The sequence below is a fragment of the Choloepus didactylus genome, chromosome 11 (genome assembly GCF_015220235.1).
Source record: "Choloepus didactylus isolate mChoDid1 chromosome 11, mChoDid1.pri, whole genome shotgun sequence".
NCBI lineage: Eukaryota > Metazoa > Chordata > Mammalia > Pilosa > Megalonychidae > Choloepus > Choloepus didactylus.
In genome coordinates, this window is record NC_051317.1 from 81,376,610 (window position 1) to 81,448,698 (window position 72,089).

The following is a 72,089-nucleotide window of genomic DNA, read 5'->3' on the forward strand; positions in this document are numbered from 1 at the left end:
AAAGGCCTATTCTGCTGAAGGAACACATTCTTTCCAGATGGTGTGCATAATTTCCTATGTTGCAGAAAACACACACTTAGGTGTTTTGGATGATTACTTAGATGACGATATTTTCACATAATCTTGGAAATCTCACTGGGGCCATATTGATTAATTTAAGAAAACTTGTTAACTTTCTCGTTATATATAAGTTAATACTTTGGAAAATGTTAACGTGCTATTTTCTTGCTTTTCTGACTACATTATTATCTCTCTTTGGCCATGGGTGTGCTCAAATGGTGGTGGTATGTCTGTGTATGTGGGTGGGGATGGGGTGGGGGTCTGGGTGGGGAGGTGGGAGGAGCTGGAAAAAACAGGATTTTTCCAATTATAAAGGCTCAGATAATATTCAACTTCAGATGTTCTAAATATTGTCTTGAGCTAAGTCTATTGTGTTGAGAGAGGATTTTTGAGAAAAAAATTTTAAATCTCTCCTTTAAGAAACCAAAGACCAAACCTGAAGACCCCATTACTTCCCTTCACAGGGTATAGAAGACTTAATCTGCTCAGGGGAGTAAGGCCATGGATTTGCTATTTTCTGGTGGAAGGACACATGGGAGAGTCCTACCCCAGGTGAGCTGACAAGGGCGGGACAATAAGACCTCTGTGTCCTAGAGAGGAGGCATTTGAATGGGTGAAGTAACACTGAGGGCAGAAAAGGCTCTTGTTCCCACTCCCATTATAGGGCTCCAGAAAGAAATTAATTTTCCAGCTGCCACCAAATCCGTCTGTAGGTCAGGATGGTCAGGCAAGGGGAAGCGCTGAGGTTTCGGCCCTTGGTTTCTATGTGGTGAGGAAAATCCTATGAGCCTCCTGGGTTCTTTGTGGTGAGGTGTAGGGACCTCACATCAGAGGCAAGCCACAGCCCTCAGATGGACAAAGGAGCCCTGCATCAGAGACCCAAGTGTCAAGAAGACAGCCTCCACCAGGTTCTTCCCTTCCTTCCCATGGTTATCAAAGCCATAAGCACCCCCTCGTCCCCTTCCTCCTTCCCATTTGCCATTTTAGGGAGAAAATTAAGGAGGTGGGGGTGAGAGGATCAGAGCAGGAAGGAAAGAGGAAATCCTTCCAGAGACCGAGAATTTGTAGTGAAGAATAACCAAGTGTTACTCAAGGCACTGTTTAAATGATGGGTTAAGACTAAATCTTAAATCAGGTAGGATTAAGTGTTAAGTTTTCCTAACTGTATTGTTGTACTGGAGTATCAAATCAGTTAGTTACAGACAAAGGGGGTACATTTTATATTGCATTGTTGCTTCTAGACTTTAGTATGTGTTTTTTCCTTCATTTGCTTCTTATATCATGGATGACTGTGTGTGTCTGTATGTGTATGTGTATGCATGTCTTGGATGTGACAGGAACAGGAATGAACTGAGGTTTAGTTTCACTGGGAACATGCTTGGTGGCATATCAGTTCCATGAAAATGAAATTTCGGGGAACATCCAAAACCAAAACTCTGGAAAAAGTCCAAAACAAACTGATAAATGTATAAATTAAATTGGCAATTATGCCAGTCATTTCAGTCACTGAATACACCACATCTTATTGGATCCTAATGACACAGCCAAACTAAAGCTCTTTGACCATGGATCTTGACTATAGCCCCTGACCTCCCAAAATGAGATTTGAAAAATGTTAGTTTCTCTACCACCTTGCCACTACCACTACCACTACCACTACCACTTGCAGCCAACACCCGCGGAACTCTTACTTTGTTCTAAGTATTTAGTATACTCTATTAAGTGCTTTACCTGATTATGTTATTCAGTCTTTGTAACAGCCTTGTGAGATGGTACTAATATCATCACCTTTAAAAGATGAGGAAACTGAGGCTTGCTGATGAACTAAGTAATTAAGTCTGGATTCAAGCCCTAGTTCCAAAGCCCATGCATGTTTTATCCCCACTATATCAAGCTATTTAAAACAACAACAACAACAACAAACTTTTCTGTATGTCCAAAGTTCAATTAATGGGATTTATATTCTTTGGGCTCCACATTAACATGGCTCAGAGCCAGTGTGTGGGATGCAGGAAAAGATCCTTGTTTGCCTCTTTGCCAGGATATTTCATCAGTCTTGCAAAGCATTGGTGTGTTTAATGAACCCATTGGAAAGAAAATGAAATGGCTAGTTATATCCAACATTTGTTGAGCATTTACCATATGCCATGCTCTGTGCTAAGGTCTATTTATGGTTATTTACTTATCCCAATGAGCCTGTGAGGTAGGAAACATTCTTATGCCCATTTTATAGGTCAGAAAATGGAGGCACAGAGATTTTACACAACTTTGCTCAGGATCACTTCTTAGATTTGACTGCTCACACACCACCACTTCAGGCTTAAAATGTAATGTATACATTAAGAATCATGCCTGGTCACTCATGGTGATGCCTGATTAACAAATATCTTGGAGATAAGAAGTTCCTTTAGAAATGGTTAGCTGTGCTTAAGACGAAACCCAGACCTTCCCCAGATGCTGGCCTGAGCTGATGGCCTTTGCCTGGTGTTTTGCACACCTCTGTCCTGGCCTTGGGGGACGGCAAACACGGCTGCCCCAGGAAGAGTTGTGAGGTTTCTGACAAGTACCCTTCTTCCTCAGCCTCCTCTTTCCTCAAGCTTTTGCCTCCTTCACGAGGATACCTTCTTTTGCTTCAGGTTCTCCGATACCTCTTTATCCTCTTTATTCCCTTCCTCCGTCAAAGGACAGGTTCTGATACCAGCCATTGATTCTGGTGGCACACTGAAAGATCACATTCCTAATTCATGCTCTTTTTTTTTTTTTTTTTGCTGATAATACCATAAGAGGAATTTTAGGCATCCATAAATATCTGGAAGATTCCGCAGAGAGGAAGATCTAAGGGGGTTCTGAGGTCCTGCTTAAGAGTTCATCTGACTTAGTGTTTCATGCACAAGGCAAGGCTCATCCAGTGCAGTGACCGAGGCTGTGGGTGCTTCATTCCAGAGGAGAAAGGCCCTCCCTCTGCCCCAAGCATCTGCTGGCAGCATCCCTACGTCCTCCTGCTTCTGCTCTAGCATGGGCCCAGTCCTGTCCTGGTGCCACCAATCCCAATCCAGTATCTCTTCTTTCTTCCCTCTACTTCAAGGTCCATAGAGACATATTTTAACGTTATGGCATCTTCATCCTTATTCCAGTTGGTAGATAATTTTCTTATCTAGTATCGTGAAACACATCTCTATGCCTCCTGTCTTACTTTTCTCTATCTCTAGATACGAAGTTTCTGATTATGAAAAGTGTCATCAGGCACTACTTCCTCTTTAATAGAGGTTTTCTGGTACTTTAATACAGCTTATCTCTGGGAAATTTTTACAAATTCCAAATTTGATAATTGAGTCCAAATATAGTCAACGCTGCAAAGAGACAGCAATTGTCATCAGCTTTCTTCATCTGGTTTGGCCAAATCACTCACACAGGGTGAAGGAGAAATAAAACAAAATGCATTCAGAAAAATGCCTGTTGGCCTCAGTGAAATTGAGTGTTTCCAGTCAAACACTGACAGTTTTTAGCTTTTTCTCAAACCAAGGCAAAGGGTTTTGCTTTTGAATCAGTGTTGCAAGGCTTCTTTTTCCTGTCTTAAGTTATCCAAATTTGCTTTACCTGCTTTAAAATAATGCTATGTACACTAGAGCTTCCTGGCTAGAATGTCCATCTTGCTTCTAGGCTTCCTGCACAAGTCTCAATCACTCTTTAAATCTCAGATCTTATCTCACTCTTCTGTGAATCTTCCCAGACCACTTCAGCTCCCATTCATTTACCTTCCTTGAGAACCTACCACCACCCATTATGCAAACCACTAGTTTTGGCATTTCATTGAGTACTGACAGAATTATAATTTACCTGTCAATATTTCTTCTCTTTCTGGTGACACTACAAGTTTCTTTCACGATGGTACTTTCCGCACATACAAGCCTCTGCCCAGATTGCAGACATTTAATAAATGCATATTTAGGGGATATAGGCACTCCAACTGTCTCAGGGATATTCCTAGATTTGATTTGATTCAGGAAAGAGTACACCTAAAAGGGATGTTTACTGCTTTGTCATTTCCTTGTAGTGGAAAGTCCCAGTCAGTTATCAATTAGTAGTGCATATTAACAACTACTTATCCAGTGCTTAACGGGGGGTGACATCTGGGGATAACTCCACCGACAGCAAGTTTCAAAACAGGCTACCACAACACATTCCCAAACTGGTATCAGACTAATCACTTCACCCCTGCAGTGCCACACATGAGAATATATTCTGTTATCAGCCGATCCATGCGTTAACAAGCCTGCGTTACCACATTCCAGAACCACAGCAGGCTGATATGGGTGTAATTGGGCTCCTGGCTTTGTGAATTTGGACATTTAAGGATCTCTGGGTGAAAAGCCATGATATAAACACAAAGGAACCATTATTAAAGTGTTCATAGTTATGCTCTATTGTATCAGGTTGGGGGGAGTGAGACAAGGGCAGGACTTGGGCAAGTGACAAGACATATTAGCCATGCTGGGTAAACAATTGTAAATTCCAAAAGCTGAGCCTCGTTAACATTTTACAGAATGCTTTGTCTCTTTTAAGCAAGCAACAAAGCAAGAATGAACCCATGCAGGCTCCTTGGAGGTCAGTGTGATTTCTGTTTCTGTGGAAGATCGCTAACAGTGAGGCTGCCTTATGGCTTGATGTTCACCAAACTGGATTTAAAAACTGGGTGTCATTCTGCTTAGTGGCTTGGAGCAGGCAGTTGGAGGTAGGGGTGACACGCAAAAGAGACTGAGCTTTTAAGCCTGGAAGGAAACCTTGTGGTCAGGTTAAGAGCAGCCACCCATGTCTCTTTGGGGTGTCACTTTGGTGATTCATTATTGTTTTCCCTGCCACCACAGTTTCCAGGGCTCTGAGGGTGCTCTTTTCTTAGTCCCAAAAGAGCATAGGGTGAGGGTCAATTCTCCATGCAGGGTAAATTGGCAAAGGAAGCTTACTCCCAAAGGACATGAAGTGAGGATGTAATTTTGCCAAGAATATTAACATTTTGTGTAACATAAATGGCCCAGGAGCTGATTTCAGTAAGAAGTTTCAGGGAGAAGTTTCAAACTCTCTTAACTGCCAAGTATTAAGGGGCAAGATGCCATTAATTTCCAGCAGATTTAAAACACTACAAATTTTTCTCAGAGACATTTCAATTTTGGAAAATGTGTCAATTTAGAAACACAAAGTAAATGCTATCTTAGAGAAATTAAGCTTCAAGGAATTAGACTATCAGCCAATATGTGGGGCTTTTCTCAAATAATCTTTGAACCATATGTTCTAGAAAGGACTGTGTGTACGAGATGGGGGGTGGGTGGTAACGAAGAGAGGAATTGAGGAGGAGGAAGGCAAGTGTCTCAGGAATTTGGCCTCAGGATTCTCAGATAAATTGCTACAAAGGCGGAATCTGACAGAGGAACTGAAGAAAAGAATTCAATCTCTTGAGGTGTCTGGGCCAAAACACGTTTTATGACTTTGATGAAAGGAAAAAATATATACGTATTTTGAATGTTAAGATAATGAAGATCAAAGCTACAAAATTTGGATGAAAAGAACATTGCTATCATGTTTCAAGTTTTGGAAAATAAATGACAGAGTGACCTTTGGATCACATGACTGAGAGTGGCTATTTGGGTGCCTCAAGAAAAGAAAAAAAGGATCTACACCCAGGAAATTCACCATGAAAATGTAGGAAAAATACATGACTTCATACTGCATTAGAAGTTTAAGTCAGAGGTCTACCATCAATGACACAGCCAACATAAATAAGAACAGTTATCCATTTTGAGGGAATCCATAAACTTATTAGATGTAAAATATGCCACTATAAATATGCAGGACTCTTTTTCATCTATTTACTTAATCTCTTTGATACCTACTATTTGTGATCATATCATTCCTGAGAAATTGGTCAAAGCAAGTTTTATTTCCATTTTATAGCTTGGGAAGGTAGAGCACAGGGAACTTAAGAAGATTCACAATGTCAAGCCTAGTTGATGGCCTTTCTTTGGTCTTTGAACACCCTAACTGGGGCTTTCTACCAGACCATGAGTTGCTCCCAAACCAACTCCTCTAAAGTATCCAAACCTACCAAGAATGAATAGGAAGATTAAACTTGAAAGGACCTCAAGTGCAAAGGGAACCAAGGAATACAATCTACAGCCATGCTTGTGTCTTCACTGGGCTGGCTTTGGGATGATCAAATGAATTTCTCTGAACCAACAAGAATGTCTATGAATCGTGAGGGATCTCTGAGATGCAGCATATTAACTTATTGTGAACTGGGATGTCTTGCCATGAATTCATTTGACTTGAGAAGGCAGGGCCTTGAGAGTATGGGATGGAGGTCATTGGTGAGGCATGCTAGACCACTGAGCCCAGGCCACTGAGGCAGGATTCTAGAAAGCTCCAGGGATCCAGTGGTGGCATTCAGAGTTTGGTGGAGAGAGGCACCCCAAAGTTGTGGTGGGTGCAGAAAGAGGGGTTTAAAGAAATCAAGGAAAAGAGGTTTTTTTGTTTGTTTATTTGTTTTTTTAACTTCCCAATTGTTAATAGAGCAGCACATGTGCTGGATGGTAGACTGGACTGCGATTTGGAAGATCTGTGTGACTCCTCAAGCTGCCATATCCTCATCTATAAAAAGAAGCAGTTGGACTCAATGATGTTCTTCCAACTCTAATATGTTATGGCTTCATGAAGCAAGTCTTTATTTAACACCTAGAAAGATCCTCAACCCACAAAAAGTAACCCCCTCAAGAGGGAAATTACCTTTAAGCTCGGTTTCAAGACTTTTGTAAGGACTTACCACAACAGTTAGTGATGGTCTTTGTTGGTTGCCAACTCTTTGAAGAGTCTAGAGTAGAGTTTAGCATTGTCCTCCGCTGAGCAAGCAACAGAGGGACAGAGGCAAAGGAGGGACACGATGGGTGAAAAGTGTCTCAGAAATGAGATGGTTCTCTCCACGAATTCTCAGTCCCCAAACTTGACTCCTAGTGAGGAAATTAGACCTTTGAGCAGTGTTCCATGTATTTACTCTAGTTGTATCAAAGAGCCTTTCATCTCCCTAGAGCAAATTATTAACACATTCCACCAAAGATGTGAGTGTGGGGGCCTGGCCTTGGAAAAAAAAATAATCACCATCATATAAAGAGCTGCCCCAAACGTGAACTTAAGAAAAACTAACATAAAGTCCTCATTTTTAATGACAGTGGTTGGCCAGAGGCCAAGGTCCTTGTGCCCAAGGGAGCATGGCTGGCTGATTGCTTGTCCATAGGCTGACCCTTCTGTGCCCAGGAATTTTCCATTTGAAAGCTGGTGGTGTGGGAGGTGGGGGCATTTGCAAGTTTAGCAGGTTGAGGCACTCACAGTCTTCAACCTTAACTGGAGGCCAGATTTTGTTGGCTGAGTGAGCTGTGACTCTCAGTTCCAGGCAGTAAATCTTTGCCTCTCAAGATTATCTGGTTGGGGAAGAAAGGGGTAGAAATAAAGAAAAAATCCCCAACAACTCTCATATACCCAAGAAGAGAAACAGACCGAAAATAAGCAGAGCAATGTTTCAGTTTCACTAATGGTTGACTCCCCACGGCAAAAGGCTCTGGGGAATAGGTCTAGATAGAGATTATGCCATTTTCTAAAGCAAGTTCACTTGATTAAAAGATTTGCTACTCAGACACCTCCACTGAGCTTTAGCTCAACTATAAGGGGTAAAAGGGCCTTGTGCAAAAGAGAATTATTTATTACTGTTTGCCTTTTTAAAAATGTTTCCAAGTAGCACCAAAATATATGACACCATGGGTCTCATGTTTATTGATTGTGACAATCAAGTTTCATAAAGAGCCACAAGTGTGCTGTTTGTCCTTAGCATTAGTGTTCTCCTTTTGGGGACAGAGAGAGAGCAGAAAGAACAGAGAAGCTGAGAATACAAGTGGGCCTTGAAATATTTCTTCCAGCTAAAAGACAACAGATTCCATGCAAAATCAGTTTGGGATTTTGGCCCTCTGCTTCGTAATTTGAAATTGAGAGTTTGCCTCTGATATGAGGCGTGACTTCTGACACCTGTGGGTTTGGATGAAAACCATTTGTGATGACCAAAAACACTCCCATAGTCATAAGGGGTCTCAAAAATCCCACCATTTCTGATGGTAGCACAACATTGTGACGGCAATTAACATCGCTGGATTTTATATTTGAAAGCAGTTCAAATGGGAAGTTTTAGGTAATATATATCTATATGTTACCAGAACAAAAAATTTTAAAACAATAGAACTGTACACACAAACAGTGAACCCTAATGTAAACTATGGACTACAGTTAATACTATAAGTGTAATAATATTGCTTCATCATTGTAACAAAGGGATCACACTAAGGCAAAGTGTTAATAATAGGGAAAACTGTGTATGGGGGGCAGTGTATGGGAACTCCATACTTTCTGCATGATTGTTTCTGTAAACCTTCAACTTCTCTATTAAAAAAAAAAAAAAAATCCCACCATTTCATCTGTTTTGAAGATAGATTTTAAAACTTTGACTAACAATGATAAGCATCATTTGGTTAGTGCTTAACTGTTTCCGGATGCTTTGCACAACAATATCTCAGCTGCTGGGGTATAAATATTTGCAATTAGAAGATTCAGACGCTGAGGCTCAGAACATGTTTAATTTGCACAAGGTTCCCTCTCTACCATCCTCACTCTACACCAGTGGTTATTAACAAGGGGTGATTTATGCCCCTTAGGGGACGTTTGATAATATCTGGAGACATTTTGGTCGGGAAGTTCCAGGAAGGGGTGTGTTCCTGGCATCTCGTGGATGGAGGCCAAAGATGCTGCTTAATATCCTACAATGCACAGAGCACATCTCCACAACAAAGTAGTATCCATTCCAGAATTTCAACAGCACCGAGGTTGAGAAACTCTGCTCCACATATTCCTATTTCAAAGTTTCTCTTTGACTTTAACTACCAGCTTTATGCTGTCAAGTCTCAAATCTATGTATTTGCTATTTCCCAGATTCCATGCTTTTATTACTAACTGCCCTAACAGAAACATCTATCTGGTTGTCATGTGGGAACCTTAAACACAGGATGTCCAAAATAAAAAAAATCTTCTCCGCCTTTTATATTCTTGATCTTGATCATGGGCCTTACCATTTAGGATTTCTCAAGCTGGAAACACAAGTGACATTCTTGACCATTTCCTTCATGTTCTCTTCCTCACTCACTCCAACCCAATCACTTGACAAACCTGTCAAATCCACCTGAGGAACGTCTCTCACAAGACATCCCCTTACCTCTGGCACTGTATGCCTAGGACTTTTCTCAGCAACATAGATAGCCATATTTAATCTCCACAAAATCCCCATGAGGTATTATCATCATCTCCATTTCACAAATGAAGAAATATGGCTCACAGAGGTTAAGCAACTTGTATGAGGTCACCTGGCCTGCCAATGGAAGAGACAGGATTTGAACCCAAGGTATCCATCTGTCTCTAGACACTGTGTCAAACACTATACTCTGCTACCTCGTGAATCATCCTCTTAGACTCAATTGCTACCTTTTCCTGTGTGACTCGTGCTCCAATTACTGTGAATTTCTAATTTCTTGAACTTTCTAGAGCCTTTCACATTTCTGTGCCATTGAAAACGATGTTTCCCCCTGGAACACCCTTTCTTCCTTCCTTGCTGGTTTAACTCCTACCCATCCTCCATGACCCAGCTCAGATAAGAGCACAAGGGCAGGAATCATGTCTTATTCATTAGCTTTTAATCTCGAGCACTGCATATGACTCAATAGGAACACAAATAGTTACTAAGAAAAAAGAAAATCACTGTTTCCTCTTTCTGCTACTTCCAAAGCCAAGTTATTTTACAAATGTTTTCCAAAGAAAGCAGCACCATCAGTATTCTATTTGTGCTGCAAAGCAACTGATTATAGGTTAATGCTTGCAAATCGGTATATAAAGACCAGTTTCTTTAAGATAAATTAACTATATGAGTTCAAAGAGGTGACATCAGCAATGATTTGATGATCACTGAATACTAAGATTTCTTTACGGCTCCCAATTCTTTCCTCAATTTGAAAATAAATCTCTTCTGTTTGGCCTGGTCCAACAAAAATTCATTACAACAGGGTGATTTGCTTCAAATAATTCATCTTGGAGTGTAGAAGAAATTCAAAAGATATTTACATTGGAAGGGATATTATGGTGTAAGAATTTAAGGTCATTCTAACTTATATTTCCACCATGACTACCTTAATGTATAAGGAAATAGCAAGCATCAATTTTTCATCAGCAAAAGAGGGAAACATAAATATACCATAGGAAAAAAAAGATTCTTTGGAAAGCCTGGAAATAATGATCATAATGTTGTTTTAGCTCAGAAACAAAATCTGTTTATATTATGCTCTGTTAACTCTCCCATACTGTTTTCAATTGGAAGACAGGGATAAAAGCTTAAGATAAACAAGTAACATTTGCAACTAAAAGAATGAAGATGTGAGCATCAATCAAATTGAGAGCAAGACATGTTGTACCATAGACAAAGCCCCATTCAGAGGCTGTGAGGGTTAAAATGATAACTGAGATATGGCCCCTGCTCCTGAAAGATGGGGAAAGTGTAATAAAAGTCACTCCTTCCTAGAGGCTTTTAGTAATATGAGGGCCAAATCCTGCATTTTGTGGTGGTGGTGGTGGTGGTTGTTAACACACAGCATTTTCTATCTCTTTCTAATTAAGTAGAACGACTGTTTAGGGCAGATATGTTTTTATGTTATTATTTCCAGCATTCAGTTCCCAGAGGATCTTAGTTCTGTCTCTGAAACCCCATAAATGAGAAGCAGAGGTGGAATTATCTACATTAGCAATCTTTCTGAGGGGTCTCAAGGTGTAGTTAAATTTGCCCCCAGACAAAGTGATTAAATGTGCAAAATCTGAAAACTGAATCTGTATCTACCCAGGGAAGTGAAAAGTCCTATTTCTTTTGTTTGTTCTTGACATACCCAATCATTAGCACTGCAGCAGCAGCTCTATTTCAGGGTGATTTTTCTTTAGATAATTTCCCATATGGCTTTGTGGAAAATCATCAAGTAAATGTTCTTTTCTTGGGCAGAACTCTCCTACACTCAAAGAATAGCTAAAATGCTTATGGGGGCCTCCCTTGGTTTTCTAATGCCAGGGCTTCTCTTACTAGCATCTCTTTCAAAGCTCTCTCCTTGCCCAAATGCTCCCCTATCCCACCTCTCTACCAACTGCTTCATCTGGAGCACTGATACTTCCAGCTCCAATTTAAAATCACTCGTTTTGGAGTATAACAGATAGACAAGGTTAGGGTTTTTGGTGAAACCAGGCATTCTCAACACTGGCCATGCATTAGAATCACTGGTGAGACTCTAAATAAAGTGCTAATAACCAAGGTTTACCCAGGTCAATTAAACTAGAATATCTACGGTGGGTAAGGATGTCAGTATTTTTTTAAACCTCCCCAGGAGATGTTAACATGTAGCCAGTGTGGAGAACTTCTGCTTGGGGGCACAACTCCCCACATATCTCTAGGATAGTCCTGAATTATTTGTAATTATTGGTTCATTGTCTCGCTTTATCATTAGACCATGTAATAAAGTGGGGGATTTTATTCATCAGAACATCTCCAAGTGAAATTCTCATATGAAAAGTAGTCACAGGACAAAGGACTCATTTTGCAGGTGTGTTCCCCCTTCCCTAGAGGTTGAATGGATCATCTGGGTCATTTCCTATAACCACAAGTAAAGACTGATTCTTTTTTTTTTTAATTAAGATTATTCACATTCCATACAATTATCCAAAGATCCAAAGTGTACTATCAATGGCCCACAGTACCATCATACAGCTGTGCATCCATCACCACAATTATTTTTTTTTTTAATTTTTAGAACATTTTCATTACTCCAGAAAAGAAATAAAGACAAAAAAAAAAAAAAAAAAAAGGAAACTTAAATCCTCCCATAACCCTAACCACCCCGTCTCCATTATTGACTCACAGTGCTGGTATAGTACATTTGTTACTGTTAATGAAAGAATGTTAAAATACTATGAACTGTAGTGTATAATTTGCAATAGGTATACTTTTCTCCCTATATGCCCTTCTATTATTAACTTCTAGTAATAGTGTCATATATTTGTTCTAGTTCATGAAAGAGATTTCCAATATTTGAACAGTTAATCACGGACATTGCCCACCACGGCATTCACTGTTTTATACATTCCCATCTTTTAACCTCCAACTTTCCTTCTGGCGACATATGTGACTCTGAGCTTCCCCTTTCCACCACATTCACACACCATTCAGCACTGTTAGTTATTCTCACAAAGTGCTACCATCACCTCTGTCCATTTTCAAACACTTAAGTTCAACCTAGTTGAACACGCTGTTCATAATAAGCAACCACTCCCCATCCTTTAGCCTTGTTCTATATCCTGGTAACATATTTCATGTCTATGACTTTACATATTATAATTAGTTCATATCAGTGAGAACCTGCAATATTTGTCCTTATGTGTCTGACTTATTTCACTCAATATAGTGTCCTCAAGGTTTCTTCATCAACTTATTTTTTTAAGACGGCTTTGTTCACACACCATACATTCCATCCTAAGTAAACAATCGATGGTTCCCTGTATAGTCATATATTTATTTATTCACCACCCTCACCACTATCTATATAAGGATATCTCCATTGCTTCCAAAAAGAAGGAGGAAGAGTCAAAGAAGGTAGAGAGACAAAAGAAAAAGAAAAAAGAAAAAAACAAAACAAAACAAAACATGACAGCTAGGAAGCAACAAAAGGAAAGTTAGCATTAAACTAAAGTAGAATAAAGAGTCAGACAACATCACCAATGCCAAGAGTCCCATACCCCTCCCTTATGACCCCCTCTTACATGCATTCAACTTTGGTATATTGTTTTTCTTGCATTAAAGGAAGCGTAATACAATGTTTCTGTTATTTATTGTCTCTAGCTTACATTGATTGTATTTTTCCCCCAATATCACCCTATTTTTAACACCTTGCAGGGTTGACATTCATTTGTTCTCCTTCATGTAAAAACATATTTGTACATTTTATCACAATTGTTGAGCAATCTAGGTTTCACTGAGTTATACAGACCCAGTCTTTATCTTTCCTCCTTCCTTCTGGTGTCCCACATGCTCCTAACCTTCCTCTTTCAACCATACTCACAGTCATCTTTGTTCAGTGTATTTACATTGCTGTGCTACCATCACCCAAGATTGTGTTCCAAACCTCTCACTCCTGTCTTTTCCTATCTGTCTGTAGTGCTCCGTTTAGTATTTCCTGTAGCGCAGATATTTTTTTTTTTAATTAAATTCAGTTTTATTGAAATACATTCACACACCATACAATCATCCATGATATACAATCCACTGTCCACAGTATGATAACATAGTTATGCGTTCATCACCACAATCTATCTCTGAACATTTTCCTTACATCAGAAAGAACCACAACAAGAATAAAAAATAAAAGTGAAAAAAAAACACCCAAATCATTCCCCCATCCCACCCCATTTATCCTTTAGTTTTTGTCCCCATTCCTCCACTCATCCTTACACTAGATAAAGGGGGTGTGATCCACAAGGTCTTCACAATCACACTGTCACCCCTTGTACTCTACATTATTATATAATTGTCTTCAGGAGTCCAGACTGCTGGGTTGGAGTTTGGTAGTTTCAGGTATTTACTTCTAGCTATTCCAATACATTAAAGCCTAAGAGGTGTTATCTATATAGTGCATAAGAATGTCCACCAGAGTGACCTCTCGACTCCATTTGGAATCTCTCAGCCACTGAAACTATTTCGTCTCATTTTGCATCCCCCTTTTGGTCAAGAAGATACTCTCAGTCCCACGATGCTGGGTCCACATTCATCCCTGGGAGTCATAATCTGCGTTGCCAGGGAGATTTACACCCCTGAGAGTCAGGTCCCACGTAGGGGGGAGGGCAGCGAGTTCACCTGCCGAGATGGCTCAGTTAGAGAGAGAGAGGGCCACATCTGAGCAACAAAGAGGTACTCAGGGGGAGACTCTTAGGCACCATTAGATACAACTTTAGACTCTCCTTTGTGGTAATGAGCTTCATAAGGGCAAGTCCCATACTCAAGGGCTCAGCACATCAAACCACCAGTCCCAATGTTTGTAACAACATATGCTAGGGGATCAGCATCTCAAAGTTTAGAGATAGGCCTTACAATTCAGGGATAGAGTTAACTGCTGTAAGAGCTTACAATCTAGGGACTATTACAATTATTGTGTCCACATTAGGCTGTGTTCTAAGATTCAATTCTGAGTTTACACATTGTAGTTAGTCCATATTGGTGAGGCATCATCCTTCTCACCATGCTTTCTCCAACACTTTTACTCCTATATACATTTTTTCCTACAATTTTATAGAGTTATATTCACATACCATACATTTATCCACAGTGTACAATCAGTTGTTCATGGTATCATCATAAAGTTGTACATTTATCACCACAATCAGCATCCGAACATACTGATTACTACAAGAAAAATTGTTTTCTTTCTTTTCAGCAATAAGAAAAAATGTTAAAAAGAAAAACAACATGTCATACAATACAATACACTATCAAGGACAGCAAACAACACCACTACCAAGAATCCCACATTACTCCCCTATATCCCCCTCTCATATACATTTAGCATTGGCGTATTGCCTTTGTTACATTTAATGGAGGTATATTACAATGTTACTGTTGACCATAGACTCCAGTTTGCTTTGATTATGTTTTTTCCTGAATACCATCCCTTATTCAAATTTCTACATGGTTGACATTCATTTGCTTTCCCACATGCAAAAACATTTTTATATTTGTATATTTAGTAACAGTCATTGGCCACTCCAGTTTTTGCCACGTTATACAGTCCCGGTCTTTATCATCTATCTTTACCTCTGGTGTCATACATTCTCCTATCCCACCTCTTTCAGCTTTACTCACAGACATCTTTGTTCAGTGTACTTACAATACCGTGCTACCATCACACAGTATTATGCTATCTATTTCTGGATCTATGCAATCAATCCTAAACATTCTGTAGTCCTTCAGCATCAAATGGCTGATCTCTGCCCTCTTTCTATCTCCTGGTCGCCTGTTTGTCAGCTTTTAACTCCCAAAGTTTGTTCATTAATGTCTGTTCATATTAGTGAGACCATACAGAATCTGTCCTTTTGTTTCTGGCTAACTTCACTCAACATAATGTCCTCAAGGTTCATCCACATTATTACACGATCCATGTCTTTGTTCTGTCTTACAGCTGCATAATATTCCATCATGTGTATATACCACAGTTTGTTTATCCACTCGTCCTTTGATGGACATTTGGGCTGTTTCCATCTCTTGGCAATTGTGAATAATGCTGCAATAAACATTGGTTTACAAATGTCTGTTTGTGTCTTGAGTTTCAGTTCCTCTGAGTATATACCCAGCAATGGAATAGCTGGGTCATATGGCAAATCTATATTTAGCTTCTTGAGGAACCTCCACACTGTCTTCCAGAGTGGTTGCACCAGTCTACATTCCCACCAACAATGAATAAGTGTGCCTCTTTCTCCACATCCTCTCCAGCACTTGTCATTTTCTGTTTTTTGGATAATGGCCATTCTGGTAGGTGTGAGATGGTATCTCATTGTGGTTTTGATTTGCATTTCCTTAATAGCCAGTGAAGTTGAGCATTTTTTCATATGCTTTTGAGCCATTTGTATTTCCTCTTCAGAAAAATGTCTGTTCATGTCTTTTGCCCATTTTTAAATTGGATTGTTTGTCTTTCTGTTATTGAGATGCAGGATTGCTTTACATATTTGGGATATTAAACCCTTATCTGATATGTGGTTTCCAAATATCATCTCCCATTGTGTAGGTTGCCTTTTGACTTTTCTGACAAAGTCCTTTGATGTACAAAAGTGTTTAATTTTGAGGAGATCCCATTTGTCTATTTGTTCTTTGGTTGCTCGTGCCTTGGGTGTGAAGTCTAAGAAACCACCTCCTTTCACAAGATCTCTAAGATACTGCCCTACATTTTCTTCTAAGAGTTTTATGGTCTTGGTGCTAATGTTTAGATCTTTGATCCACTTTGAGTTAATTTTGGAATAAGGTGTGAGATGGACATCCTCTTTCATTCTTTTGGAAATGGATATCCAGTTCTCCAAACACCATTTATTGAACAGGCTGCTCTTTCCCAGTTGCTTCGGCTTCACTGCCTTATCAAAGATCAGTTGTCCATAGATGTGAGGGTCTACTTCTGAACACTCAATTCGATTCCATTGATCAGTATATCTGTCCTTATGCCAGTACCATGCTGTTTTGAGCACTGTAGCTTTGTAATATGCTTCAAAGTCAGGTAGTGTGAGACCTCCCACTTCACTCCTCTTTCTCAAGACATTTTTGGCTATTCGGGGCAACTTACCCTTCCAAATAAATTTAGTTATTGGTTTTTCTATTTCTGTAAAGTAAGTTGTTGGGATTTGATTGGTATTGCATTGAATCTGTAAATCAGTTTAGGTAAAATTGCCATCTTAACTATATTTAGTTTTCCAATCCATGAACATGGTATGTTCTTCCATTTTTTCAGGTCTTGTTCAATTTCTTTTAGCAGTTTCTTATAGTTTTCTATGTAAAGGTCTTTTGTGTCCTTGGTTAAGTTTATTCCTAAATACTTGATTCTTTTGGTTGCTATTGTAAATGGGATTTTTTTCTTGATTTCCTCCTCTTGTTGCACATTACTTGTGTATAGGAACACTACAGATTTTTGCGTGTTGATCTTGTAGCCTGCTACTTTGCTGTATTCACTGACTAGTTCTAGTAGCTTTGCTGTAGATTTTTCTGGATTTCCTACATATAGAATCATGTCATCTTCAAATAGTGAAAGTTTTACTTCTTCCTCTCCAATTTGGATGCCTTTTATTTCTTTTTCTTGCCTAATTGCTCTAGCTAGAACTTCCAGCACAATGTTGAATAGCAATGGTGATAGTGGGCATCCCTGTCTTGTTCCTGATCTTAGAGGAAAAGCTTTCAGTCTCTCCCCATTGAGTGTGATGTTAGCTGTGGGTTTTTCATATATTGCCTTTATCATATTGAAAAAGTTCCCTTCTATTCCTATCCTTTGAAGTGTTTTCATCAGGAAAGGATGTTGAATTTTGTCAAATGCCTTTTCTTGTAGCGCAGATATTTTGTTCACAAACTCTGTCATTGCCTGTTTGTCAGAAAATATTTTAAACTCTCCCTCATTATTTGAAGGACAGTTTTGCTAGATAAAGGATTCTTAGTTGGTGATTTTTCTCTTTCAGTATCTTAAATATATCACACCACTTCCTTCTGGTCTCCTTGGTTTCCACTGAGAAATCCGCACATAGTCTGTTCAAGCTTCCTTTGTATGTGATGGCTCACTTTTCTCTTGCTGCTTTCAGGATTCTCTCTTTGCCTTGATGTTTGATAATCTGACTGTTAAGTGTCTTGGTATACGCCTATTCGGATCTATTCTGTTTGGTGTATGCTGCACTTCTTGGATCTGTAATTTTATGTCTTTCACAAGAGATGGGAAATTTTCATTGATTATTTCCTCTGTTATTGCTTCTACCCCTTTTCCCTTCTCTTCTCCTTTTGGGACACCCATGACATGTACATTCATGTATTTCATGTTGTCATTCAATTCCCTGAGATGTTGCTCATATTTTTCTGTTCTTTTCCTTATCTGTTCTTTTGTGTGTAGGATTTCAGATATCTTGTTCTCCAGGTCCTGAGTGTTTTCTTTTTCCTCTTGAGATCTGCTGTTGTATGTTTCCATTGTGTCTTTCATCTCTTGTGTTGTGCCTTTCATTTCCATAGATTCTGCCAGTTGTTTTTTCAAACTTTTGATTTCTACCTTATATTCGCCCAGTGTTTTCATTATACCCTTCATCTCTTTTGCCATATATTCCCTAAACTTTTTGAATTGATTTAGCATTAATTTTTTCAATTCCTGTATCTCAGTTGAAGTGTAAGTTTATTCCTTTGACTGGGCCATAACTTTATTTTTCTTAGTGTAGCTTGTAGTTTTCTGTTGTCTAGGCATCTGGTTTCCTTGGTTACCCCAATCAGGTTTTCCCAGGCCAGAATGGGCTAAGATCCCAGAAGGGGGCAATATTCAGTATTAGTTCTCCCTGAGGGTGTGTCTTAGAAGATTGACATACCCTGTGAGGCCTCAAGCTGCTGTGCTTTTCCTAACCTGCCCAGCAGATGGCACCTCTCGGCCTGTAGCTTCTGACTGATGTAAGGAGGTGTGGCCCCCATAGTCCTTAGTTTCTGTTTTGGCTGTCTTCCCCTAGGCTCTGGGGTCTGGTTCTGAATGGGAAGTAAGTAGTAGGGCTGGGCCCCACCTCCTTCCTCTTAGGGAAGATACACCCTCTAGGGAGTTTTCACTTGCATTTAAATAGGGTCTTTGTCTCTCTGATTCTGCTACCTCCACCCTTTTCTGGGTCAGAGAGCTGTGAACTGAGAATGGCAATAGCTTTCTCCACTGAGCCACCCAGGTTGAGAGAAAAACTGACAGAAAGCCCCCCTTCAGGGCTAGTCCATGGTCCCCCAGCTTCACCTGCCAGCCAGAGATAGCACCCTGGTCCTCTTAGCTCCCCCTCCCTGCATAGTGAAGTCATCTGGCTCTTTAAGGTCAGTCATCACTAAAAGCCTCTGTCTGGTTGTTGGGGATTTGTAGCTTGTATCGAGCAGTCCACATTTGTTAATCAAAACCCCAGTTGGAGATGGACTGAGGTATATTCACTTATTCAGAGAGTGGTGCTCTTTGTCACAGTGAGGTTTTGTATTTCGGGCTGCTGTGGGGGAGAGGCTCTCAGCATGGGTCTGCAGCCTTTACTTACAGATTTTATGCTATGATCTCAGGGATTGCTCCCAATCCAGGTTGGTGTATGATGTGTGGACAGTCACATTTGTCCCCCAGCGGTTACTCCAGATTATTTGCTAGTTGTTCCTGGTTGTCTATTAGTTGTTCCAGGGGGACTAACTAACTTCTACACTTCTCTATGCCACCATATTCTTTCTTCCTCTGATTCATTTTTAAGCTTAGCTTTGGTTGCTAGGCTATGCTTGTTTGAGGGGGACTCCATGAAATTGGATCATATGGGTCCCTGGGATTTATTTGGATTCATTCATTCAATAATGCTTACCACACACCTACTATGGGCCAGGAAAAGTTCTAGGTGCTAGGGAATCAGAAGTGAACAAGACAGACAAGGTGAAAGCCATATATCTCATTGAGAGCAGGTCTGTATTAGTCTTATTTATGGCTTGACTCCCCTCTGCTCAGCCCAGTGAATGTGCATTTGCTGAATAAAAAAAGGAATATTAAGTGAATGAATGAGTGAGTGAGTGAATGAGTGAATGAGAAATGCATCCTTTTTATATCTGACTCAACCTCAAATTCCCACATAGATCTTTGCTCATTGGTGCTATTTTTGACAATTTATTCATTCCATGGGCACTGGCACACATATCCAACTGCCCATTCAACCTCTTCACTTGGAAGTTTAAAAGAGATCTCAAATTTAAAGTGCAAAACTAAACTTCTAATCTGCCCCCAAACCTGCTCTTACCAGAGGTTTTCCCACCTCAGTTGTTCAGGCCAGAGCCCTTGGAGCCTTCCTTGACACTCTCTCACTCTCTTTCTCTCTCTCTCTCACCTTTTGTCTAGTCCATCTGCTAATCTTGTCAGTTCCACCTTCAAAATATAATCCTGCATCTAACCACTTTTCACCACTTCCATTGCACCAAGTCACTATCTTCTCTCACCTAGAGTATTGCAAAAGTCTCCCCATTCATCTTCCTGTTCTTATCACTTCAGTTCATTTCTCAACACTGGAGCCAGAGTGATCCTCTTAACATGTAAGTTAGATCATGCTACTGCTACACATAAACCCTCAGTGGCACTCCATTTCACTCATAGTAGAAGCCAACATACTTTCAAAAGCCTTCAAGACTCTACATAAACTGACTTTTCATTATCTCTCTGACCTCATCTACTACCAGGCTCCTTTTTGCTCCTCTGTACCCTGCTCTAGACATACCGTTCCCCTTACCAGTCCTCCAGTATAGTGATGCCCCTGCCTCAGGGCCTTTGCACTGCTATTTCCTCTGCCTGGAAGCCTCTATCCAAATGTCAACATAACTTACTACCTTATCTCCCAGTAGTCACCTTCTCAACAGGTCCACCCTGACAACCCTACTTAAAATGGCAATGCTCCCAATAGGCCCTAACCCCTCCCCATTCCACAGCACTTTCACCACATCATGTGTATCATTTGTTCTGTTTATTTTCTACTTCTTCAATTAGAATGTTTGGTCAAGGAGGGAAAGACTTTTGTTTGCTTCTGTTACTGCTGCATCCCCACTGCATAGAACAGAGTATGGCGAGTGGAAGAAATGTTTATTGACTAGATTATGATGGGTGGCAGATTCCTTCTTATTTGGAAATATAGAAGGTTTACAGAGTTAAATGATATCTCTCCCTCATCCCTCACCTTTACTTCCTCTTTCAGCTCACATTTGCTTAAATCTGATATTTTTGGAAGTGGCAGGACTAAGGACCATATTCCAGTTGCAGTCCGAAGTGCCAGTTCTTGGACTAGGAGGGCACTTAGTATTGCTGAATGTTGCATTTTGTTACTGGCAAATCCCCTCCAACCTCTCTTATGTGTCTTGAGCATATTTGTATGTCCAACATTCTTAGCCCACTTTAGAGGTTCTCTGTTTGAGAAGCCATATTTGAGATTTTGGATTCAGTTTTCTGAAGGCCTATGACAAATACCCAAGTAAATCCATTTGGACTTTCTGAGTATTTTTAAATTAGTGCTATCCACTCAGTTAAGTATCCTGATCATAATGTAGGTTCTTGATTTGTGAAGGTATAATTCTAAAAAATGAAATATCTGTTACATTCTGATTTACTTCTTATGTGGATAACCATTGATAGACACTAAGATGAACAAAGCATAGGTAATAAGCAACTGGAATGGTTTGAATAAGACCCTGAAGGGATGACACATGGAGTAAGTTTGGAAATGAAAGTAGGAGCTGGTTAGATGCTTGGGGTATAAATCAAGATTATTGGGGCATCTAGGCAATTGTCAGGGGGCACTGAATGCCAAGCCTGGAGATTTCTGATTGTCACAGAATACATGATGTGCTAAGCCCTTTACCAGGCACTGAAATCAAACTTCTGCTTGTTTGTCTCAGGGCTGACTGATCCAGAGGAGAGGCAGCAAGCCACTAAGGTCAGCTTAAGGTCAGCAGCTGGAGTTGTGGTGGGACCAAGAAGCCCTACAAACCGTTTCAGGGAAATAAGGACCCTCATATTTCAGAGGGCTCTGAGTAAGTCTTCACCAAAGGAAGCTTTCAAGCCACATCCTGGACTGTATTTCCCCTCCTTAAGGCTGAGAGTGATGAGTAAGTGATGGTGCAATTCTGTGTTGGGGACCTTTTGGTGAAATAGCGGATTGGTGGGGAGTCAGAGCTGCTTGCTCTTAATGGTCCTGCTGCAGCTGTTACAGACAAGGGTAATGAAGGGCTGAGGGTGTGTGTGTTCTTTTTTGACACTGACTATGATAATGGCCTTCTTTTTAAACGTTTTGGACTTCATCATCACTCCTTGCACATTAGCATTCTTGAATCTTCTATTTTTGGCGACCTCCAGCCCACAAGCCCTCCCATTTCTGCACAATTGCCTCACAGTTTGGGTTAGACTCCAACATAACAGAGGCAGGGGTGGAGACTTGCTTCATAACGGCTAATTTTCTGTCTTTGCAGCTCCCTTCAGTCCTCTCCTATGGACTTGCCTCTCTGCTACTCCAGCCTCCCTGTCAGGCATACTGCTTTGCCCAGTGGTCTCTAACAGCAAAGGATCCCACAGCAGGGACACTTCAGCCTTAGGATAAGGGAAGGCCAATAGCCTGGTTGAGTGTCTCCATGGGCCCTGAACTCTCAGGTTTCCTCATCTTACTATTTCCCTTTACAGCCTTGTGACCTTCAAGGCTCAAGGCTGTCAAGTGACTCCTCCAGAAAGACCAAGCAAGCTTGTACAAAGTTAGGATTAGCACAGGTAACTTCGGTATTCTCAGGATGTTCTTTGGTAATATAACAGAATCTGAGCTGGATTTGGTATCACTGTTCCCACATTATCCTTATCTTCAAAGGCTCACATCAAGGCAAACGGCAACCAAGAAGAAACCCTAGTAGTGAGCTTCAGTCATGTACATTAACGTGCCTTTTTTTCTGCCCTATTAGGGCAAGATTCCAAGGGAAACCCAAAGATGACTATATGTTAAAGACTAGATTTTTAATGAACTACAAAAGGAACTGAGAAAAACCATCAAAAAAGACAGCTAAAAGGTCTTTAAGCCCATGAACAGGATTATCCAAGGGTTAACGTTTTGTTGATCTTAATCCCATTTAGAGACACAATGAAAAGAAAATGTATTAGTAAAATGATCAAATGTAACAGGACATGGCAGAGATGGTTGGATTTATGTCTTTGGAGATATATTGCTATATAGATTCAATGCAATCCCAGAATAGCCAAAACAATCTTGAAAAAGAAGAACAAATTTGTAGGATGCACCATTCCCCATTTCAAAACTCAACTACAAAGTTACAGTAACCAAGACAGTGTGGCCCTGGCATAAGGATAAGCTTATAAACCAGTGGAACAAAAATGTGAGTGCATTTATACCACAGTTTATTCATTTATCTGTTCACAGACATTTGGGTTGTTTCCAATTTTGTGCTATTCTGAATAACATTTGTGTACAAGTCTTTGAATGGACATGTGCTTTCATTTCTCATGCAAAAGCACCCAGGAGGGGAATGGATTTAACCTATGGTAAGAACATGTTTAACTTTTTATGAAATTGCAAACTCTTTTCCAAAGTGGTTGTACCAAATTACATTGCTACCAGCAGTATATGAGAGTTTTGATTCCTCCACATTCTCATCAACATTTGGTATGGTCAGTCTTAGAACTTTTAGCTACTCTAATAGGTGTGTAGTGGTATCTCACTGTGGTTTTAATTTGTTCAGTGTCTTTAAAGACTAGAGCTTTAATTTTTATAAAGTTAAAATAACCATTTTTTTCTTTTCTTTTATGGTTTGTACTTTTGTTGTCACATCTAAGAAAGCTTTGCTTTACCCAAGGTCACAAAGAATTTTCCTGTGTTTTCTTCTAAAAGTTTCATAGCTGTAGGTATTACCTTTAGGTCTCTAATTAATTTTGAGTTAAATTTTGTATATTGTTCAAAATATGGATCAAAATTCATAATTATGCAAAGGTATATCCAATTATTCTAGCACTTTTTGTTGAATAAACTTTCTTCACTGAATTTCCTTTTACCGTCATCAAAAATCAGTTGTCCAAGTGTGATTGTGAAGACCTTGTGGATCACACCCCCGTTGTCTAGTGTATGGATGAGTAGAAAAATGGGGATAAAAACTAAAGGACAAATGGGGTGGGATAGGGGGATGATTTGGGTGTTCTTTTTTCACTTTTATTTTTTATTCTTGTTCTGATTCTTTCTGATGTAAGGAAAATGTTCAGAGATAGATTGTGGTGATGAACACATAACTATGTTATCATACTGTGGACAGTGGATTGTATATCATAGATGATTGTACGGTGTGTGAATGTATTTCAATAAAACTGAATTTAATAAAAAGAAAAAACAAAACAAAACAAAACAAAACTTAAGTGCCATTCTTAGAATGGCTTTGTTGAAACCTGGAGTGAGAATGTCAAATGCAGCAAATGCTATTCCATAATTCCTTCCATAAATTAAAAACCTTATGTTAAGTGCTAAGCATGTTTTAATATTTTATTTTATTGGAATTTACTATGAAATGTCCAAATTATCTCTGTATGTCCTGTTCCATTCTATATTAAATTAAAGAGCTTTCCTCTAGTTAAAAAAAAAAAAAAAATCAGTTGTCCATATGTGTGTGGTTCTGTTTCTGGGCTCTCTATTTTGTTCTGCTGATCTAACTTTATCCCATTACCACTCTGCCATCATTACTGAAGCTTTAGAAGTCTTGGAATCAGGTATCACTAGTCCTCTAACTTTGTTTAATTTTTTCAAAGTTGTTTTGGTTGTTCTAGGTCCTTTGTGTTTCCATACGAATTTTAGAATCAGCTTGTTAATTTCTACAAAAAAAAGGGTCTACTGGGATTTTGATTGGGATTGCATTGCATCAAGAAATGATTTTAGGGAAATTAACAATATTGAGTCTTCTGACTCATGAACATGATGTCTCTGTCCATTTCGATCTTCTTTAATTTCTCTCAGAAATGTTTTTTATATTTTAGCGTACAGCTCTTAAACATCTTCCATTAGATTTAACCCTCAGTATTTCATATTTTTGCTGCTATTCTGAATGATATTTTTTAAAACTTGATTTTCTAATTATTCATTGCTCAGTGGTTGGATTTTTAACTTTTAGGTTTAGAGTTTAGATGCTTCCTTCTCTCTCAACTGCTATCTGGGTGAGCAGCTCACACAGATGCTGGTTTATTTTGAAAGGATTGGCCAAATCCCACTCACACAGGCCTGGGAAAGGAAAGATTTGCCTCTTTTCATAACCTTTGGCAGGCAGAATCCTTTCCCAATAACTCTGGATAAGGAGAACGCTTTTCTGCTGTTTTGTTCTGGAGCCTCCTGATTCTCTGCCATGGCAAACAAAACTCACAGAGACTGGCACGAACATTACCGGTTCTCTAATCACTTGGCTTTGATTGCTGAAGGTCACAGAGCTGCCTGGCAGGAAATGGGGCACAGACGGCTGGTGGCTCTGCCAGAGCAGCTGAAAAGAGCTCTATTCATGACAGATAGCACATCGTGAACACACTGTGACAGCACAGCATACCTGTCAGCCCCTTGACAGGCTGATTAGGTTAATTAAGGTCTTGTCTTCAGCCATAATCATTAGAGCTGTCAGCAGCATCAGTGATGCTAAAATGAAGAATCAGATGCAGGAATGGCAGAGAAGATCCAAAAGGGTGCCCCTGCAGGCATGGAAGGCTAAGAGGCTATGGGTTCATTTCAACCACAGGCCATCCTGATTCAGGAATATTGGACAAGGAAAAGCAGTCATGGACACGAAGTTTATGCTACTCTGAAGACATATCAGACTAATGCACAGATGGTAGCTTAGAGGTGCTCTTAAGAGTCTCAGGGAAAAGGTCCATTTTCCCAAAAGCATCTGAACCACAGACTGTTTAAGAACAGAACAAGTTGAGGTTTAATTTCTAATGCACTTGGCACTGTGGCTGCCCACAAGGTACCCCAAGGTTGAGTAGAAAGTTTCATAAAGGGCATCACTGGCTTTTGTAAAACCTTAGACCCAGGGCTAGAATCTTTCTTTCTGTGTAGAATTGGAGGGGTTATCTTAGTATACATTCAGGAGCAACAGATAGGCTTCCCATGTTTCTGATCACTATCATTAATGCTTGAATTTCATGAATTCCTTTGGTTCTTTTTTATCTGCTAGATGCTGATACCTTTTGTTGGGGGAATAAGTCATCAGGCCTTATCAGTCATTTAAGCCCCAGTATGAATGAATTTATCAGAAAGTATATTTTGCTGGCCCTTGGAGAGTGTGGTATAGGGAGATGAAGGACTGCATAGTGGGCAAAGAGAAGTGAAAGAGGGGAAGGCATTAAAAAAGAGAGAGTCTGAAGACATACTTCAAATTCCACATAGAGCCAGCTTTGTAAAAGTCACACAAAAGCATCAAAGGACATTATCAAGAAAGTGAAAGGACAATTCAGAGAATGGGAGAAAATATTTGCAAATCAGATGTCTGATAAGGGTCTAGTATCTAGAATATATTAAAAATACTCTTAAACTTTATAACAAAAAAAACACCTCAATAAAAAAGAAGCAAAGACTTGAATAAACATTTCTCCAAGGAAGATATTCAAGTGGTCAATAAGCATATGAAAAGATGTTCAATATCATTAGGGGACTAAAATCATTACTCGTTAGGGAAATGCAAATCAAAATCACAGTGAGATATTATTTCACTCCCACTAGGATGGTTATAATCAAAAACAAAGAAAATAACAAATGTTGCCAAAGATATGAAGAAATTGGGACCTGCATGCATTACTGGTGTGAATGTGAAATGGTGCAGCTGCTGTGCAAAACAGTTCGGTAGTTCCTCAAAAAGTTAAACATATAATTATCATATGATCTAGCAATTGAAAATAGATGTTCAAACAAAAACTTGTACATCAAAATAGCCAAAAGGTGGAAACAACCCACATGTCCATCAACTAACGAATGAACAAACAAAATGTGGTATATTTATACAATCAAATATTATTCAGCCATAGAAGGAAATGAAGTATTGATATATGCTACAACATGGATGAAACTTGAAAAGATTATGCTAAGTGAAAGAAGCTAGACACAAAGGCCATGTATTGTATGATTCCACTTTGTGAAATATCCAGAATAGGCAAATCCATAGAGACAGAAAGCATATTAGTGGTTGCCAGAAGCTGAATAGTAACTGTCTAAAGGTTATAGGGTTTCCTTTAGGATTGATGGAAATACTCTGGAACTAGATAATTGGTAATGGTTAGACAACATTATGAATGTACTAAAAGCCACTGAATTGTACACTTTCAAATGGTTAAAATGGTGAATTTTATGTGGCATGATTTTCTCTCAATCAAAGAAAAAGCCACATATTTGGCTGATTCTGGGCAAACCCAATCTTGCCAGTGACCATTCATTATCCAGCATTATCGATGATGGCCAGGGAATACATTACCAGCCCAGTTTCTGCAAAAGTTAGTTAGGCACCAGAATTTCAAAAAGTGCAAGGGAAACATGTTTTCAATACAAGAAACTTAAAATTATCCTTGAAGCTGAGTCAAAGCCTTAGCCGTAGGAATTTGTCACAGTTGAGATGTGCCAGGATGCAGGAGAATATACATAAGGAACAATCAGAGAGGGCCTTGTGGTCCACCCCCTGAAACAAATTGATTTCTTTTCTGTCATCTACCAGATCTGAGTCCCAGGGTTTGAAAGCACACACACACCCCCACTCACACAGAAATCAAGCCAGCTACATTCATATATTTCATAATCTGAAAAGTTATTTGATGTTTGCCCAGATATTAGAAAGATTCAGTGGTTAATTCCCCCCAACCCTCTCCTTTTCTAGTCATGGTTGAGACTTTTTTTTTTAATTGGGAAAAACAAAATAGAATTTCATACTGCTGAATGAGAAAATTCAATGCAAGGGTGTTAACTAAATTTGGTGGCACAGCTAATGGTTCCATATTTAATCTCTACAGATCAACCACAGTTAAAACCACTGTCTAAAATGCTTATTTTTAACTGAAAACACATTTGGCTGGACCATGATGAGTCAAGGGGCATGAGTTCAGTGGTTGTGTATCTCACTTAGCTTTCTCACTATCATAGCCTCAAACTGCCCTCCTGTGCTGCCATCTTGAAAATGGCGCCAGGCAAGCACAGTGGTACCTCAGTACTTGTTAATTGATGAGTACCAAACACATTTTTCCCATAAGGAATAATGTAAATAAATTTAATGCATTCCCAAACCAAAGACAATGCACATTTTTAAGGCACTATGTACAAAGATATGGTTGTATATCATTACTTTACATGAGAAATAAACCTAAAAATTAATAAATATTTTAGATTAAATAAAAACTACACTTTACCTGTACTGAGAAGAGTCCATGGCCTGATGTGATGGTGGGAGGAGAGTGGTGAGGAGAGGTTACATGGAGTGGTGCTTGGAAGGAGAGTACTCCTCTGTTCTAGTTTGCTAATGCTGCCGGAATGCAAAACACCAGAGATGGACTGGCTTTTATAAAAAGGGGGTTTATTTGGCTACACAGTTACAGTCTTAAGGCCATAAAGTGTCCAAGGTAGCACATCAGCAATCGGGTACCTTCACTGGAGGATGGCCAATGGCGTCCGGAAAACCTCTGTTAGCGGGGAAGGCATGTGGCTGGCGTCTGCTCCAAAGTTCTGGTTTCAAAATGGCTTTCTCCCAGGACATTCCTCTCTAGCAAGCTTGCTCCTCTTCAAAACATCACTCACAGCTGCAATGAGTTCCTTCTCTTTGAGTCAGCTCATTTATATGGCTCCACTGATTAAGGCCCACCCTGAATGGGTGGGGCCATGCCTCCATGGGAATATCTCATCAGAGTCATCACCCACAGCTGGGTGGGCACATTCCAAGCAAATCTAATCAGCACCAAAACGTCTGCCCCACAAGACTACATTAAAGATAATGGCATTTGGAGGATACAATACATTCAAACTGGCACACCCTCCAACAAAAGCATTAGGCACTTGCACTTCAGGTGTTCTTTCTTTTCTGCCTTTTTTCAGCTTGCACCACAGGCTCTGACACACTTTATCACCTTCACTAAAAACTTATCCTATCAGGGCTGCTTTTGTCTTCTTTTCAGAATTCCTCAAAAATGTGAAATTTGGTCATTCAATAAATTCACATTTTTGCTTGTCAGAGCTTTGTCTGGGTGGTACTTCTCCACAAAGTTCTGAACTTCTGCCCATTTTGCACACCTTTCTTTTATGAAGAAACTGGGGACATCCTCCCTTATCTTCTCCTCACCTGTAGAAATCTCTTTGGCCACCTCTTGTTGCTACTCCTTCAGTAGTTCCTACAGCTCCTCAGTGCTGAGTGCTTCATGATGTTTCTCCACTAACTACTCAACATCAGCCTTTTTTGTTGTTTCTTTATTCTTGATGATGGAGATCATCGTTCCAGGCATACCATATTCCCCAGCAAGATCAGTAATGTGAATATGAGAGTGGTATTTTCTTAAGACCCATGATGAGGAAAAAAAAAGCCCAAAAATACAAAAAATGGCCACAGAAGCTAAGACAAGACAACAAGGGGATATGCACAGGGCAAGAGCTACTGCATCACTAACATGTGACCTTTTGTTTCAGCTGGAAAGATTAGCAAGTCAGAAGGCAACTGAACGCTTGTGCATCAAGTACCAAGTTCGAGGAGTTTCAAAGCAGTTGAGTACCAAGGTACCACCATATATCATAGAGGCTGGAATTAAAAACACATTTGTTCTTGATGATGGACCAATAGCTGGACCAACATTAATAGATGGAACATTAAGAGAAGCATACAATTTCCTGAGAGCCATTATTAGGTACTTGATGTATTTGTGGTAAATAAACAAATATATGAGTGATTCAGGCTGTAAAGACAGCAAGGAGACAAGCTACAAGTTCTGCATCAGGGAAAAATTATTCTACCCCCAAATCAGCATAAAGATATTAGACAACTTCAGGAATAAACATAATCTGAATAAGAATAGGACCAATTCACAATTGGCATTACAAATTGAATCTGATGGAAGTTTAAAAAAAATGGCATGTAAATATTGGTTTAACAGATAATCCATGTTGGGAAAACATGAAGTAAATAAGGTTAATAGCAGGCCATGATCAAGGATGGATGTCTCCATTTCTAGCCATTTGTCATGATGCTGCTCAGTAAAAAAAAAAAAAAAAGAAAAAAAAACATCGAAAGAAATAAAGGCAAACATTAAAATAATAAACATTTTAAAATTAACAATTTTTAAAAAATTAAGCAGAAAAAAACAAAAACATTTTTAAAAGATAGAAATAATGAAAAAGGCACCATCAACCTTATGTTAACTAGCCTGAGTTAACATGTTTTAATTATATTGGGAAAAGAAAGAAGTATGTCAGAAATCAGGAAATGTGCAGAAATGAGGCTAAGCAAGGAAAGAGACTGGAGAGTAAAGTGTCTCCAGCTCCATACTACCTGGAGTCTCTTCTGGGACATTCCTTTTATATGCCCACTGAAAATTTATCAGAAACTTTTTTTTTTTTTACATTTTAATTCCTTTGGATACAAGTCACTTTTTGCAAGCTAGGGAACAGAATCTCAGTACACCCATCTAGTTTTCTAGAGATTCAAGCCCAGTCTTTACATCTTTAGCAAAATGACATAATACATGAAGCTAACAGTGGGATCATAAAACTTAAAGTAACCACTTATCTACATTTTTCACTATGAAACAATCAAAAATCCAGTCCTTAAAGGCATGCTATAAAGAGCATCTTGATCTACAAAAGGACAGAATGACCTATCAGTGAACCATATTAGAGATGGCCCAGGCTTGGTGAAAGGAGAAGGCATTTATATTTTGAAAACCTGCTCTGAGGTTTTAAAATTTCCTGGTTGCTTTCAGTAAGAAACCAAGAGAATATATTACAGATGCACCCTCATAAATATTTAACAAGGTCTTCCCTAGAACACAAGTTAGAGATACGTGCAGGGGACATGATATTTAGATATTTTCAAAATAAATTACTTAGTAAAAAGAAATTATACTATACGTACTGCATTTTTCCATTTGTCAAAAGAAAAATTTGACAATGAGGACTATTTAAAAAGGGTAGTGGCAATACCCTAAACTCTAAAAAGGGCGGTGGTGGCAACATTTTGCACTACAGAATAACTTCCCACCTCCCTGTACAATTAACATTGCTATTCTTCATAATACAATCCAAGTGGAAAAACTCGCCAGGAGATTTTGCCAGGGCCAGGAGATGAAAAATAAAGCATGCCCTACTTAGCTAATTGTAAGCTCAGTTAACATCGTTGGGATGGACCCATAAAATCTGACGACAGTTTCGTTAACTGCAGAATTCCCTAGCCCTTAGCCGTGGTTTTTACCCAATGTCTTGAACCGGTCTCAGGCCCATCTGTGACTTCAGTCACCAAAGTCTGGAACTGCATCATAAGAGTAACCCGGGTAGCCTCTGGATGCACAGTAGGCGATAGGCAGGTGGTAAACACTCGGCAGAAACATTAGGAAGCCAATGATCAGGAGAGGAACGGCCGGGTTTGCCCCCCTTTTGCTGAGGTAGCCCGCCAACAGGAGGAAGCCTATGATAATGAGAAAGAAGCCAATCAAAAACAGCATGGTGACAAGTGCAATGGCCCTATAAGGAATCTCAGGGGGGCCTTTCTCAAACTGAAGGTCAATGTAGCCACCGTCTGTTCCGGAGAGCCTTCAGTATTGCACTTTCGTCCTGGTGATTCCTGTAGACTAGGTGGTCCCAGACGGCATCATAACAATTGGAACAGCACCCGTGGGAGCCGCGCTCACCCACGGTGGGTAGCCGAGGCCCGGAAGCCTGCAGGGCGCGCCCCACCAACTGCCGTCCCGCCGGCCATCGCGGCACCGGAAGTGCCGGACACTTCGTCGTATAGAACGTTTTGAAATATCCAGGATTTTAGAGACCGTTTGTTAAGATAAGAGCCTGTAAGGAACCCATATGAGAAAATCCTAATAGGAATCCATGTGGGAAATATGGGGAGCCTAATGATTCTCTTGAGTCTTCATCAAAGAGGGCCAAAAAATCAAGTCCTAAATTCTTCCGCATCACCTTCATCTCTCTGAAATATTAAATTATCTACATGTGTATTTTTTTTTTTCTACCACAGGTCCCTAAGAAATAATACATAACCATAGAAACAGCTCCTCAGTAGGACGACTCACCCATCTGATGTCTCAGTATTAGAATGTGAAGACTTAGGAAATGGAAGGATCCAGATAAAATGATTTTGCTCTATCTTTACCTGTTTTGGTATTGCAGGGAGGTTCTCCTATCTTTTAGAACTTTGCTGTGGCACATTGTTAATTGTGCTTGCTGTTCTTTTCCTTCCTCCCCTTCCCCTTCCTGTTTAGTTTCTTCCTCTCCCTCCTCCTCCTCCCCCTCTCCTCCTCCTCTTTCTCTTCCTTATCCTTATTTTTCTGTTAGCTTGTCCTAAATCATTTGAGTTGAAACAACAATGAAAGATATCTTGTCCCTACAAAAAAAGGAAGTATAATATGTATTATAATTTTATAAATAAGGTTAAAAGAAGTCCAACTCATGACACTTTTCTTTAAACTTTATTTATAAAAAAATAAAAAAAAACATTTCAAACAAAACAAAACAAAGGAATAAGAAAATCAAATATCCTAAAATAACTACATTGTTTCCAATATATTCCTGTCATACCCCAAGAAAATTAATGAACCATAGTCATTCCTGAGCATTCCCATATCATTAAGATTACCCTCAATATCTTATCTGTTCTTATTAGATTATCTTTCCTCCTTCACTAGTTGCCGTCTATCTCTAGGTCCCCTCTATTCTGCAATATAAGACATTTATTTTACATTTTTCACAGAGCTCACATTAGTGGTAGCATACAGTATCTCTCTTTTTAAAAAATATGTATCCTCTCTCTTAGGAATTACTCTTAACCTGGTGATCTCTGGTTATTCATGGTATTACAATAGCATAAAATCAAATTTCAAAAAACACTGAGGGAGTTTGCTATTTGCCAGTTAGATTTATTAGCCATAAAGCTTCTTACTCTTACTGGAGGTCATAAACCTTCAAGGACAAAGGCCCATTGCTGGGCCTTAACCAAATGTCTGGGTATTGAACTCTGTAGCTCTGTGTTCTGCTGATGCTGGTTTCCATTAGAGCTGTGACAAGTAATATTTTGTACAAGTTCCCTCATCAATGCTGCAGGCCTCAAATTTACTCTTCCTCACTCCTGTAATTTTTGATATTTTCAAAAATAAAAAATACAGTATAGTTGCCAAAGCATTTCTATAAATGGAAACCATATTTGTCAAATAAGCTCTAAACCGGGAAACTCAGCAAAAGGATCCCTGTATATCCTCTGTACCTTGCCCACCTGGCATCTCACTTGAAGAATTGGAGTCTGTGGTACCCGGCCAGAGGGGGCTGGATCCAGTCAGGAGGCAGGACAAGTCTTCTGGTCTTTCCAGATTTTTTTCACAGAAATTGCACATGGGACAACTCACCATGAAGTTGAATTTGTATGCAAGTCATTATACAACTAAATCCAAAAATATGTTTCTTAAAAATCATGTTTGTTTGCTTTTTACTGATTTGATGGTAAACAACAAAGCCCAAAAGGTCCTGGAAAGGTCTTTGTATTTTTCTTTAAGCTCCAAGTAGTCCAATAAACTGAAATAAAAATGCACTTCCAAAGCAAAATAAATAAAACAAAATAAAACAGCTGAAGAGCCATATATGATGGTTTCAGAGAGGACTATAAAGATGCAATTAATTGCTTATAAGTTTATCTCTCCCACTGTCTCCCACAGGTGGAGGACTAAGTTGTGTATATTCATTTCATCCTTAAGTGTTTGCTGAATGAATGGCGGTGTCCAGGAAGTACAGAAAACCTGAGTTTTGCTAAGTGGATCAAAAAGAGTTTCTTAAGTGAGAATACTGCCTCTCTTTGGGAAGATGTGAGAATATGGTAGTTCTAAAAATGTAAACGCCCACCCCAGAGGCTTTTTAGAGTCAACTTATAAAATACAGGGGAAAGAACATGTATGGTAAGGACTGTTGGAAAAATACCATGGGTTAGGAAAGATGGTCCTGGAATGTTTTCATCTACTTTTGGAATTTTTTCTCAGCATTCATTGTTCTCAAGATTGCTGTACCTTTCCCTGTCACAGCCTGATTTCAGAAAGGATCTGACAAATTCATCCAGCCTGAGTTTCAGTAACTGAATCAGTTTACTGTGATAAATTAACCTATTTTTCAATCAACAGAAAAGGTTTAACATACTGTAATTCCTAATTCCATTTATTTATTAACTGGGATCAGTGTCTTAACCCAAGCTCATATATGTCTAATTGTAGAATTAAAGGCACTAGCAGAGCATGGGAGGAAGCAATTTTATAAAAGTATAAATAAACTTTCTGGAGAAATTAAACTGTTTAATTCACCTACTTCACCGTTTTTAAAGCCTGCTAATTGATGATCCAATAGTATTTTGGCCTTCCTAGAAAGTAAAAAGAGTACAAACGAAGAAAGAGAATGCCCTTCATTGAAATATGCAATCTGTAATAAACCTGTGAATTTCACCCTGCAAACCTCACAGCTGCTTGCTCAGGACCCAGGCTGAAACAGGTACTCCAGTACCAATCTGTGTTTGTGACGAGGCAACATTTAACTTTTTGTCTTTGTTAAAATAAAAATCACCTTTCTACGTTCATGGGACTGAATACATGCCTTTTGATAATGTAAGTTCTATACTTCTGCAACATTCCTTGGACTGTGTTTTCATTAATATTTCCATTAAATCATTCCCTTTCAGAAATCAAAAAGATATCTTGTACTTTTTAGAACTATTTTTATGATTACATTCTCCATGCCTCCCCATTCCCTTCTTTTCTATAAATTGCTAGCATCTAAAGAATTTAATACCCTGTCAAATATGCTTAATTCATTTTAAGATATGTGTCCAGCAATGTTTATGTTAAAAACAGATTAGCTCTTTGACTACTGTGAACTGGCCTCATTTTGGTAAATTTTCTCTTTTGTGCCATGCACATAAACTACACTGTAGACCTGGTAGCTGCCTGCCCCATGTAGGTCCCCTCTCTTCATGTTATTTTAAATTAAAAATTCCCAAAAGGAGAATAAGATTACCACTGCAGTAACCAACCTCAGAGATTTGTTTGTCTTTGCTTTATAAATTCCTAACCTTTTCCTGATGTAGCAGAAAGTATGCAAGGTTCAGGTTAGGTCAACAACAGAGTCAAGGTTAACTGTGGGAGAGTGACATGGGAAAGTACCGAACCAGTCCAAACATCCAAACATCAGTAGGCAACCTATACCGACTTTAACAGTAGCCATCACATCAGGTACATGCACACTTAATATATTTTGTTAATAGACTCTACAGACTCTTGATACCTGCTTTTTCTTTTTGCTTCAGAGAGGGAATTTCATTGCCCTTAAAGCACTTTATCTTCTGCAGGGGATAATTCTGTTCTTGGCTTCTGAAACAGCTCATAAATTAGACTTCTTGAATTATAGAGTACAACAGTTAACTAAATGGTTTCTTATCCCCCTGGGAAGCCCAGGTAGGAATAGCTACTTACAGAAGTGATTAAGTATGGAACTTTAGCTTTAGACACAGAGAAACTGTGGGCTCATGAGCTTTTCCATTTTCATTTGGAATTTTGTTTATTTTGGCTCTATCAGTTCTGACATCTGAGAAAAATACAACTCCAAGTTTATGTCACTAGGGTCAACTGAGAAAGAGAGAGATATGGAGGCCAGCTTTTGGGGCCATAGCATCTTTAGGCAATATATCCACCTGTCAGAGATCTTCTGCTATTCTTTGTAGACTCCTGTTCCCGAATAAAGAAGACCTTCATACTGTGGGACAAAATCTTGTATGTAAGATATTTGGTCCCAATTCCACATGTGTTTTCCTGCTTAGAGTCTGTCAGGTTAACCTAATTCAGAGGATACAGTGCTTCCAAACTAAGAGGAAAAAAATAAAATGAAATAATTTGGGGAAATCTGGGCTGAAAATGATAGCTTTTTTAAAATCAAAGTCATTAATGAATATTCTAACATCCATTGTATCTTCAAGAGTAGAAGAGCATTTTCCAATATATTTGACTTGGAAGACTTTTCTTTTTTCAGAGTATTTATAAAAAGGTCAAGTTCTACAGGTATCAAACTATAGTCAAATTTAAGCTGAAAGCTTGCCTCATTCATACTCTCTCCAGCACAGTTCAGAACGATGATTTTGCTGACTTGCTTGAATTCCACAAACGATGTCACTTTGAACCAGATCCATAGCCAGTTCCAGTATCCTATCTCTGACAGACAGACTGATGACTTTGTACTTTGTAAATTTAAAATTCATAAAGTAACCTAGAAAGAGTTATTGTTATTTGATTATTAAAAGCTTCATCAGATCACAGCAGAATTGAGGATTTGTCACATGACAAAATCTATCAATATTAAGGGTGCAACACTTTTTCCCTAGCTATCCCGAAAAGCTTCTTATGAATCTATCACCAAGGAATTTACCTAAATTTTGTACCACCTCTTGGGGCTACTATGGTATTATTGCTATGATGTTAAAAAACTATTCTGCTTATTTGAATGAAAATGTTATACTTAAAGTTTTGAGGGATGCCAGAGTCTTTAGGTGGATATTTTCTGCAAAAGGAGGTTTAAAATAGAATAAAATAATCGACACTCCTGATTTGACTCTGCTCTGGCAAGACCTTTTATTGATAGGGCTTAGAGGCTGATTCCAAATCTGTATCCACAGGGCTGCAGGAGAAAGAAGCTAGTAGAAGGAGGGTGTGACTCACTAGTCTAGACTAAGCCATGCCAACTCCAGCCATATATTCAGCTGGATCAGAACTGGAGTGACTTAAAGGACAAAGGCATGCATTTTGTTCATCAATGTAAGCTCCTTTAAGAGGGTTTGGGTCTTCCAATACCTAAAAATCAGAACTAGAAATCATTTAGTACAAATTCCCATATTACAAACTAGGACAATGAGGTCCAAAGAGATTTGGCAAGATGCCCCAAGGGTGGTTTCAGGACCAGGATGTACTTTCTTTGAGAAGCAACAATTCAACTTGATGTTTTTTTTGTTGTTGTTGTTGTTTTTTGTTTTTTTATGATAGAGGAGAAACACAGTCCTTCAGATCTCCCATGGGCTCCTACAGTTAGATGTACTTACATACTTAAATATTACAAATACTCTTGCTTAAAAAATAAAAGAAAATGGCTAGATGAAGGAAAACTGTGGAAAGATCTAAGGGGTAGATTTGGCCAGAGATGCAAATCAGACAGAAGAAAGTGTGAGGTAATATTCTGTGTCTCTTCACGCTGAGAAAGATATTCTTACCAAATGAGTCCTCTCTGATACTCTGACACCATTTGATACATCAGTCCAGAGAAGTCTGTTTTGGTAAAAATCTACTTACTTTGAGACTTCTGCTTCTGGTTATGATGTAGAAGGAAGCTGAAGACTGTCATTCCTTTGGTCACAAGACAAAAAACCCAAATCAATAAAAAATCCTACTTTCTTATGAGATAAGGGAAGTGGGATGGATGCAATGAAGCTTTAATTAACTTAATTCCAAGAAAAATAAGCTTTTCAAAGGTAAGCAGAAGATTGTGGCACCTTTCATACCTGGGGCACGTGCCTGATCTTGGTACAGGCTGAGACACTGGGTACGGATGTACCTTTTGGGGACAAAGGGAAATTGGCCAAGTTTGTAGGACAATGAGGTCTGTCTAGATGGACTGGAGTCTGGAAGAGCCTGAAATGCAAGGAGAGTTTGCCTGGCCCAACGATTCTCCTCCTGATACTCCCTCCCCCATGAGGTTTGCTGAGAAAATAGCATTGAGAGAGTGATTGTTAAGCACAGAGGAACTGCACAATTTTGCACATTCTAGGGCCCTGCCAAAAATGAAACCTAAGGGGAACCAAAAATATTTGAAACTGCAATCAACCCACACCCAGCTCAACTACAGACAAGGTCAAATAATGAGTAGCTTGGAGATTTGGAGGTTGGGCTAAACATAGGTGAATTCAATATAATTAAAGCTGTGACCCAGACCCAGCATATCTGGACACAACCGGTAATCTAAATTATCAACACCTCATCCTAATCATCAGAGAGAGGAAAGGCTTGCACTCTCTGGGAAATAAACAACAAAAAAAAGGTATACGTTAGTATCCATTGTTCATTCATATATAATGTTCAAAATTCAATAAAAAATCCTATTATACTATTATCCAGACTATATAAAGAAAACATATAACTCAAAAACAAAAGACAAACAACCCCATTAAAAAATGGGCAAAGGACTTGAGTAGACATTTCTCAAAAAAAGATACACGAAGGGTCAATAAGCACATGAAAAGATACCATTATTCGTCATTAGTCGTTAGGGAAATGCAAATCAAAACCACCATGAGAGAACACCTCATACCCACTAGGATGGTTGCAATTAAAAAGGAAAATAACAAGTATTGTAGAGAATTTGGAGTAATTGGAACCATGCATTGCTGGTGGGAATGTAAAATGGTGCAACCTCTGTGGAAAGCAGTTTAGTGTTTCCTCAATGAGTTAATATAGAATTACTGCATGACCCAGCAATTCCACTCCTAGATATACAAGCAAAAGAACTGAAAACAGATGTTAAAAAAAAAAACTTGACATGAATGTTCATAGCCCCTATATGCACAATAACCAGAAGGTGGAAACAATCCAAATGTCCACCAACTAATGAACAGATAAGCAAAATGTGGTATATACATACAATGGAATTAATCAGTCATAAGATGGAATGAAATGATGCATGCTACAACATGGATGCACCTTGAAAAGATTATGCTAAATGAAAGAAACCAGAACAAAAGGCCAATATTATCTGATTCCACTTATATGGAATCAGAAAAGGCAAATCCTTAGAGACAGACAGCAAATTAGTGGTTGCCCTTAGGGAGTGAGGGCAAAGTGGAGAGTGACTGTTTAATGGGTATGGGATTTCCTTTTAGGGTAAGGAAAACATCCTGGACCTAGACAGTGGTGATGGTTGCACAACATTATGAATGTATTAAATGCCAGTAAGCTGTACCCTTTAAAATAATTAAGTGATGAATTTTATGTTATGTGTATTTTACCACAATAAAAAAACTGCATACAAATAAGCAGGAAAATGTAACCCATATTCAAGAGAAAATGTTATCATTAGAAATAGATTTGTGGATGACCCATTTATTGGGATAAGCAGACAAGTACTTTAAAACAACAACTATAAATATATTAAAGCATTTGCTGGAAAAGGTGATTCTCTTGAATAAAATGATAGAAATGAAAACTCTAAAGAATCAAACAGGAATTCTAGAATTAAAAAACACAATACCTGAAATTTAAATTTGCTGTATGGAATTAATAAATTGGACACTGCACAAGAAAGGATCAGTGAACTTGAAGACTGGTTCACAGAAATTATTGACTAAAAAAGATAGTTGAAAAAAAAAGACTGAAAAATGAAAAATGTCAATAACTTGTCTGATAATGTCAGGACTGTAATGCGATATGTAATGCGAGTCCCAGAAAAAGAGTGATCAAAGAATTGGACAAAAAACAGAACATATTTGAAGAAATAATGGCTGAAAGCATTTCAAATTATTGAAAATTGTCAACCCACTGTTCTAAGAAACCCAAGAACCTCCTAACAGAGTGAATACAAAGAGAATTGTACTTAATTACATTACAGTTAAATATCTGAAAATCAAAAATAAAGAGATAATTTTAGAAAATATACAGAGGAGAAAAAGGCACTTTATATACAGAGAAACAGCAAAATAAATGATGTATGACTTCTCATCACAAACAATGCAACGCAGAATACAATGAAACAGTATTTTAAAAATGATGAAAGAACAAAAAAACTTACCCATCCAGAGTTTTATATCCAGTGAATACATATTTCAAAAATGAAGGCAAAGTTGAAGATATTTTCAGATAAATAAAATCTGGGATAATTTGCTATTAGCCTACCTGCACTAAAATAAATGCTAAAGAAAGTTTTTTAGGATGAGGAAAATGATACCATGTGAAATCTCAGATCTACAAAAAGGAATAAAAAGTGCCAGAAATGATAAATATGTAGATAAATATAAAAGATACTGTGTTTTCTCTTTCCTTAATTTCTTTAAAAGTCAATTGACTGCCTTTTAAAACAAAAATAATAATGTATTGTGGGGTTTATAAAATATATGCAAGTAAAATACATGACAGCAATAACACAAACAATGGGAAGGAATTAATAGAAACATATACTGTTATAAATTCTTATGTTATATGTGAAGTAGTATTGTTATTAATATTATTCAAGATAGAAGAAAGCAGATGTTAATTTTCCAGTTAGGAAGCTGAAGCCCAATGCTGCTGCTGACTTTTCTAAGTTAATCAGACAAATTAGTAGCCAGGCCTGGCCTAGATGTCAGTTCCTGAGACTCTAGTCTATGGCTATTAAAGCAAGGTTGGGGTTAATTAAAATACATTGCATGGAAGCCTGATGGTTAATCTATGAATTTACATAACTAAATGAAACTTATTTCTTAGTCTGAAGGTTTTTTTTCTCTATAATGGCTCATTTTATTTATCTGAGTTTCCCCTCCTGTCCCCATGGGTTGCTATTTTATTTACAACATATATAAAGAAAAAGAAATAATGCATGGTTCTGCTTCCTTTATCTCCTTTCTCTGTTTAGTTTCTCCCTAAACCAAATTAGTTCCCTCACTGAATAGCACTGACTTCTTCAATCAAGAGCAAATGAAGAAAAATAAATGGAGATAAGGAGAATTAACCAGAGGGTCTTTGGAGTGGTGTTAATTCATCTAGATGATATAAAATGAAATGAAAGCCCATCGAGAATAGGAACATTATTTCCTCTCATTTTTCACTGACTGAATTATAAGATTTTCACCTCTTGATTTGCATCTAATTTATCTTGACCATGAAGGGGGATTATGTCATCCTGTCTCAGAATCAAATCAGAGGTTAGCATAGAACAAGGGAGAAGGATGATGATGACCTTCAACAATATTGGCAAAGAATAAGTACAAGTACAATTCATTCTATCCTTGTTGCTATCAGATCTTCTCTGCCTGTCCACAGGCAAATAGCACTGTTGCCAATCACCCATTCCCAAAAGAAGAGCCTGATAATGTTATTCTTAGCAGTTCTCAGTTTTGCATGAGCCAAGAGGAATCTTTTGAAACCCAGGCTTCAAGGAAATGTGACTGGGATCTCTGATCCACCCATATTAAATTGCACCTCTGTATAACCAGGGCTTCTAGGACGGAACTATTGTAAATACCTACCCCACGAGCTTGAAGTAGTTATTTACAATAGTTTTTCTCAGCGTACAGTGCACTTCCTTTGTGGGTCATTTAGAGGCAGCACTGCCTTGCAAACAGGTCAGTCCTTCAAGCTGGGCCAACAGAAGAATTCAAGAGGCAATGGTGGGGAGACATTTCAGATGTGCCAAAGAACTATTCCCAAGAACTGGAATTCAGGCAACTCCAACGTCCGTAGAAGATCATGGGAAGGGGCTATGCAGTTTTCCTGGTTCACCATGATTTAAGAATCAGGGTATCATTCCAAAAAGACTATGAGTGAGTGAGTTAATTAATAGTTGCCCCCAACTAGCTTAGAGAAATTGACAGGAGGTCATAGTTGACTTTAGCATCTGGTAAACCCTGGGCACTTCTACAGGACACCTTCCAGGTTCTGTCAACCACTGTAAACATAGGGGACCCAGGTCTGTAGCCTTGTGTTTTGGAAAGAAGATAAGATGGGGAGATAAAGAGATCAAAGCAATTTGGGTGCAATAATACAACTAAATATGGTATTAACATTAACATTCTGTGCCAGGCATCATGCTACTATTTTATCTGTAGTTTATTCAACCCAAGGCTGAAAAGACACCTGTTGGTCTGATTTTAAGAAGAAACAGTTATTAATGTCTTTGTAGCTAACTTTATCAAACTTGTGAAGCATCAGGATATTTTTTTCTTTAACTTTTAAACTTTTTACTTTGAAATACAATCAAACTTACAGGACATTTACAAAAATAACACAAACCATCAGGGTATTTTTAAAGGAATAAAACTTATGTCTCACCTTTGAGAATATATCCATAGACCTTTGTTTGAGAAACACTGACTTAAAAATTATAGTCTTCATTAATGAAATTGTCATGCAACTGCAAATTAAATTATGATCATAATGAAAAGGCAAAATTTTAAATTTAAAAATTTTCCTATAATACATAGATCCCTCCTCCCAAAGAATAGGTTAGGGACCTCTTTTTGTATAAGCACTTCTCATAGAAAGTCTTGGTAATGTTGTTGATGGGAAAAAAAGCAGGGAAAAATCTAAAGGTTTTGATGGTGGTGATCATTCTGAACCCAAACATTAAAAACAAAACAAAACAAAACAAAAAAAACCAGATTTATTTCCTAAAATGGGAAATAGGCTTAGGAAATAGATCTGTGTATATATGGAGGGAGAAACAGTTTTTAAGTGGTTATTCTATTTTCAGTAGATAGTAGGTGGGTTGATTTTCCATATTCAGATGTCTCAGAACATAGTGCTTAATGAAAATGGTCTTGAGCAATAAGACTTGAGGTGTCTCCATTTCAGTACCCCCATTCTTTTCAAGCGATTTGATTTGGGGTGACTTATTTTGGAAATTTAGACAAAACTACCTTGTAGGTATTTTTATGAGCAGATTTTGTTTTCCCCTTGGGCTGTAGAGCTGCCAGCCATTTATTGCCTGCTTGGTCCATGGACAGGTTTTTTTTTTCCTTTCCCCTCTTGTGGTTCCTACAATAGAAATAATCATTTTTTAAAATGGAAAGGAACCCACTCCCTTTTCATAATCTCAGCTACAGATCTGCTTTTGATTCTGTATGCTTCATTTTGTTCCCTAAAGGATAATTTAGGGATTTGAGTAATTAACCCAGGACTCATAGGAGGCAGTCTTTTGGAGGCGGGCAGTTTTGCTGTGGTGGAGTGGGCTGCTGTCAAGCATTAACTTCTTAATAATGAAGCCTTTCAGACGCTCCGCCATTGGCACAATGATGCACTTGAAGCTAGTGGCTTGGCTGAGTGTTAGCGGACCACTTCTATTCTTTTCTTGTACAAAACAGTCCTCTTGATCTCTGGGTTGGAGCTATTTTTATTTTAGTTCAGTTCTTTTTTGCTTTTTAACTCGGTGGGCAAATCTTTCACTTATATTTTGATCCATTGCTTAATCTGTTGCCTTTTTAAAAAAAGACCTGCAAAAAGACACCCTTCCCAATATCCAGCAACTAGCTCCCCCTTTCAGTATATTTAGAATTCTCCCTCTTTAGAAAAGCTGTGACTCAACTCCTGGACTAAATGGGAATTTGCTCCTGTGATCACAGTACACTTCCTGCCATTAACATGGTAATGTCCCTGGCGCAGCCCTCGGGACAATCACACCTGCAATTAAAAACAAAATTAGGATGTATCATTTCTTGGCAAGCAGGATCCACCAGAAATTCAAGGGCAGCTGCTGTCCCTCCCTTCTATCCCACCCTTCTTTGCTCCCTCTCAAGCTCTCAGCAGAGAAATGAACCAGAAATTTTGGGGTTTTGTTTGATAAATCAGTGTATTTTAGTTGATTTGATAAATACTTATCAAGTGCTGTTCTGTTCACTTCTCACATAGGGCAAGGGTCTATGAGCTTTTCAAAGAATTATGAAAATACAGTACGAGAAAATATAAATATATGCATTGTGTATATATATATGTAATACAACCCTACAAAACAGAAAATTAATAAACAATTAAATGTCAAGCAATGACAGATGTATAATTAATTACAGACATTTAAAAATTCCATTGCAGTTTGAAGATTTTCTCATTTTTCAAAGATTCCCCAATATTCTACTTATAAACTAAATTAGTATTTATTTTTAAAACTATTTCAATTTTTTTACACCAAAAATTACAGTTAATGTCAGACGTAGAGGTATGAAAATGTTTAATGTAAGAGCCTCTGAAGGTTTTAAAGCAGCCAGGGAGAGATGATGGAGATGCAAGGATGTAAAAGACAAGGCCTCTGCCATTCAGTAGTTTACAATCTTGGATAGACAGACATGGCTACATAGAATGCTAGTACACTAGTAAAGGAAATATAAAGAACGTGTTCCTGTTTGTATCTTGCTTTTATAAAGCACACATCACTCCCAGATGGGGCCTTGTATTCGCTCTGCAACTGGATGACCCTTTGAATATTTGAAGACAACTTTCATGCCCACCTGAAAGCTCTTTCTTCTCCACTTCATTTAACTTTTCTTTATATATCATTTTGGTTGCTTTTTTTTTGATCATATGCAGTTTGTGTCTCATAAAATGTGATATTCAGAAAGGAAAACCACATTCCACATGTGGTTTAATAAGTACAAAGTAAAAAGGAGCCTTGTCACCCCAGTAGAGCTTCATTCTTACCTTAATTCAACTACATCATGTTTTTGATGCATATTTGTCTTATCATCAACCAAAACACAAAAGCCTCAGGTTCTCTTCACATCGATGATGCCAAGCAGATCACCCTTAACATGGACTAGTGAAGATGGCTTTTTGAATGTCCTTACATAATTTGTAAGTTTTGCACACCCCTCTCTGCTGCTTCCCACCCTCCCAACTTGATCTGACTTAATCATCAATCTCCCAGCTCTGTGTCAGCTTAAATTTGATAAGCTTGCCTTCAGTATCAGAGAGGGCAGAGATGAGCAAGCCTCGAATTAGGAACTAGAGCTTAGAGACTGCCCCCCAAATTATGTCAGCCCCTGTGGAGTAGCCTTATTCCATCAATTATAAAATACAACAATGGTAGGATTCTTTATTTTGTAAATGGGGACACCACACATCTTTTTCTCTTTTGATGCTTTTCTGAAACAATGACATTTTGATTTTCTAAAATTATCCAAGCAAGAAGAGTGCTTCTGTAGTTTCCATTTGTAGTTTACTAATGGAAGCTATATTTTAACATATGTCACATATAATTTTAACATTATATAACCCAGGACTCACATGTACTAAGCCGTTATAATATTTCTTATAGAAACAAAACTTCTGGGTCTAGGGTAATGACATTAAATTTACATGACACCAAAGAAGTAGTGAAGATAGTGACACTATGATGGTCAAGGTATAGCTATAAGGTTAGATGACACCTGAACAGGTCATTTCATCCAAGCCACTGCCTCCAATTAAGTCATTCCACAAATCTGTCTTCATTTCCTTCCTTTTTCTCTCTCCTTCAAAATTCCACACAAATGACACCATTTTCTGAGTTGCCATGGATATTCCAATTTTTTAAGTTCAGTATCAGGATCCAATTCAATATTCTTTGTCTGGCTTTGCCTTTTGGCCCAGATCTACAGTAATTGGATCTCTGATGATTACTTAAAGGCCTTGGGGGTATGCAAAGAAGTGTGGGTCCTGCTCCAGATGAAGGGGCTCAGGAACCCAGGGAAGGCACCACATTCCCTGGCTGCATTAATTAGCCTGCCTGTTGCTAATATGTCTCTGGAGATATTGTGCCAGAATCATAGAAGTGATTATCGATGCCCAGAACAGGGGGGAAAGAAACAACATTCAACTTCATGAATCTCATGGAAATGAACTCTGCCTTCTCCACAGAATCATTTTTTTTCAAAACCAGAATAACAGAACATAGAGATCAAACCACTGTAATTCAAAGTGAATTATGGAAATGTTTTTCTTTTCCCACTTGTATAATTAATTCAATTCAGTGTTCTTATGCTTCAATAAAACCCTTACTATTATTAGCTGAAAGCATGAGTTTCTGATCATTTTTTAAAAATTCTATGGATCTTGTCCATGGAATTTATTTGTTCTTCAATACTATCTCCCCCTACCCCCACCCCCACCCCAGGGACTCATTACTCATTTACGCATATAAAAAGTAAATAATGTTCCATTAACCAGAGAAAAATGCAGCCTCTAATTCAGAGCACCAGGGTATGCTTTTTTCTTTCTTGCTTTTTTTTTCCTTCTTTTTCCCCCACAAGACAAGCATTTGGAAACAGAATACTTTAAAAGGAAAAGATCAGAACTTTCTTTTTCAATGAGTTGAAAACAACTGGCATATTGTAACCCCAAGCAAGGGTCTTGCAAACAATTCGGGGAAAAAAATACCTATAATGGGCTATTACATATAAACCCAAGATTTAGATCACGTATTCTTGGGTGCCAGAGGGATTTCAATTTCTTTCTTAATTTGTATATCTATTCCCAAATTTAATCCTGACTTTTTTTTAAAAGACTTTAGCATTCTGATAAATTAAAAACATGAGTAGTAAACATTTTAACGAGAAACAAGGGCATATTTCCTCACCAGCTATTGGTCTGTGGCCCAGTTGGCACCATAGGGAAGATTCTTCCCACTATTCTCAGGATTAGGGAAAACAGAACACATTTGTTTTTATCAAAAGACTGTGGCCCTGGATCTGGCTCATCATAAAAGGGCTGCGTGAATCCTGTCCATGTATGATAGCTATCCCAAAGGATAGGCAATCCCTACCTTATAATCATCATTCGTGGAAGCATCTCAGGGGAGAAAATGATTGATCTCCCTGTGTTGGGCTGCCTAGGGCAGGTTTCTCTGGAGACTCTGGTAGAAGAACTGTTCAAGCTGTCAAAATTTTTTCTCACAGAGGACTGTGGATAATCTTAATAATAATAATCAAGCATGCAGGGGACATTTGTTTTGTGCTAAGCATTGTTTTACATACTTTAATTATATGAACACATTTATGCCTAATAATAAAAATATGAGGGAGACCCACTAATATCCCTATTTTACAAAGAAGGAAACTGAGACACAAAGAAGCTAAGCTTCTTTTCAAGGTCAAAGAGCAAGCAATTGGCTTGAGCCCAAGTTCAAGAGCAGTGTTAGCCACTAGGAATATAAATGTGAGCCACATATGTAATTTAAAATGTTCTAGTAGCCATGTTTTAAAAAAAGTAAAATGAAACAGGTGAAATTAATTTTAATAATATATTTTCTTTAACCCAGTATATCCCTAATATTATTGTTTCAATGTGTAACAATATAAAAATTGAGATATTTGATAGTGTTTTGCTTTGAACTAAGTCTTCGAAATCCAGGGCACTTACCGAGCATCTCAGTTCAGACTAGCCGTGTTTCAAGTGCTCAATGGCTACATGAGGCTCATGTCTATCCTTCTGGACAGGGAGATTTCTACTCTGCATTTTAATATCTGTTTTGCTGCAATTGGGGCTGCCCCTTGCCCTGTGCTATGGCACTTCTCTTTCACGGGGCGGGGTGGGGTGGGGCGCTTCTAGGTCCAGAGATGTGGTGAAGGGATTGGCGTGCAGTTTCTGGGAGAACTGGGAGAAGTAGTGCCCTCACAAGATTGTGGCTGGCCCTTTGGGCCTTTGTTTATATTAGAATAAGGGCCTGCTCTGGGATGACTCTTCGCCTCTGGTTGTGAGGAGACTGCGAGGATTGCAGCCCCCGACTCGCTCCCTCAGGCTACAAGCTCCTCACCCCAACACTGGGCCCTAGCACTCCTTCCTGAGTTTTCTGGGGGCTCCCTGAGAAGAGTCGAGGCCCGTGAGGCTCTAGGACAAGGGGCACTTGGAGGCCTCATGGGCTGACCCAACAGGCTGTTTTTAGGTGTGTTCCAGGTGTGACTGCTTAGCGCGGTTAGGCCGAGCCCTCTGCTCTGAGCGTTTCTGTCAAGTAGGGAAGTGAGAGCAAGGCCTTCTGGAGAGCATCATGGGATGGCTCCGTGCCCATGGGAGACTGTTGCTTGGCAGAGAAGTGTTTGGCGAGATGTGCTCCTCACTGTCTGGCACAGAAAAGCAAGAGAGGCAGTCTCCAGTTCTCAGCAATCTCTGCAGCAGGAGTTAGATGTGTTCTCTTTATTTCTCCATTCTTTTTTTTTTTTAACTTCTTATTGTCTAACATATATACAACTCAAACTTACCATTTTAACCATTTTCAAGGTACAATTCAGTAGTATTAATTACATTCACAATACTGTGCTACCATCACTACCGTTTCATTTCCCCAAATTGAAACATTGCACCCGTTAAGCCATAACTCCCCATTTCTTGCCCTCCCCCAAACCCACAATTCACTCTTTCTTTATTAATTTGCTTATTCTAGGTATTTCATATAAGTGAAATCATACAATATTTGACTTTGGCAGTTCCTCAGAAAGTTGAACATAGAATTATCATATGATCCAGCAGTCCCACTTCTAGGTATATATCCCCCAAAGAATTGAAGCAGAGATTCAAACAGATATTTGTGCACCAATGTTCATAGCAGCGTTATTCACAGTAGCCAAGAGGTGGAAGCAACACAAGTGCTCATCAATAGATCAATGGATAAACGAAAATGTGATATTTACATATGATGGAATATTATTCAGCCATTAAAATGAATGAAGTTGTCTGCTCTTTTTTAAAACAGTCCTCTCTGGGGCTGCAGGCTCAGCTCTTTTTCATTTTGTTCCATTTTTTGTCCATGAGGAGCTCACCTATTGGCCCGCTTCTAGGTGAATTTATAGGTTGTCCCTATTACCTGCGGGCTTATCTCTAGAAGGAGAGGGCTCAGGGAAGTGATGCTCAATGGATTAGGTGGACTTGAGAAGACAAGAATCTGGGCAGTGGGTACAGGGTCTGGGTGGTCTCCCTGGTGTCCTGGGTGGCCAAGGATTGACTAGTGGGGAGAAGGGGTCACGAGGGTTTCTTACAACCATAGAGAGTAGGACCCTCCATTACAAGGCAATCAGCTTCTCACACCCAGCCAGCTCAGGATCCTTCTGCTTTGCTCTGAAGTTGTGTCAGAAACTACGACACCCTTCTCCCTACAACATCCTTCCCCTCCACTCAAATTCCTCAGTTTTGTTCAGGTTTTCAGTGGGTGAGTGGGAAAAACAGCAAAGAGGATGAGTGAGTAAATGTCTACGCAAACACTTTTACACCCGGCAAAAAGCATTTCTCCATTGAAATCACAAATCAGTATACTCCTAATTTCTTTGGCCTTGCTTCACAGTAAGAAAAACTTTTAAATTGGTACAATTACTTTAAAAAACTGTTTGGCAGTACCTACTGAAGCTGAACTTCGATGTACCCAATGACCCAGCAGTTCTACTCCTAAGTATACACCCAACAGGAATGTGTATGTGTGTTTACCAAAAGAATGGACGTAGTAGTACTATCTGTAATAGTCAAAAAGTGGAAATTACCCAAATGTCATCCACAGGAGTCTATTGGATAAATAAGCTGTGGTATAGTCATACCACATACAATATGTGCATTGTATACATATACTATGGTAACGGGAACTATCACGCTATAATAATGTCATAAGCTGTGGTATAGTCATACCACATACAATGTGTGCATTGTATACATATACTATGGTAACGGGAACTATCACGCTATAATAATGTCAATGGTTCTCTTAAAAATAATGTTGAGCAAAGAGGCCAGGAACGAAAAAGGATATACTATATCATTTCATTTACATAAAATTCAGAAACAGACAAAACTAGTCTGTGGAGTTAGATGCCAGGCTACTACATTTTATATGGTAACTCACAATATATAGTGCATATATAATGGAATCTAAAGATAATGAAACAATTCTTAATTTTACTACATGTGGTGCCCTATGGTTTGTTTATTTTTTCTATTCTGACTCCCAAAAGGCTAGTTGCGATCCACGAAATATATTTTATTACCCTTACAAGGTTGTGAACTGTAGCTTGGAAACCATTGTTATTAATACTGGTTAGGCTTCTGGAGAGTCCCAGGTTACTCAACTTCTCTGGGCCTCAGTTTCCCCTTCTGTAAAATGAGGATAATAATGGTACCCATCATAGAGTAGTTGTGAGGTTTGGATGAATTAATGCATGTTATGCACTTAGCCAATGACTGGATCACACACACACTCACTTTTATTAGGAGTTGTATTTCTAAATACATCCAGCTCTTTTCTTGGAAGAATAAAGCTTTTAAGTCTTCCAAAGGAGACTTGCAGGGTAGCACATCATCCAGGGAAGCCAAGTTCCTTGTAATGAGGACTTCTGGGATTCTCACCTAGAAGGGACTTCTTAACATTGCCTCTGAGCTCCCACAGCCATGTTCTTCTGGGCTGTTTTTTTATCTGCTCTGGTCTTTTGGGCAGAGCCTGCAAGCATAACCAGATTGGATGATCCTTATTTTTAAAGTCACTTAGCTTGGGAATGTTGGTGGCTGCTAGGAACAAGCCTTCATATTTGGTCATAGGATTTGACCAGCCCCCGTTGCTCCCTTGGACAAAAGCGGCTTTATGCTGTTGTGCAAAAGAAAAAAAAAAGAAAAAAAGAAAAAAGTTTAAAAAAAACCCCAGCTGTCAGTTTAAATTTCCCTAATCCAGCCAGATCCCAACCCGGCCAATCACCAGTCGCTATCCAGGGGAAGCCCATCTGTGAAATGCAGCAGTGTCCTTGCTGGAATGACATGTCATAAAAATTAGTTTGGGCACTAATCTAAGGGCGCTTTGTGCTGAGTCGAAGGGCTGTGAGGTCCAGTTGGTGTCCTTCCCTTTGCCAAAGAGGACATCTGGACCAGATGAGCAGCTCCAAGCTCAAAAATACAGTAAGCACCCCCACTTCCTGCCCACCCATCAGCAGGATGCTGTCCTCCGGAATGAGGAGAGCACCCTGTCCACTCCCCTGATTTTTCTCCTCCAGGCAACTGGTTGCTCTATGGTGCAAGGAGGCTGAATGGATGGATGGATGGAAATGTCTCACATTGCTGTTCTACTTCCTTGCAGGTTTTGTTGTGGTTGTTGTTTAACTACACAAGTACATGACTGACTCACCTCAGCCCTGACTTGTTTGAAAAGGACAAACCAGCTCATTCCTAGTAAGAAAGATTTCTTCTAGTGTAAACTGCCACTCTCATCTCTGGGAGAACAGCTACTCCGCAAACAGTATTTTGAACTGCCCAGAAAAATAAAGAATTCAGACTTTCATTCTGTTGTATTTTAATGGTTCCAGTGACTTTATTTCCCCCCTGGCATCTCCTAGCCTGACTTCTTTGATTCCTCTCAATTTATACCACACTCTCCTCCTTCCTTCCCTCACTCTCCCTGCCCTGGACTCTGTCCTCTTTTCTGTCCCTGTCACAGGCCATGAGGGACTCAGGGGATGGGCAGGCCCCTGCTTGGCAGGGCAGCCTGGACCACTTGCAGATGGGCGCCAGCTCTCCTCCCAGGCTGGCTGGGCATGGCCAAAATGTGAGGAGGTCTGAAACGTGGCCCTGGCTCCAAGGAGCCTGCATCCTGGCTTGGGAGAAGGTTTGCCCACAGACAAAGATTATTCAGTATTCATAGCAGAATAGGAAGTGCCTACGGAGGGCACCAGCACAGCAAGAGTGTGGGATCGCCTGCCTGACACCATATACCCTGTCTGGTGCTCTTGTTTCCACGATTTCTCCATTTTTGAATCACATTTATTCACTTTGTCAGTGATTTTTATGGAGTGCCTGCTAGTACCCTCCATAAAAATGGAGGTGTTCGGGAGATATTTCATCATACACCACTTGGGCTGCCCAGAAGTGTGCAGAGACTGACTATGGCCAAATAAAATGTAATCTTTATAGAAATGACCTCAGAGAATCAGGAGCTGTCCTCATAATTGACTGGATAATGTGCTTCATCTGTGCAGCTTTAAAATCTCTCCTTGCTGTGGATCACAAATGCTTTAAAGCATTTTCCTCACACTAATTAGGAACAGTTCTAACTTAATTATTTCTGATTTTTTTTATTTAAACTAGCCTTTAGCATAGAGGGAATTGATCAACGTTTGGCCATGTCTTTGCTTCAAGGCAATGTAATTAATCAGATTGCCATTTCAGGTCAGCTTGAATGCTGAGCAGACCGCTTTACAGCTGGAGGATCCCAGCAAGTATTTTCTAAGGACTTTGTACACATATAATATATTAAAGACAGTCAATCCATTAGTTAAAAGCACATGTTTGTGCCTTTTTATATAGTGAAATTTGGCTATTACACCCCTTAACAGCAAATCATGGAGACCTCTCATGGTATTTTGGAAGGAGAAGATAGCACCCTCTAAATAAAACACAGTTGAAATGAATTAAAACCAACTGAGAGAGAGAGAGAGAGAGAGAGAGAGAGAGACCATGATAGCCAAAATATTAAGTCTCAGGGTGGGAATCATAGTGCTTGGGGGAAGGTTAGATTAACAAACATTTTATTCACTCACTCACTCACTCATTCACTTAGTTGATTAATCATTAAGCACCATTAAAGGCCCATTAGCACAGGACCAGGCACGGTAAGGTCAAATGAAATCTGACATTTCTTCCAAGCTCATGTGATCCTTTTAGCTACATTTTCACCCTTCTCCACGTTCTAAGATAAGTGGAGCCCTTCCTCAATGCCCTACATAATCACCTCTAACCTCTCCCAGATATTCTCTTTTACCTCTCTGCCTTTGCCTCATTATTTTTCAGTCCATTTTTCCAATCTTTATCCTTCTTTTCCTGATATCCCACCCTAGGCCTAGCCTCAAATAAATAAACAATTCATATTGAGTGCCAACATAGAGCTGTGAAAGTTCTCATAAATAAAGAAGTCCAAGATTCAGCCAGGCCCAAATCTTTAAAGTAAAGGAAAAGGATTACTGTGTGCCTTTCAACATGCTTGCCTAAGTCATCTGACACTCTAGGGTAAGGAAGCATTGTTTGTCTTACTCTTTTTCATAAATTAGGGCCCAGACTCTGTAACGTAAGATGGTATCTTGTAGAAAATTGATACACTGCAAATCACTTCTGTCCAGGAAAAGAGGCAACCACAATAGTTACGGTTTTATTGCCCTCCAGGACATTAACCACTTTGGTCTCCGAATTGGCAATATTATTCCAGAATTTTCTTTCCACTGGCTATATACTTATCAGTTCTCATACTCCCCATTTGGACCAACTTTGCGATTCTGCTGGTTCTCTCATTAATTTAAATAAACCATTGACATGTGTTCACTCTATATTTGTATGAGTTAACTTCTTAACCTTTTGAAAATTATACCTTGACAAATCTTAGTGTCTGACTTACCGTCATAGGTTTAATTTATTGGTTAACAAAGACATGCTTTGAGACGTGTTTATCTCTGGTAATATTAGGGACCTAAAAATCTTGGAATTAGCATCTATGAACCTATATGGTGTATTTTATACATTTCCATGTACAGGCACATTGGGAAGAGATAACCAAGAACTGGCATTTAGTAAAACTATTCAGCAAGTTCTGAATATGGTTAGCATTGGAAGCAAATAATTTTTTGATTTGCAATGAATGTTTTTCCCCTATTCTGCAGTCCTGGTCTTCCATGCACAAACGTGATTGTGAAATTCTCTCAAGGCTTTAAGTCAGGAAGCATTTCAAGTAGAAAGAGAAACTTTAAAAAATATATATTCCTGGGAAAGATTTTTGTTCTTCCTTCCCTGAAAGAACTTGTAATTAATTCTGGCTTCTTTGTATTTTCATGGCATCATCTTTTCTTTTTTAAATAGCAATGGAATATTGAGACTTCAGAGGAAAAACATCAAATGGTGGTGGGAGTGGGTAGGCCATTACCTTTTGCTGAGGCTTAGCTAGCATTTAGTGTTTAAGACATGCAAGATTTTATTAGCTAACAATATTTTGTGGGAATCTTGAAATAAAGTATTAGAATTCTTTTTCCCTAAAATTAACCTGAATTCAGTCAATGGACCAACCCCAATAAAAGATGTATAATAGAATTGAATTGAGCCAGGATTACAAAATTTGTTTTCTACTTCCAGTTAATTCTTTCCTTACGGGTACATGGTACATCTCTTGTGATGTGAAATGACCACATAATACAAATTTGACTTTGTTTCACACACCCCCAAAATAAATGTTACTGAGTTTCTGCTGCATACAAGCTTCCAGATAAAAAGGTATAAGATGGTCCCTACCCTAAAGGAGTTGCATTTTAGCTGGAGAGGCAATGACCAAAATTTTAATAATATCCTTCTGTAAAAACACTTAAAGATAACACATCTTGATGAGGTTAGAATTTAGTTTCTATTTTAGCAGGTCTTGATCATCTTTGAGCTGTAGCCAGATAAAGAAAGTATGTTTTCTCTTATCTAGGGTGAGATACGGCATAAAAATGCCTATACATATAGGTATTCTGGAGTAGGATTGATTTTTCAGAGAGACCATTTGAAAAACAGAAAAAGAGTCAAAGGAAATAGACAGAGATCAATTTTCCCACTTGTTTATTTACGGCAACCATGTTTCAGGAACTAATAGGTGTTGTAAAGGAAGAAGAGCATCTGTCCGAGTGCCTGGCACATAGTAGGTATAGAATTGAGTTAAAGATATAGTGGAAGAGAATCTTGCCTTCAGAAAGTTTACAATCTAAGAAGAAATCTGCACCATGTATTTACTGAATAATTATAATACCAGGAAGAAAGTGGGTTCCATGAAAGAGGTACAGATAAAGAGCCTGGAGGACATAGGGAAAGCAGAGTTTACTTCCAACTGGTAGTACCAGATCACACTTGATCACACTTTGGGGACAGGGTGGTATGAGTTGGAGGTTGACTTATGGTGATTGCATTAGTCAGAGTTCTCTAGGGAAACAGAAACAACAGGAGATACCTGTAAATATGAGATTTATAAAAGTGTCTCACGTGACCCTGGAGATGCATGATTCCAAATTCTGTAGGGCAGGCTGCAAGCTGACAACTCCTATGAAGGTCTTCGATGAACTCCCCAGGAGAGGCTGGCTGCTAAAGAAGAAATGAAAGTTCTCTCTTCTCTCTTAAAAGTCTTCAACTGATTGGATTAAATCCAACTGATTGTATTCTCTCAATTCTGAAGACACTCCCTTAGTTGATTGTAGATGTAGTCAGTCACAGATGCAATCAACTGACTGATGGTTTAATAAACCAGCTTTCTGGTTTATTAATCAGCTGTGAAATTCGTTGCATTTCTAGATGGGAGAGCTACAGAGTTTCTGAGACTTATCACCGGGACCTAGAGATTTCATCTCCAGGCCAGAATTTGTCCTGATTGTCACCCTCAATTCACTCTTCCTTTTATTATCTACTGGCTTTGGGGCTTTTAAATCTTAAGGTATATCCCTCTTTTCAGAATATTTAATCTTTTCAGATCTTCAAAATAGTTTTGTTCTTTTTTTGTTCTTGGTGATCTAAATTTGCACAATTAGAAATGGTTTCTCAGACTCAATTATATTTCCTCCTGGGATTTCATTGTTTTAGTGACTATTTTCTGAATGCATCTAATCTTTCTGTGTATCTCTAGACTTCAGGGGATTGGTGGCCAGGACTAACTGCACCTATTTTAGCAAAGGGTCCAGCAACTGTGCCTAAACAATGATCTCTGTCTCTATAACTGGATCCATCAGAGCTGGCCATCACATTGTATATCCAACCTTTCTGAGACCCCACTTTGCATCATTATCCCGGGTCTCACTGCCATTCCCACCTTTCTTTCTTTGCCAAAATAAGATGATATTCTTATTGAACTATTTCAATATCTCTGTGCCCCTGGGGTGCTTATGTAAGCATGCACAACAAGAGAAAGCACATTGAATTAGGCACCTAAGACTCCACAATGATTTAAAAAAAAAAAAAAAAAAAAAAAAAAACAGGAATAAAAAATTAGAGATTTGGATATTTCCCCTAAAAAGAATTCAGATGGAAAAGTTGTCTTTAACCAGTTCTGGAGGGTTAGCAAGCTCATGCTCTGTACAATAAAATCCCTGCTTGATACATAACACATTTGGAGTGATCAGAATGGACTAAACTTGTTCTTGTGAGAGTAGGGCCCCAAGAAAGCAGGAAAACCTCTGCCATGTGTATTTCCACTCAATGAAACTCAGTCTCTTTATTTACCATATCCTGCCTTCCTACATCCCATCCCATCTTATTCATTCCTCAAATCATTCCTTCCTTCTATCTTTCAACAAATGTTATCAAGTGCTTATCATGTGCCACTCAGAAACTGTGTGCTAGGCTCTGGTGAGCTACCCTAACAATCCAAGATGGCCATCCTTCCACTGGGCAGACCCTCAGAGGATCTCAGGAGTATGAAACCTCTTTGAAATAGGATTGAGGAAAAAAGACTGAAAAATAAGTTCTTGATTAATAAAGAGATTTCTTTAATATTTCATGGTTGTTTCCCATTCATTATAGCGTTTTAAATGCCTTAATATTTGCCTAGCATTTTTATAGGTTACAAAGGACTTTCATAAACTCTATAGTCAAAGGTCCACTTCTACAGTTTGGAGAGTTTATGTAGGTCTTCCCCACTATGAACTCCTCAAGTACAGACTCTGTTTTATCAATGTTTATATCCCTAAAGTGTGGCTCAGGTCCAGGTATGGAATCAGCTCTCAGTAAATGATTTTTGAATGACTATCTCATGAATATCTTCATACTATGTGTATATAAGTGATTTCTCCTACTCGTTTGTAGTTGGTGGTTATTTCTGCTATATTCTTTCAATGTGTCCAACACCATTGTCGTCAGTGAATCTCACCCAGGAAAATGTCAGGCTGGAATTAGATCATGACCTTAGGGATGATGAACTGGGACAAGGTTGTGCTATGTAGCCACATCATTACTCCTCAAAGCCATGATCAAGGAGGTTTCACGTCATCCTTTATAAACTAAAAAGTGTGATAAAAACACAAAGTTGCTAGGTGGGACAAATTGGAGAACTAAAGGTGTTTCATCCTGGGAATGGTAGTTTCACAGTGGTGATAATTTAAGTTTCAGAAATATTGACAGCTTTAAACAGAAACGGTGAGGTGGCATCTGAAGCCATCTCACTGTTTCTCATCAACATGCCATCTTCCTTTTCCCCTTTTCATAGGGCACTTGGTAATTTATTTCCTCTCAAATGTATAGAAATGCATGGGGTGATGGCTAAAAGTACTATCAGAATATAAGCAATGACAAGAACACATTGGTCTCTGGAAGAAATCAAGACCTCAATCCTGTAAGGTTCCCATATTAGAAGCAAGAGATTGATGAATTTCAAAAGCTTGAAAAGGTCTTCTGTCAGTGGAATGACTATCAGCAGAACAATATTAGGAGATAATTTTAGGTACCCTGGAATCTAGGTATTTTCCTGTGTGATCTCGGAAAAGTCACCTAATCTCTCTGAACCTCAATGTTCTAACCACAATAGAAATATCTTTAAATTAGCCCATTTATCTCTCCATATGGATGCGGTAGGAATAGAGTGAGTAAACAGAAATGAAAATACTTGGAACGATTAAGAGACCTATTCCTTCAAATGTATACTGTTTTATTTAAAGTGTTTATTTTTCCTTTCTTCACTCAAATTCAGCTAAGTAGAAAATAAAGGTCAGTGAGAAAGAACTGAAGAAGTCAGCCATGAAAATCAGCTCTAGATCTAAGAGAAGTCTGAGTCAGCTCTGGCTGCAATTCTAAAAATAATAATAATAACCACACTCATACCTCACTTCCTATTCCCTTTTTCATTTGATTTTGATGGACATCTGTGTTGATGGGGTAATCTTAATTATTTGCTATAGTAAAAAATATTGTGAAAATATTGTGTTCTTGCACCCTTCAGACATGAGAACCAGAAGGAGGAAGTACAGATGAGCCAGAAGAGTGAGTTGTATCCATAAATGCCATCTGGACTACTCTGAATCTTAATGGGTCCTAATAAAGCCTGAAATAATAAAGCTGATTATACACACACACACACACATACACACACAATCACACAAACATACAAATGCACTAACCTACTGTACTGGTTTGAAGCTCTTATGTACCCCAGAAAATGCAATGTTCTTTTAATCCATTCCTGTGGGTGCAGACCTATTGTGGGTAGAACTTTTTGGTTAGGTTATTTCAATTGAGATGTGACCCAGCCTGTTCAAGGTGAGTCTTAATCCTTTACTGGAGTCCTTTTTGAGAGGATAAAAAGCAGAACTGAGAGAGCTCAGAGAGAAAAACCCTAGAGGAGCTAAGAGAGGACCCACAGAGGAAGCCACTGGAACCAGAGCTGAAGGCAATAAAACCCAGGAGTAAAGGACCAGCAGATGCCAGCCATGTGTTTTCCCATGTGACAGAGGGTCCCAGATGCCAGCAGCCTTTCTTCAGAGTCCAGATAACATCCTGTTGATGCCTTAATTTGGACATTTTCATGGCCTAAGAACTGAAATTGTAAGCTAATAAATCCCATTGCAAAAGCCAAACCATTTCTGGTATATTGCATTGCAACAGCTTTAGCAAACTGAAACACCTGCTATGTGCCAGACACTTTTCTTAGTATTGAGATTATACTGTTGAATTAGAAAGATACGCTCCTTGCCTTCAGGGAGATTATATTCTAGTGAGTAAAAAAAGATAATATCCAGTCAGCAAACAAATTATTAAGATAAATTCAAATAATGATATATGCTGTGAAAAGAAAAAAGCCAAAATAATTAAATAGATAGTAATAAGGAGTGAGAATGGGGGTTGGAGTTGACAACTTCAGAAACAACAGACACACAAGATATCTCTGAGAAGTTTACATTTGAGCTGAAATCTGAATAACCAGAGATAAGCAGGGGGATATCTGGAAGAAGAAGTTTCCAAGCAGAGAGAACCATAAGCACAAAATTCCTGAGCTATAAATGAACTTAAAGGACTCAAAGAACAGAAAGAAGATTGTTGGAATAAATTACATGAGGAATATCTGCAGGATGATGAGGTTGGAGAGGTAGACCAGAGACAGACCATATGCAGTCTTTTTCTCTATGAGTTTGGGATTTATTTTCAGGGAATAGGAAACTCTTGGAGGATTTGGAGATTCTTTGATTGTGGTCAATGTCTTTTAACAACTTTGGACGATTCTCAGCCATTGTCTTTACAACTGTTTCTTCAGCCTCACTCCCACTCTCCTATCCTACTGGGAGGGCAACTACATGCATATCAGGCCCTTTGATTTTATCTCATATATCTAAAAATTCTATACATTGTTTCTTTTCATTCATTACTTTTTCTTTTCGTGATTCAGTTTAGATAATTGCTGAGTAGAAAAAGTGGTCAATAAGAAAGGACTGAAAAAGTTAGTCATGATAGTGAGCACCAGGCTTCAAGTTCTCCAGCACTTTCCTCAAATAGCCGATCCTTTCCTCTTCTGTGTCTAACCTACAGTTAAACCCATTGACTGATTTCTTCATTCATGATATTGTAGTTTTCAGCTCCATAATTTCCATCTGATTCTTTTATAGCTTCTATTTCTATGCTGAAATTCTGGCATAAAGCAATTTTCCTAATAAATGTTTGTTGAATGAATGAATTGAATTTTGCTGTGCTGTCAATAAAAATGTATTTTTTAATGCAGAAAAAATTCAAATTTGGAAACTTTGGTTTCTCACAAATTAGCTACCTTCCAGTCAGTACCTTCTACCTAATACAACTCAATAACTCATGATATAAAACACAGACACCCACATTTGTATGCTTTTCAAATGTAACCTTACTTTCAGGACAGCTAGTGTTACAAAGCACTCCTATATTACTGGTATTTTAATATTTGGTCCATTCCCCCTGGAAGCTTCTAGAAGGACTAGACCCACAGGTGAATGAACATTTAGGCAATGTATACTGAATAGTGCAGACAATAGCAACCATACCAAATGTCTGTCTTGGGAAAATGCTTTGAATAAAGCCAAAACATCTTTGGTTCCATTTTATTCCTGCAAGAAAAGACAAATTAGTTCACAGGCAAGAAATAGAGAATGCCCCTTGGAATAGATCACACATGACTTAAATTCCTCATCTCTAGAGAATAGCTTTGGCAAGCCTTTACATGCACAAAGGTGAAAGGGAGATAGGTTTTTTCCCCTGGAGAAGAAAGCCCCAGAAGTCTGTCCATCAAAGAACAGACATTAGGGTGATAGAAAACCCAGAATTTAGCAGTTAAAATTCAAAAGAAAAGTAAAAGTGAAAAGGGGAAGTCTCAAATTGCCCGTTAAATATTTCTGGAGCAGACAAAACAAAATAATAAAGCAAGGCTGTAGTAAACATTAATGTACATTTTCCAGAAAACACTGGACTCTCACATACATTCAAAGAGATTGATGCCTCTGGCAAGGAGCTTATACACACAGTTGCAATCATCATTATATTTTGTTAGTGCTTATTTCTTATTATTGTGGTCAAACACAATGCTATATGCTGCCTGTGTGTGTTTCAACTGCGGCAAAAATTCCAGAAGATTTTCTTAGATTTTCTCAAGGTAGGAGATGCATAATGAGATATATCGCAGCTCTATATAAAACACTCATTAGTGCTTGCACACACATGCATAAATAGATACATGCACACAGACACATATGCACGTACACACACTCACACTCCAAAGGATGCCACATTTTCATTTCTCAGCAGAAAGTAAGTTGGACACTTTCGTATTCATCTGCAGTTTCTAATCATTTTTATGAGAGACAGAAATCTGAATTTGGCCCGTGGCAAGGGTTGCCTAGTGATTAATTAGATCAATGCATGGGCTGGGATATGCTGACCTTTTCTGTCCTCCTAAGCCTAAGGCCTCTGTTTCTGAGTGCTTCTCTCTCTGCAAACTATAAAAGGGGCTTTCATTGCAAAGTGCTTTACAAACTTTATTTGGTATTGCCCTTGAGGATTGGCTTTTATTAGTCACCTTCACTTTGCTGACTGGAGAGAACTGCCCTGCTTAGAGCCCATTGGGAATTAGTGGGAATTGCAAAATGGAACTGCAACTTGGGTAACTTTGGACTAAGTCCCACTCACAGGCCACTAAGGACGGGTCTGTTTGTCAGAGTTCTGCTTCTCCTGCTTCTGTCTCAGCAGGGTTAACCAACTCGAAGCCTCATTTTTATCAATCTGTGACTTTTGGTTATTACCTTCCGGGATCTGGGCATTGATAGCATTTTTGATGTAGTCGAGTGTATTTATGCTATGTATGATGTTCACAAAATTTCACCTTCAATTAAAGTTGAGGAACTAGTCTATGCCAGGGTCTACACATCCTATGACTTACAAAGTTAGACAGCCATATAATGCTAAGTATTAGTGTTACGTGGGAATTTTAAAAATCCTTATGCACTGTTGATTGGAATATAGACTGATGCCATTTTGGAGAGCAATCAGATACAATTTAGTCAAATCACATATACATGTAAACTTTGACTAGAAATTCTATTTCTTATATGTGTATCTTTGATAAGTTCTTACATAGGTCCACAGGGATTATACACAAGGACACAGAGACCTTTTTTTTAATGATAGTAGAGAGTTGGTTGCAATATTTTTGTCTTAGAAAATTCCTCCAGGTTATTCGTTTTATTTATTCATTCAGAAAATAGCCATTGAGTGCCCTATGTATGATGTATCAGGCTCTTGGTCAAACCATCCATTAAGTTGCAGCATTTACTGTTGTATTTCCACCCATATCTTCTCAGGACCTTATTATTGCAGTGCTTCCTGTTGACTTGCAACTGCCAGCATTTGAATATCTTTATCTAAAGACTTTCTCTGCTGCCCCAAAGCAATTGGGAAGTACCTCCTCCAGCAGCCTGCTCCAATGTCAACCCCTCAGGTGGGATAACTCTGGGATACGTGTCTCCCAGAGTTCCCCAGTGGTGTTCAACTCCTGTTGCCCACACTGGTAAGCTACTTGGTAATTCACCCTTTGTTGGCAGCCTTCCCTTCACCATCTCGCTTTCCCACTCCCTATCAACATTTTCTGGGATTGCCTCCCAAATAACTACCAGCACTTGAATCCTGTTCTTAAGGATTGCTTTGGAGGGAACACAAGCTAAGCACAGCCTTCTTATAATGTTATTGCATCTAATATTACTACCTTCCAACCCTTTTGGAAATAGAGAGGGTCCATGTTCTCAAGCAGCTCCCAAACTAGAGGGACCTTTTCCCAGGAAGAGGGGAGAAAAGTGAATACCTTCAACAATTACTGCGAAGTAGTCAGCAGGTTAGATTGCCCCATACGAAACTGTTAATACTTGATCATTTTTTACTTACAAAAATAACAATCTCATATGGTTCAGTCTAATAATGAGAGTTTCCATTTTTTTTTTAGCTTCCATTTAATAAAGTAGCAAATACTTGCCGACTGATGGAAGGAGCCACCTGTTCTGAGGTGTTGTGCCACCATGTCCACATCCCAGCCAGCAGGATGGAGGAGGAGGGAAGAAAGCTCGTGCCTCTCTGTTAAGTACAAGTTTCAAAGATAGGGCACATCATCTGCCCCCAGGCCCCACTGGTCAGAGCTCAGTCCCACGGCCATACCTAACAGCAAGAGGGCCCCAGCTATCACCTTTAGTCTTGCTATGTCTAACTATAAAAAGAGGCACTTTTACTACAGAAGGGCAAACAGTACTGAGGGATGGTTAGCAATTACGACCTCTCAAATTAGCATTTTTAAAAATGATCATTAACAAGGAAGCCAACAACTTGAGAGGAAAAGGGCACATCGAATGAACCTGGCTGCAAATATTTACTTTCTCTTCAGTCCTTTGAATTAAAGAGCAATTTTAAGATCCTTCATTTGTTTCCTTTTATATTATTTTCCTTTATTTTTTTTTAATCTTTGTGTTGGACCTCGGACACAGAAGGTTGATTTAATCCACCGCCTGTCTCATGATGCATCACTATCTTCATTCATGATATACCCCATTCTTATTTCACTTTGAAATGTATTACAGAGAACACTTAATAACTACTCTCATTCCCACCCCACCTTAGTCAACCCCAGAAGGTGTTTGGTAGCTGTCTTTGAAACCGTGGGCTTCCTTGTAAATTACCTGGTAATTTTTGCATGTATTTGTTTTTACTTTCCATAAATTATATTGTGCTAAGGAAAAAAAAAACTTTGTTCATTTCCTTATTTTTTTACTCATCATTGTGTTTTTAAGATTTATGTGTGTACCTAGTCTGTTGCTTCTAACTATACCTTTTATTCCATATTTCACCACATTTTGCTTATCGATTTCCCTAGTTATGAACTCCTAATTTTTCTCCAGCTCCTTGCTGCCAAAAAACAATACTATGACATACATGCATACCTGTGCTCTTATGGACCTGGGTGAAAATTTCTTGGGAGTGGTCCTACTGCACAGAGGAAGATATATACACATTGGTCTAATCAAGCACTGCAGACATGGACCTGCCTCTCTGTCCTCTATACTTCTTAATCTGTGTGTCCACAAATATATTTTTCATATTTCTCACTCACTTTCTTCCAAAAGTTTTAAGTTGTCTTATAAAAGTACAATAAATCAAGCAAAATATAGCAACACCAAATTAGATAAGTAGAATGAACCAATGAAAAAGTAAAAATGGTGCATTATTTCATTTGGAGTTTACAGCAATCTCAATTCATCCTGATCTTTCTTCCATTCGTACTTTCTCTCTTGGTTTCACAAGGTTGTCCAGACTTTCCATTTTTTAAATTTTGTGATTTAGAAGAGGAAATGAAAATCTCTGAAGCCCTCCATTTTAAGAGGCTGCTGGAAGGAGGAGGTTTGTATGTGAGGGGATTTGCCAGACCCTGTGCATTTACCTGGCACAAATTGACTTTGTTGAAAATTGCAGAGATTGGGACTCAAGGCACCAGGGCTCTTGTTCCTGTCACTGGCTGTGAACTTGATTCAAACACAAATCTCCCTTGGCTCTATTGTCCTCAGCTGCCAGGGGAGGAGGTTGCCCTTGGTCTCCAAGATTCCATCCAGTGTTCTCTGATTCTGCATGGTGGTTTTCTTTCCTCTTGGGGCATCAATCACTGGCTCTCTCTTGAGACATTTTGCAAATAATATGCACACTGGGCTAGCTGTTAGTCCGTAACTGGGAAGGGTCACTCCCAGAGGGCTAATTAGCCTCCTCCCCAGCTCAGGGTAATTACTCTACAGCATTCACATCACTTTTGTACACCAGGAACTCGTATCCTGCAGGAAGCCTAACAGATGTATCTTATGTCTAAAAGAGAAGAAATAGCAAATGCATTCCATAGCCAGGAGGAAATAATGCCTAAAAACTTTGTTTTCCAGCAAATATCCAAAAAAGTTAGTAACACAGTCCAAGAAATTAAACTGTTGTCACCCAGCTGTCCTCTGGTCCTCCAGCCTTCTGGTGTCTTCCCAATTTTCAATAGTTAAATGAACTAACTCAGGCCCCCATTCTACAGAGACTGCTGGAAATTCAGGCATCTTCCAGTTGTACCTGAGATCCATCAAGGAAGGGATTCTGATTGTCTCCTGACACTTACTGCTCTAGCTTCTGCCCCAGATTCCTCGGTCACCCCTGTCATTGCATCACCTTCCCTCCATGAAGCTCTAGCTTCACTCAAAGTGATCTCACTGTAGTGGCTAATGACAGAGCCAAGCTATGATGGATGGGTATGCCAGAGGGGAATTATTGCCCAGCACACAGGGAACAATTCAAAGGAGGTTTTTAGGCCTAGAACTACTTTGAGTGTCCACTGGCCAAATGCCATTTTAGAGAGTCCCTGACTGACTCTCTCTCTTCTTGTCCCAGGCCTGCTGGGTGCACTCTCAGAAAAGAGCCCCTTCTCCCATACTGTTGGACCTCGGCTTCCCTTGACATGGCCTCCAAAGCCCTGCATGGTCTGACCTCTGTCTTCCTCTGCAGCCTCATCTCCTACTTCTTTCTCCTCAATCCAAACAAGCCCTGCAGCCACCTGGGCCTTTTATAGTTCCTGGAGAAGTGCTCTGCCCCCTCCTACCACAGGACTTTTGCACACAGGTTCACTCTGCCTGCAATGCCCTCCTTCCTCACCCCACCCATCACCTGCTTCACTCCTTTACTTTCTTTAGATCTCACCTTGGGCATCATTTCCTCGAGGAAGCCTTTCTAGTCCCCCATGTCTAGGTCAGATTCCTTTGTTATATGCTTGCACAGAACCATGTTCCTTTCCTTTTATACTTTTAGCAACACACAGAACTAGAAAAAATTATGTTTTTCCAATGGCCTCATACATATTGGATCCAGACACCCTGAGGTGTGGATTCCTATGCTTGTCTCCCTACTCAAGGAAACTAGAGGTAGTAGATTTTCCACATTCTTCTACCATATGGTACCAATTTCTTTGTCAAAACCCAGAATTCCAAATGATCACATTTTAACCAATTATTAAATTCATGAATTACTGCAGTTCCTAACTATCTTACTACAACTTACTCTCCTAGAACTATAGAATTAATCAAAATTGTGGGCAAATCTTTGAACTTCTGGAGAATTTTTTTATTTTCTAGTGACTCTTAGAAATTCTAAATCTTTCAGCTTACACAAAGAAGAGTTTATTCACCAGTAAGGACATTTTGCATGAGATTAAATTCAGTTTTTATTATCACTGCTTTTAAACATATTTTTATTGACATTTTGCTTTTTATTATGAAAAATGTCAAACAAATACAAAGTAGAAATAATAATATAATGAATTCCTATAGTACCCTCAAAAACAATCAACTCACAGCCAATCTTGTTTCATGTATAAACCCCACCTACCCCAACAATATCACTGCTTTTCAAATAGGCTCATTAACTCGGAAACAAGCTGTTTTGCAGTTTTAGAGTGCTTTGGGGAAAATTGGCATTTAGCATCACTCTGAGTTCCTTCATCCACATCCACCTATTGAATCGAGAATGGAATAAAAATTTATATTGTAAAAACTACAAGCTTAAATCCTAAAGATTCTATGTCAGTCAAAGAGATAAGTACTCCCACATACATGGACTAACCATAGTGCAGAGTAAAGTTTGTGTTGTCCCTCCTTCAAGAGGAGAAGTATAGCTAGATGGGATCTTTAACCACAGGAAAACATTTCAGGACAATTTTCCTTAAAATAAAATCACTTTGGGGCAGAGCATTAGCCCTGTAAATTCTGAAAATCATTAAAAAGTCATTAATTAAAAGTAGTAAATCACTCCTAGGTCTCTTAAAGTCTCCACATTCTCTATTAACTAGCTATCTGCCTCAAGATGACAGTTTTTATATCTGTAGATAAAAACCTAATAGAATGGTTGCTATGACTGAGATAGAATATGAGCTGACACTTTCGGTTGTTTCCCTACAGGCACTTACCCTCTATACAACTCTGCTCAGGTGTGTGTGTGTGTGTTGGGAGGGGGGGTGTGGATTGAGCAAAGTGACTCCTTCCTCCAAGTAGGAGGGGTCTTGACTGTGGAAACCTGTCAGGGTGATCACTTTCCCTTGCACCATGATTGGTGTATAGATGACCACATGATCCACTTTTGGCCAATCAGACATGAGGGAAATCTGTTGGAAGTTTCTGGAGAAGATTTTCTAACTGATGAAGGATAGAGAGAAACTAGGAGGGAATACCATGTCCCTTGCTTTCTCCCTTAGATGGCAGTTGAAAAGGAGGTGAAAATTAGAGCACTGGCAGCAATTTGGGAACGTGAGGAAAGACAATACTGCACAGTGGCATGACAGAATGAGCCCAGGTCCTTGATGTCCTCAATAGACTCTGCTCTTAGACTTCTTACATGTGGAGGAAAAGAAACAAACAAACCTTTGTCTGAACCACTTTTAGTTAAGTATTCCGTAAATTGCAGTAAAGAGCAAATAAACTAATACAGAAATAACACCTGTCTGTTTTGCCTATGCAGATTCCCAGCAAATACAGCATGTTTTCTAAACTGAACAACAAATGCTAGTTATACTGGTGTCATTAAAGTAATCTCAATTCAATTCACTAAGTGTTTACTGAGCACTTACTATGTGCCAGGCTCTGTTTAGGCACTGGTAACAAGAACATAAAAAAGAAATAGTTTCTGCTCTTAAAAAATTTACTGTCTAGTAAAATTTAAAGAAGAGGCATGAAACTTCCAGGGGATATTATACTTTATTGGGGAAATAGGACTGCTTTGCCTCAATCTGCTGGATATAGTGCTCTAGGTTGGGAAGGATGCTTGTGGGACCATCTCACCCCGAAATAATAAAAATTACACATGAGAACATTCTATCAGGAAGGCTGGTCTCAAACATAGGCAAAGTGGCAGGCCCCTACATGGCATGATTTCAGGAGCTTAAGAAAGGGCTCTTACCCCTCAAAGAAATCCCTCCAGATGCCTAAATTCCACCCATTGAGATCCATTCCTTTGGCTTAAGGATTTGTCAAATTGGCAAGTGCCCCTGAAGAGCAACATATTAAGTTTTAGCCATCATTTAAGAGGAGCATGAGAGCCATTGTGAGGCTCTAGGAACTGAAACATGCTGTGTAGAAGTGAAGGGAGGGAAAGTGGGACACAGAAAAGGAGTTTGGGAACACAGAGGCGATTCTCATTTAAGCTCAGGGTCAGCTCTGAGCCAGCTGAAATAAGCCATAAAAGGGCCAGTGATCTGTGATTTTTCTGCCCATTCCATCTTTGGCTTGGTTTTTCTTTTAAAAAGGTTTATGGAAAATTGAAACTCAATCCCAAAGGCTATGGAAATCTTCAGATAAAGATCCAGTCAGCCACTCCATTGTGGAAATTAAGGAGGATAGGGTCAAGGAAAAAGACCCTGCCATATTCTTCATAACTCTTCCAAATATCACACGCCCCCTTCCATCCCAGGGGGAAACAATAAGAGAAGAGAAATCCTCTTGCATTCCAGCCCCTAAGCTGCACATGCATAATTATGCAGAAAATGTAAACACAAAATAGCCAACAGAGAGAAAAAGACTGGAGGGTGGTTTAGCTTGGCTTGGGCTAAACCACTTCTAAAAGTCTCAAGACCCTGCTTCTGAAGTGCGACAAGATTGTCGCCCATCCACACTTCCCTGCCCCTAACCCTTCCCTCCTTGTCTGCAGCCCTAACTTCCTGAGATTTCCTTTTGTCTCCTACAGGAGCTCAGGCCAGTGTCTGCACCGTGGCTTTCTCCTAGATGTTCTGGTCTATAAGGGGTTTCAGCCCTAAAGGTCCTATTCTGACCTAACCATTGCAGCCACATTGAAATAGAGTGTGAAATACAGAAATGTTTCAGCCTATGTGCACGAGAATTGTGTTCATCTGTCTATGTGAAAGTGAAGTTTTGCCTGAATTATCTGAATAATTGATTTCCCTCTTTTGCTGGTCAGAAAGCTCTGAGGCCTGTTTACTTCCTTCTTTAGACTTTCCTACACTGGGCCAGGCAGCAGTATAGGCACCAAGGGCATAGGGTGAGCCTGTAGGCACAGCCCTCCCTCCCTAGCAGCTTTTACTCTATTGGGGATGCCATCAAAAAAGTAATGTGCTCTCAATGGCCACTACTGGAGTGCACATCAAGAAGAAGTGATGCAGTGTTCTCCCAAAGAGAAAGAGGTGGTATCTTCAGAAGAGGGAAGGAGACACTGGGTGAATACAGCAGCAGCCAGGAGCTGTCTATTAGAATGTCTATTTATAGTTGAAACCACATATGTGGATGGAGTTAGATAAGCAGATCCAGGGTAGACTCCACTGGGGAAGTGGAGTTTGAACTGAGGCTGGACTTGGCTGGGCCCAAGGCCAGAGAAGGGAGAAGACAGGGGTGCTCATTCCAGGCAGAAGAAAGAAGCAGGAGGGAAGGCCAAGATAGGAGGGAGCAAGCCTTGATGGGGGACAGTGAAGAGACTTGCAAGAGAGAACCCAGGGCTAACACAGGGAACAGTAAGAAATAATGTGGCAGGGGTAGGTACAGCTTGTAAAAAATGTTACTAATTAAATTACCAAATATGACTCTTCTCAAATGGACATAGTCGACCAAATACTATGATTGTTGGATATATGGTGCCTTTGTTTTCCAGGGCTGCACACTAGTTGGCTTCAACAACAGGAAGTTACTGACTCACAGTTTGGAGGCTGGAAGCCAACATCAAGGTGACTGCAAGCCATGCCTTCTCCCAAGTCTGTAGCATTTTGATGGTGGCTTGCTGGAAATCAGGGTTTGCCTCTGCCACATGGCAGTCTGTCTTTTTCTGTCTCCTCCTGTGGCTTCTACTTCTAAGTCCAAATTCCCTTTGCTTATAAGGAGTTCAGTCATACCAGATTTCAGTTTGGCCTCATCTTAGCAGGATCTGTGAAGATCCCATTTACTAATGAGTTCACACCCAAAGTACCAGGAGTTAGGACTTAAACACATCTTTGTGGAGCCATGGCTCAATCTACTACCTATGGGTATTTGAGTTTTACTTATTATAGCATCTAACAGAGTGTTTGTCAGTGATTTAATTCCCACACCCTGTTGTGCCTCTTTACCAAGCAAACAGATAAATAATCTCACACTTACGGAGGGAAAGAGAGGTGAAGGGGTCCTGGGATGAGCAAAGGGCAGATCCCCCATTTCAGAGTCCTGTGGCCACCTCTTGCCAGCCTTTTCTCCAGCTCTAATTAGAGAAGACCTATCTTTCTTAGATCTGCCTTTTAAAGAAAAATAAACAACACTGCCCAAGGTCTCCAAAGGCCATTAGCACATTTTTTTAAGCTTAAAAACACATAAAATCCTTATATTTTATAAGCAATCACAGAAAAACATGATGAGAACCAGAACTTTCAGCAACCAACTCCACTCCAACCAATACCAAGATGCTTTTCTGAGAGCTCCTGGGCTCCAGCCTCCACAGTAGAAATGCTTGGGAAGTCAGAGTGTGTTTTCCTCCAGTACACCAAGAGGTCCACTCTGCCTGAGCATGTTCATGATCTATGAAATGTGTCTGGGGAGGGTGCATGAGGGTAGGAGAGGGAGTAGGAAAGAGGGGAAAAGTGGTTCTTAAAAAAGAGCAAAAAACTCTCCCCCTATATTCAAGTCACAAAGAGAGCAATTAAATTGCACAGAGATGTAATTTCATCTCCTGTAGTGCCAGGTCTGGAGGCATTTTTTTTTTTTTCCTGCCCAGGACTTCTTCCTGGCCTACGGATTTTTTAAGTCTCTTGCTATGTGGGGTTTAAAGCCATGGATCTTCTCTAAAAAACTGAAAATGACTTGTGGCATTGCAGGAGGGTGAGGGCAGTGGTGGTAAAGAAGGACTGAGAGGAAGGACAGGAATCTGACATTTTCTAGGAAGATTTCTCCCTAACAATGGAGGGTAGGGGACACAGCACAAGGTGGGGAGACAGGACAGCTGGTTCTGAAGCTCTTCTAGGAACTGCTTTCTCGATCTTGAGAAACTTACTTCACGTCTCTGAGCCTCATCTGCTCATTTGTAAAAATTTTCTTTAGACCAAAGAATGCTAAGTTTCCCTCCAGCTCTAACACACTCTGGTTCTGTAACCTCAAGGCAAGTCCTGGAGCTACTGGGGAGAAGAGACAGACCATTTCCAACACAAGTGTGCAAGTGAGCTCTGAGCATGGAGGCATTTCAGATGGAGAGGGATGTTCAGGCAGCTGAAGCTGATAACAGCACAAAGGATTTGCAAAGTATTACTAGATGGTGAAGACTTCAAAGAGCATATTACTACCCTCCCCTTTAGAATACCTGCCAGATGCACGTCCAAAGCAGCCTCTCCCCATGAAGCAGTCATCAAAAGACATCTTACATGGTGCTGGGGCTCCTTTAATATTAGGAAAGGATACTTTTGTTTCCCATCAGCCTGAAGAGTTTCATAATCACTTTTTTTCCCTAAAGGTCATGAATGTCTTCTACATCTCACTCTCCAGGCCTGACATTATTCTACTAATAAGACTCTTTTTTCCTAATTATCTCTCCTTGTCCTCTCTGAAAATCAGGGAAAGACTAAAACCAGGGCCCGAAAGGGCAGCTGTCACTTTACTGCCACTCCAAGAACTTATCCCCATTTAATTTAGATTAGAATTGGGCAATCGTTTTCATCAGTCACCAGGCTGAGTAAAAGAGAAAAAGAGAAGTCCAATCCACCCTCTTTCCCTCAGTTGCTAAAGGAGCATTGTGGGAAGATGAATCACAAGTCCTGTGCAAACTCTTCTGCTTCACTTGTATTTCCTTATTTAACTGTTTTAACCTCCTAACCTGATTAAATAAAGCTGCAGGACCACATCTGTATTGTTCAGAGCAGATAAGTCAATTGCCCTTTCCCTGGGACTGTGTAGTCCCCTTGCTTGAAAAACAGTGAGGGATCTCTAGCTAGCTACACAGAAACAGATTTAATTTTATGGAAAGGTAATACATACAGATAGGTTTTGGGAATGGCAGGAGATATCGTTTTCCTTTGGTCGTTTCTCAAAATCACTAAGGCACATATTTATTTTCTAAATGCCTGAAATGATTGGCCTTATAAGTAGGCAAATGAAAATATAAATGTAAGGCAGTTTGCAGGATAGTGGTGGGTAACAAAAAAGCCCACTGGCCCTTGAATATTCCCACACTGTCTCTGACATTGCTCAATTAGTTTAATTATTTCCCTTTAAAACTTTGGTCTTTATTATAATACAACTACATTTAGGGTAGTGTTGAAAAAACTTTCAACGTAAGGACCAATTCAATAAGAAGTAAATGCTTAGAATTTAATTAAAACAAGCCAAAACACCACAAATCTTTAAAAAAGAAATCAGGAAATGCAATAGCTAAAACTATATTTAAGCATTTTAGGGTTTCATCTTTAGCTAAAATTTTAAGAACCACATGATTAACCTGTACTGAAGAATCTAATTTCGGTATTTCATCTTTTAATACATTTGATTGCTGAGTTAGACATTTTGGAAGCTGGTTTATTTTGCCTTTCCTTGACTGACCTCATAAGCTACTTGGCCCCTCTCTTTATGTCTCTTCATTTTATTGTCTTTAGTTGTTAAATACAAATGGCCTGCATAGCAACATCTTCACTTCCAAAGAAGTTCCTCTCATGTCTACTTATTTTGAAACCTGGAAACACCTAATTTTAATTAGCAACTTTTCTCTTCTTGTCTGCAGTCATAGCAGATATTTAAAAGTTATTCAGAAAAATAGCATGCCCAACTCACATCAATGTAGACATCTTTTCTCTACTTCTCAAATGAAGCCAATTGGTATTCATGAGGCAAAAACAATTTATTGGTTCTATTCCATTGGCCAGGGTTGGGCCAGCAGAGTTCTAAAAGAGTTGATCATCCCAAGTCTAAGGTAAAGTAAGCTGCATCTCTGGTCTGTCTTCTCTTTTGTAAGATGAGGGTCAGTATTGTGAGGGCAGGTGGTAGGTAGGTGTATAACAAGGGCCACTGGGAACTCATCACAGGCCTCAGGACAGTATACCACTAAGCCTTCTCTAACATTTGTTTATTAATTCATTAACTGAAAAAAAATTCCACAAGCACTTATTGGGCAACTGCAAATACCACTTTGCCTGCCCACATGGAGTCATAGTCAAGTTGCAACTCCAAGCCAGAGCTCTACTCTTGAAAATCACCAAGAATG

General features: G+C 39.2%; 1 pseudogene; it reads right to left on the bottom strand.

Annotated features, from left to right (window-relative positions):
* Positions 1–30,938: 30,938 nt before the first annotated feature.
* On the bottom strand, positions 30,939–31,301 carry LOC119506486 (annotated as a pseudogene).
* Positions 31,302–72,089: the final 40,788 nt, after the last annotated feature.